At 41.1% G+C, this 72089-nt stretch overlaps 1 protein-coding gene and 1 pseudogene across 2 annotated transcripts; one reads left to right on the top strand and one right to left on the bottom strand.

Moving 5' to 3' along the window:
• Window positions 1-46588: 46588 nt before the first annotated feature.
• LOC139539211 (rac GTPase-activating protein 1-like) lies at window positions 46589-61126 on the top strand (annotated as a pseudogene).
• Window positions 61127-62915: 1789 nt separating this feature from the next.
• On the bottom strand, window positions 62916-71629 carry LOC139538405 (mannose-1-phosphate guanylyltransferase regulatory subunit alpha-A-like). 2 transcript variants are annotated; one of them, XM_071340394.1, is made up of 13 exons: window positions 71492-71629; window positions 70540-70637; window positions 70349-70452; window positions 70046-70238; window positions 69858-69917; window positions 69636-69766; window positions 69453-69467; window positions 68441-68581; window positions 66243-66340; window positions 66097-66143; window positions 64300-64392; window positions 63919-64087; window positions 62916-63732 (listed from the first exon to the last, which is right to left on the bottom strand). In XM_071340394.1, the coding sequence occupies exons 1-13, from the start codon at window positions 71529-71531 to the stop codon at window positions 63632-63634; spliced, it is 1290 nt and encodes a 429-aa protein (XP_071196495.1). In that variant the 5' UTR covers window positions 71532-71629; the 3' UTR covers window positions 62916-63631. The 2 variants fall into 2 exon arrangements, with proteins under 2 accessions (XP_071196495.1, XP_071196496.1); XM_071340395.1 differs by lacking the exon at window positions 69453-69467.
• Window positions 71630-72089: the final 460 nt, after the last annotated feature.

Here is a 72089-nt window from a genome sequence, read left to right as displayed (position 1 = left end):
GTCAACAACTACAGACCAGTATCCCTTCTTTCTTTTCTCTCCAAAACTCTTGAACGTGCCGTCCTTGGCCAGCTCTCCTGCTATCTCTCTCAGAATGACCTTCTTGATCCAAATCAGTCAGGTTTCAAGACTAGTCATTCAACTGAGACTGCTCTTCTCTGTGTCACGGAGGCGCTCCGCACTGCTAAAGCTAACTCTCTCTCCTCTGCTCTCATCCTTCTAGACCTATCGGCTGCCTTTGATACTGTGAACCATCAGATCCTCCTCTCCACCCTCTCCGAGCTGGGCATCTCCGGCGCGGCCCACGCTTGGATTGCGTCCTACCTGACAGGTCGCTCCTACCAGGTGGCGTGGCGAGAATCTGTCTCCGCACCACGTGCTCTCACCACTGGTGTCCCCCAGGGCTCTGTTCTAGGCCCTCTCCTATTCTCGCTATACACCAAGTCACTTGGCTCTGTCATATCCTCACATGGTCTCTCCTATCATTGCTATGCAGACGACACACAATTAATCTTCTCCTTTCCCCCCTCTGATAACCAGGTGGTGAATTCCATCTCTGCATGTCTGGCAGACATATCAGTGTGGATGACGGATCACCACCTCAAGCTGAACCTCGGCAAGACGGAGCTGCTCTTCCTCCCGGGGAAGGACTGCCCGTTCCATGATCTCGCCATCACGGTTGACAACTCCATTGTGTCCTCCTCCCAGAGTGCTAAGAACCTTGGCGTGATCCTGGACAACACCCTGTCGTTCTCAACTAACATCAAGGCGGTGACCCGTTCCTGTAGGTTCATGCTCTACAACATTCGCAGAGTACGACCCTGCCTCACGCAGGAAGCGGCGCAGGTCCTAATCCAGGCACTTGTCATCTCCCGTCTGGATTACTGCAACTCGCTGTTGGCTGGGCTCCCTGCCTGTGCCATTAAACCCCTACAACTCATCCAGAATGCCGCAGCCCGTCTGGTGTTCAACTTTCCCAAGTTCTCTCACGTCACCCCGCTCCTCCGCTCTCTCCACTGGCTTCCAGTTGAAGCTCGCATCCGTTACAAGACCATGGTGCTTGCCTACGGAGCTGTGAGGGGAACGGCACCTCCGTACCTTCAGGCTCTGATCAGGCCCTACACCCAAACAAGGGCACTGCGTTCATCCACCTCTGGCCTGCTCGCCTCCCTACCTCTGAGGAAGTACAGTTCCCGCTCAGCCCAGTCAAAACTGTTCGCTGCTCTGGCACCCCAATGGTGGAACAAACTCCCTCACGACGCCAGGTCAGCGGAGTCAATCACCACCTTCCGGAGACACCTGAAACCCCACCTCTTTAAGGAATACCTAGGATAGGATAAAGTAATCCTTCTAACCCCCCCCCCCCCCCTTAAAAGAGTTAGATGCACTATTGTAAAGTGGTTGTTCCACTGGATATCATAAGGTGAATGCACCAATTTGTAAGTCGCTCTGGATAAGAGCGTCTGCTAAATGACTTAAATGTAAATGTAAATGTAATTGAACTCGGTGAAGTATTTATTTGAGCAGCAATTTCTGAGGCTGGTAACTCTAATGAACTTACCCTCTGCAGCAGAGGTAACTCTGGCTGTTCTTTTCCTGTGGGGGTCCTCATGAGAGCCAGTTTCATCATAACGCTTGATGGTTTTTGAGACTGCACTTGGAAGAAACTTTCAAAGTTCTTGAAATGTTCCGTATTGACTGACCTTCATGTCTTAAAGTAATGATGGACTGTTGTTTCTCTTTGCTTATTTGAGCTGTTGTTGCCATAATATGGACTTGAACTTTTACCAAATTAGGCTATCTTCTGTATACAACCCCTACCATGTCACAACACAACTGATTGGCTCAAACGCATAAAGAAGGAAAGAAATTCCACAAATGAACAAGGCTGTTAATTGAAATGCATGAAGCTGGTTAAGATTTATTTTTAAATTATTGAACCTTTAGGCAAATCAATTAAGAACAAATTCTTATTTACAATGACGGCCTACCGGGAAACAGTGGGTTAACTGCCTTGTTGAGGGGCAGAACGACAGATTTTACCTTGTCAGCTCAGGGATTCGATCCAGCAACCTTTACGGTTACTGGCTCAACTCTCTAACCACTAGGCTACCTGCCACACCAATGCCAAGAGTGTGCAAAGCTGTCATCAAGGCAAAGGGTGGTTACTTTGAACAATCTCAAATATAAAATATACACTGCTCAAAATAATAAAGGGAACACTAAAATAACACATCCTAGATCTGAATGAATTAAATATTCTTATTAAATACTTTTTTCTTTACATAGTTGAATGTGCTGACAACAAAATCACACAAAAAGTATCAATGGAAATCAAATTTATCAACCCATGGAGGTCTGGATTTGGAGTCACACTCAAAATTAAAGTGGAAAAACACACTACAGGCTGATCCAACTTTGATGTAATGTCCTTAAAACAAGTCAAAATGAGGCTCAGTAGTGTGTGTGGACTCCACGTGCCTGTATGACCTCCCTACAACGCCTGGGCATGCTCCTGATGAGGTGGCGGATGGTCTCCTGAGGGATCTCCTCCCAGACCTGGACTTAAGCATCCGCCAACTCCTGGACAGTCTGTGGTGCAACGTGGCGTTGGTGGATGGAGCGAGACATGATGTCCCAGATGTGCTCAATTGGATTCAGGTCTGGGGAACGGGCGGGCCAGTCCATAGCATCAATGCCTTCCTCTTGCAGGAACTGCTGACACACTCCAGCCACATGAGGTCTAGCATTGTCTTGCATTAGGAGGAACCCAGGGCCAACCGCACCAGCATATGGTCTCACAAGGGGTCTGAGGATCTCATCTCGGTACCTAATGGCAGTCAGGCTACCTCTGGCGAGCACATGGAGGGCTGTGCGGCCCCCCAAAGAAATGCCACCCCACACCATGACTGACCCACCGTCAAACCGGTCATGCTGGAGGATGTTGCAGGCAGCAGAACGTTCTCCACGGCGTCTCCAGACTCTGTCACGTCTGTCACATGTGCTCATGTGCTCAGTGTGACCCTGCTTTCATTTGTGAAGAGCACAGGGCGCCAGTGGCGAATTTGCCAATCTTGGTGTTCTCTGGCAAATGCCAAACGTCCTGCACGGTGTTGGGCTGTAAGCACAACCCCCACCTGTGGACGTCGGGCCCTCATACCACCCTCATGGAGTCTGTTTCTGACCGTTTGAGCAGACACATGCACATTTGTGGCCTGCTGGCGGTCATTTTGCAGGGCTCTGGCAGTGCTCCACCTGCTCCTCCTTGCACAAAGGCGGAGGTAGCGGTCCTGCTGCTGGGTTGTTGCCCTCCTACGGCCTCCTCCACGTCTCCTGATGTACTGGCCTGTCTCCTGGTAGCGCCTCCATGCTCTGGACACTACGCTGACAGACACAGCAAACCTTCTTGCCACAGCTCGCATTGATGTGCCATCCTGGATGAGCTGCACTACCTGAGCCACTTGTGTGGGTTGTAGACTCCGTCTCATGCTACCACTAGAGTGAAAGCACCGCCAGCATTCAAAAGTGACCAAAACATCAGCCAGGAAGCATAGGAACTGAGAAGTGGTCTGTGGTCACCACCTGCAGAACCACTCCTTTATTGGGGGTGTCTTGCTAATTGCCTATAATTTCCACCTTTTGTCTATTTCATTTGCACAACAGCATGTGAAATTTATTGTCAATCAGTGTTGCTTCCTAAGTGGACAGTTTGATTTCATAGAAGTGTGATTGACTTGGAGTTACATTGTGTTGTTTAAGTGTTCCCTTTATTTTTTTGAGCAGTGTATTTTGATAAAGAAAAACCCTGGAATGAGTAGGTGTGTCTAAACTTTTGACTCGTACTATATCACTACAGTATAATCCAGCCTACCCATACACTGAGATGTCAGATTAAGGCAAGAATTCAGTGCAATATGAGTACTTCTTGCATAATCTGAGCCACCTGTTTCTAGCATCTACTGTACTTCATATAGCAGTATGAAGTGCATTATTGCAGTATGATATGTGGAACAGGCTTATTCTGAGTACTACTCGTATCAGATGGTGAAACTGAACATGAAAGACTATTCCATCTGCAACAGTCTCACCAACAGCCTCCTTTAGCCCTTATTTCAGGATCCATGTGCACTCGGGAGTAGAAGACAGGTGGTCTAAAAATGATATGAACTGCTTTGGAAATGCCAAAGTAGAAAAAGGAACTTCAAACAGAATATATTTAAAGCTTTGATGTCTAGTTAGTGCCTTTATGTGCAAAAAGAAAGATTTAGCAGACAGCTCATTCAAAAAGGTATTACTATTAGGGATGCACGATATATCGTTGAACATTTCGGAATCAGACGATATTAGCAAAAAATGGCAACATCGGGATCAGCCCGATGTCTAGTTTAACGCCGATGTGCAAAACCAATGTCAAAGCTGATGTGCATACCTATATAACACAGATAGATGAGAACATCTTTGTACATAACGTAGATACATGACGTAATGACGCCATGTAAAATGTTGTGCTACACGTGCAACACAGCATTCCTAACCTAGCCCACAATGTCTACTGTGTGGATTGAGCAGTCAACAAGTCGAGCAGTAATTTTAAAGAGTATGAACATTTCAGGGAGACAACTCAAAGGCTAAATCTATTAACGGCAAGATAATGGAATTAATTTCCCTTGACAATCAACCGTTCTCTGTCGTGGGTGATGTTGGCTTTCGCCAACTGGTCGAGTACTGGTACACTTATTTTTTTGGTACTATTTTTCAGATGTTGCCCTACCCGAGTTACACAGTAATAGCGTCACTGCTATTAGCTTCACGACTGACATTTGGACCAGCGATATCAGTCCCATGAGCATGCGGAGTCTGACAGGACAGTGGGTCGTCGAGGATTTTGTACTGAGCAAAGTCGTATTGCATGCTCATGAATATGCTGGTTGTCATCCCGCTGCTGCCAAATGGCATTTGAGAACATGTTTGAAACATGAACATACTAGCTAGCTCCATTCTAATAACTGACTCGAGAAATAAGCTCATCAACTGCGCCTGCATCAGACGTGATACCCTCTGTCATGGCATTGAAACGCCTGCTCAACAAAACTGACAGGGATGTAAACAAATGTACGGAACATTTCTGAGATCTTTTTTTTCAGCTCATGAAACATGGGACAAACACTTTACATGTTGCGTTTATATTTTTGTTCAGTGTAGTATTCGTATTCTAATTCCTAATTCTAATGCCACCGATTCTGTCACATAACAGCGGATTGCGCATGCCCATAATGACTTCGCCAATGCTAAGCTAACCAGTTAGCTAGCAGCTAGTGTGCGACGTTAGTGCTGACTAGTTTCTATGGAGTGAAGATGGCCCCTTTTCCCGACGAGGTGGGCAACAAAACTGCCCACAGGCTGTGAACAAGCGATTCGGTGGCATTCTCGCTTTACTGTGACGCCACCATGCTCGAAGCTATGTACCAGGACCGCTACTTCGATGCAGACAAGAAACAGGGTTTATGTGAAATGTTACATACACAGCTGGACAAGATGGAAACAGACACAGTGACAGTGCGCACCGAGGAACAGAGGCCACGGACAGACAGCGCTGAAACTTCACTGCTTGACATGTATGATGAAATCCTGGTTGAGAATGAAACGACTGAACAAATGAACAACGAAACAGCACAGCAAGTAAGTGAAAGCCCAGTAAGTAAGTGAAATAAATAGGTTTTGATTATGTTTTACTGGTAATGGGGACATAAGTAAATGCCAACAAAATAACTTTTTGGTCAGTGTGGTGTGTGTGTGTAACCTTTATTTAACTAGGCAAGTCAGTTCATTAAGAACAAATTCTTATTTACAATGACGGCCTACCTCGGCCAAACCCGGACGACGCTGGGTCAATTGTGCGCTGCCCTATGGGACTCCCAATCACGACCGGATGTGATACAGCCTGGATTCGAACCAGGGACTGTAGTGACGCCTCATGCACTGAGATGCAGTGCCTTAAACAACTGCCTCCGTGTGTGTGTGTTAACTAACTGTACTAGAATGCTTAAAATTTAAATATCGGTTATCGGTATCGTTTTTTTGGCAAGGAAAATATTGGATATCGGTATCGGACAAAAATGTCATATTGGTGCATACCTATTTACTATTATTTTTTCTCAAAACAAAAGTAGCCATACATCACTACATTGTTCTTTCACTATGACATCACTTTCTTACAACAGAGAACTGGGGCTGGTCTTCCAATAGTGATGGAATTTATGATTATGAGCGTTTTAACGATGCATCTTTCCTTCAACAGTCAAAGAACGTTCGCTAAATGAGCCGTCGAGGCATGATTCGATGCTGATATGATCTAAAGAAAGGCAGCACTGCTCTCCGATCAGCTTTCTCCATTCAAATGTTACCTTAACATTAGAATTATTCCACAATACTGACAACATATCAGCTCCTAGAGAGATATCATTGCACACATGTTAGGCTACACATCATGAAATATTTTGAGGAAAGAATGACAGACAATAGTCAAATAAAACTCCATTGAAATGTATAGGCCTATTTAGTCTATACTGAAGGTAGGCAATTTTTATCTTTAATGCGGTCATCTCAGTTTTCATTTGAATAATATTTTTATCCTTCGCTTGTTTGTAACAATTGCGAAGACATTGGCAACTTTGTATTTGAGTCAACTTCGTTGTGAAGTTATTGGCGGTCACAGAGAGACATCTTGATTCTATGTTTAGCGGAGATCTTCTGCGTATAAATTGACGCGGTAGGGGAAACGCATCCGACGATGCACTTAGCTGTTCTACGAGTAGTCTGAGGCAGTCGGTAAATAGTGAGCATTGATCAAGTGCAACTTCGGTAATGACGGTTTTGGGAAACTGCTCACAGATTTAGCGATGCTCCTATGAAGGTTCTAACCGTGAACTTAGCCTTAAGGTGCTTTTGGGAAACTGGGCCCTGGTCAATTCGAACATTTCTGATTCAACAATAGGCGGAGGCCTGTATGCATATGTCTTAGTTAATTGTCATCTTCCATACACCATGCAGGCCTCCACTGAAAGGATTACGTCAAAAGGCAGAAGGAAAAATGACTCACTGACTCAGTCTTCGACCGTGCAATGGGCTTTCTGAAAGCGACATGACTTCACCATGTCCCAGAGGCGGTGTGAGGCTCGGTCATACAGCTCTGTCCAGTCAAACCTACACAGGTACAGGTCATATGTCATTGAGAACAGGTCTTTGAGATTCTTTCGGTTCGCTTCATCCACAAGGTCAGGCAAGTTTGTTGTATGTTCAGCAGAAAAAGACCACATCTTCCCAATATTCTCCACATCGCATTCAGTCAGCACAAAGAGTCTGGGTGGATTTAAATTGCAGAAGGTTACGGCAGGGAAGTATCCCTGTTGAGCTCTTTGTCATGTTTGGTGATAAGGTTGAGCTGGAAGTAGTAGGTGATTGCAAAGATGCAGAGGTAGAGGAAGAAACAGAGTGACCTGGAGAAAGCCAGAGGCATCGCCTGATGCTGGAGGAGCCACGGTTGACTGCATCTAGTAGACCATGGAGAGAGGTTCTTCTGAAAAACCGCTGCAAATATTCCGGCATCTTCAGCTGCTCAGGGCGAGTATGAACAGGACAGGTTGGAATATGGCAAACATTCATACCATCCACCCAACTGTGAAGTTTACATTTTACAGCTCATAGCCAACTAACAAGACTGAAGTGGATTTAATGGTCTTTTATACATCTCTGGCATCGATAGGCACAGCCACTTATTGTTTCACAATTACCAAGGGGGGGATTTACACACAGGGAATGAAACCACAAGTAGGACTTTTTACAGTCAATCACATTACCCTCTATCAACAAACCTTTTATTATCAACCAAACTCATAACAGCAGCAAAATACATTCAAATCTCAAGATGATAATGAAAACAAAGCAGAGTAGATGTTAAAACACCCATTTAAAAAGCTTTCTCTTTTGGTTGAATGAGTCCAGAAAGTTATTATAATGGTCTTAGTTCCCTCTGGTTCAGATAGCACGGATGATAAGGGCTACAATCTACCTGCAGTGAAGCCGCTCAACATTTACATTACATTCAGTCATCTAACAGACTCCCATCCAGAGCGACCCACAGAAGCAACCAGAGTCAACGCCCTGCCCAAGGGCAAGTCGACAGATCTCCCACCAAGTCAAAACGGGGACCCGAACCAACAAACTATCGGCCACTGGCCCAAGCTCCCAACCACCAGGCCACTAACCCATTGCATGGTTGAGCAATCTTGAGGAAAACCATTTTAGGGCTACAGTTTATATGGTTCGTGTTCCAATTGAGTATTACACAAAATATCTTCAATGAAAAACACTCAAGATAAATGCATTTAAAATTGTTGTAATTTGACAGATGCTCTTATCCAGAGGGACTTACAGTGCATTAAATAAAGACAAAAAAGTTATTGTAGATAGATGGTGAAACTGTATGGTTATATCAACATAGATATTTTAGTGTTCACCATCCTTCTCTTCATGGGCAATGATTTCCTGTTATACAAAGAAGTGGGCTCTGGCTTCCACCCAAACAACCCCCTACCCCTGTGAGACATCTCACTATAGGGAGTGTGATGTCCTGCCGACACCGATCAGAATACATCCAAGACACTGCATGTCCTCTCCGCTTACCATCTCTACCTGACAAACCTCTTAGCCTACCTTCCACGTACCACTGGCAGACAGACAAGATACTGTACTGCCTGACAAAGGATCACCATCTCCTTTGGCGCAGCTCCAACTGCACCCAATAATAAATCAAAGAACATCTTTCCGGGGAAGAGAACTGATACACAAAACGACGCCTTATTCAAAACAGAGTTTTTCAATTTAAATTATTAGTGACACGTTTAAGGAAACTAGGCGTATGTCGTGCGTCACTACTTCACAGGAGCGCCATTAGAAGTTGAAACATGCAGGGTAGTAACGTTATGATTTGGGATTATGGTTCATTGCAAGTAACTAAAGTACCAGTCAAAGGTTTGGACACACCTACTCATTCCAGGGTTTTTATTTTTACTATTTTCTACATTGCATAATAATAGTGAAGACATCAAAACTATGAAATAACACATATGGAATCATGTAGTAACCAAAAAAGTGTTAAAAAAATCTAAATATATTTTATATTAGAGATTCTTGAAAGTAGCCACCCTTTGCCTATATAAACTCAGCAAAAAAAGAAACGTCCCTTTTTCAAGACCCTGTCTTTCAAAGATAATTCGTAAAAATCGAATTAACTTCACAGATCTTGATTGTAAAGGATTTAAACACTGTTTCCCATGCTTGTTCAATGAACCATAAACAATTAATGAACATGCACCTGTGGAACGGTCGTTAAGACACTAACAGCTTACAGACGATAGGCAATTATGGTCACAGTTATGAAAACTTAGGACACTAAAGAGGCCTTTCTACTGACCAAAATAAAGATGCCCAGGGTCCCTGCTCATCTGTGTGAACGTGCCTTAAGCATGCTGCAAGGAGGCATGAGGACTGCAGATGTGGCCAGGGCAATGAATTGCAATGTCTGTACTGTGAGACGCCTAAAACAGCGCTACAGGGAGACAGGACGGACAGCTGATCGTCCTCGCAGAGGCAGACCATGTGTAACAACACCTGCACAGGATCGGTACATCCAAACATCACACCTGCGGGACAGGTACAGGATGGCAACAACAACTGCCCGAGTTATACCAGGAACGCACAATCCCTCCATCAGTGCTTAGACTGTGTGCAATAGGCTGAGAGAGGCTGGACTGAGGGCTTGTAGGCCTGTTGTAAGGCAGGTCCTCACCAGACATCACCGGCAACAACGTCGTCTATGGGCACAAACCCACCGTCGCTGAACCAGACAGAACTGGCAAAAAGTGCTCTTCACTGACGAGTTGCGGTTTTGTCTCACCGGGGGTGATGGTCGGATTCGCGTTTATTATCGAAGGAATGAGCGTTACACCGAGGCCTGTACTCTGGAGCGGGGTCGATTTGGAGGTGGAGGGTCCGTCATGGTCTGGGGCGGTGTGTCATTGCAGGTTGTTGTCATTGCAGGCAATCTCAACGCTGTGCGTTACAGGGAAGACATCCTCCTCCCTCATGTGGTACCCTTCCTGCAGGTTCATGCTGACATGACCCTCCAGCATGACAATGCCACCAGCCATACTGCTCATTCTGTGCGTGATTTCCTTCAAGACAGGAATGTCAGTGTTCTGCCATGGCCAGCGAAGAGCCCGGATCTCAATCCCAAAGAGCACGTCTGGGACCTGTTGGATCGGAGGGTGAGGGTAAGGGCCATTCTCCCCAGAAATGTCCGGGAACTTGCAGGTGCCTTGGTGGAAGAGTTTGGTAACATCTCACAGCAAGAACGAGCAAATCTGGTGCAGTCCATGAGGAGAAGATGCTTGCAGCTGGTGGCCACACCAGATACTGACTGTTACTTTTGATTTTGACTTCCCCTTTGTTCAGGGACACATTATTCAATTTCTGTTAGTCACATGTCTGTGGAACTTGTTGAGTTTATGTCTCAGTGTCAGGGGTGCGTAACTGGTGGCATGGAAGTCAAACGCAGGAGAGCAGAACTTGGTAAATAGCCGGAGCCGTTTAATGTACATAACTACCGGCATACAAAAATAACAAAACACATGGGCAACAAAACCCTTATCGCACCAGTCACATAAAGCACACGTACTTACAATAAACAATTCCCGACAAGGACATGGGGGAAACAGAGGGAACATATACATGTAATTAGGGAATTGAAACCAGGTGAGTGTGACAACCAGACAAAACAAATGGAACATGAAAAATAGATCGGCGATGGCTAGAAGACTGGTGACGTCGACCGCCGAACACCGCCCGAACAAGGAGAGGAACCGACTTTGGCAGAAGTCGTGACACTCAGTTGTTGAATCTTATGTTCATACAAATATTTACACATGTTAAGTTTGCTGAAAATAAACACAGTTGATAGTGAGAGAACGTTTCTTTTTTTGCTGAGTTTATGTATATATTCTTATCCCATTCCTTTACTTAGATGTGTATGTATTAGGTAGTTGTTGTGGAATTGTTAGATTACATGTGTAAGAATATTTTAAGATAATACACAACGCAGAGGACTAAAGGTCAAGAGGGAATTAACGATCAATGGAAATAGCATTTTTTCTGTAATAGGGAATTAATGATCAGTGGGTTAGAGACATCGGAGGAATTTGTCTATACATTGAGCCTGAAACAAGATACTTGTTATTTGGCCAATGGCCCAGTTTTATTGGAAATTCTAATTGGTCAACCACAGGCTAGGGTTGGGTAATAAATTACATCCTGTTTGTTCTGTGGAGAGAATCACTGAGGACAGGGGAGAATAAACATTTACCTCTAAACATAACATCTATTATTTGTCCTCTTTGAATAAACCTATTTAAACCTCAACTGCCAACACATTTTAGATATTGCTGCACTGTCGGAACTAGAAGTAGAAGCATTTCGCTACACTCACAATAACATTTGCTTACCATGTGTATGTGACCAATAACATTTTATTTGATATGGCCGGTGTCAGTAAACGTTGGCAAAAAAACATAATTAAATTGTTGCCAGCAGCACAGTTGCAGTCACCAACACTCGGGATAACATCAAAACAGCCTAACATCAAAACAATCTAACAATAAGGTATTCCTGTTTTTTTATTTTTAATACATTTGCAAAAATGTATTAAAAATGTATTTATGCACTGTAAAAAATCATTCACTGTATGATATACCATTTTCTAGCTCAGAGTCTCTACTTTTATCCAATGTAAAAAAAAAAAAAAAAAAGAATCAGATTTTGCTACATAAGACCGAAAATTCTTGCAACCAATACAATGTTATATACAGTAATGGGGGATACAACCATCTCAGCTCTGCAGCTTTTGCTGCGAAGAGACAGAATTGTTAGATCATTTGTTTTGGTACTGTCCATGTTTTTGGTCGCAGGTTCAGGAATGGCTGAAGAATTGCAACATTTACCTGAAGCTAACTCTGCGAATAGCACTGCTGGGTGATTTAAAAAGTCCTAGTCAATCAATGAATAATATAATAATAATCCTGGTAAAAAAAAATATCTTTCATTTACAATCTGTAGAAACTATGAGAATAGAAAGGTTCAGAACTTTTGTGAAACATCACAGCACAGAAATCAAAACTGGATGGTGTTCAGTGATAGATGGGAGGTGTTGAGGGTAGCTGAAGGATGGGACTAAAAACAAACAAAAAGTGAACTATTGTAAAATGTATATAGTATAAATAAACTGGAAGTAGAATCAAGTGTTGTTGTCCATTAGTTTACTCCAATTAGGGGAAGGGTGGTAGGGTTAGGGGAAAATAATCAAAGGAAAATATATATATTTTAAATATATATGTACGATTATTTTTTTTACAGTGCATTCGGAAAGTATTCAGACCCCGTCCCCCTTTCCACAATTTGTTACATTACAGCCTTACTCTAAAATGGATTAAATCAATAAAAATCCACACCAATCTACATGCAATACCCCATAATGACAAAGCAAAAACAGGTTTTTAGAATTTTTGCAAATAATAAAAAACAGGAATACCTTATTTACATAGGTAGTCAGACCCTTTGCTATGAGACTCAAAATTGAGCTCAGGTGCATCCTATTTCCATTGATCATCCTTGAGATGTTTCTACAACTTGATTGGAGTCCACCTGTGGTAAATTCAATTGATTTGACATGAAATTGATTGGACATGATTTGGAAAGGCACAAACCTGTCTATATAAGGTCCCAGAGTTGACAGGGCATGTCAGAACAAAAACCAAGCCATGAGGTCGAAGGAATTGTCCATAGAGCTCCAAGACAGGATTATGTCGAGGCACAGATCTGGGGAAGGGTACCAAAACATTTCTGCAGCATTGAAGGTCCCCAAGAACACAGTGGCATCCATCATTCTTAAATGGATGATGTTTGGAACCACCAAGACTTCCTAGAGCTGGTCGCCCAGCCTAACTGGGAAATCGGGGGAGACGAGCCTTGGTCAGGGAGGTGACCAAGAACCCGGTGGTCACTCTGACAGACATAGTTCCTCTGTGGAGCTGGGAGAACCTTCGAGAAGGACAACCAACTCTGCAGCACACAGCCAAGACAACACAGGAGTGTCTTCAGGACAAGTCTCAATTTCCTTGAGTGGCCCTGCCAGAGCGCAGAGCCCAGAGTCTGGACTTGAACCTGATTAAACATCTCTGGAGAGACCTGAAAATAACTGTGCCGCGACGCTCCCCATCCAACCTGACAGAGCTTGATAGGATCTGCAGAGAATAGGAGAAACTCCGCACATGCAGGTTTGCCAAGCTTGTAGCGTCATACCTAAGAAGACTCGAGGCTGTAATCACTGCCAAAGTTGCTTCAAGAAAGTATTGAGTAAAGGGTCTGAATACTTACGTAAATGTGGTAGTTTATTTTCGTTACATTTTCCCAAAAAAATCTAAAAACCTGTTTTTGCTTTGTCATTACGGGGTATTGTATGTAGATTGAGGGGGGGAAACAATTTAGTCCATTTTAGAATAAGCCTGTAATGTAACAATGTGGAAAAAGTCAAGGGGTCTGAATACTTTCCGAATGCACTGTAATTAAGTGAAATATCATCATCTAGTTATCTTGATGTAGGCCTATTTATCATTGTAAATTAAAAACTCATGCTCCAAATTCATTTGTAGATAACAGCAATGGAAGATGGTGAAAGTATTCTCCAGTTTTAGTCCCTAGAGTAAAACTATGAAGACAGAGAGATAATAGTCAGGGCTGTCTTTGTCATGTCTGTCCTCAGATATGGAGACCTGTGAAAGCTTGTCTGCAGATGAAGAGGTCCCAGTGAATGGTCCAAGAGACTGCTGGCACATCCTTGTATGCCATGGGTTGTATGTATACTTATGTCAGCAAATGTTGTATACAACAATACAGTTAAAAGTCACACACAAAGTAGGCTACAAACTTATCACAACTTTAGCAGGCAAATCCTTCTCCTGGAGGTATGCTGGGTGTGCAGGCTTCTGTTCCAGCCCAGCACTAACACACCTGATTCAACTTATAAAGCCTAATGAAATGATAATGTGTATTATTGCTGGACTGGAATAGAAGTCTGCTCACCCAGTAGATCAGAGTGGCGCAGGGTTGGCACCTCTGGTATGGACTTTTTTGTTCACCTGAAATTATGCTTTAGTAATAATAGCCTATTACTAAGAGGTCTAACATTTACAAACAAGTTAGATTATTTGTACATTTTGAAATTATATTTTAATTAATTCAATGTTGATTCATTCGAAGTGAAGTGTTTAAACTTGTTTTAATTCTTAACTTAAAAACATTATTCAAGATGAACTAGTGGCAATGTTCATTCATCACAAATCACAATTCTGCAATAAAACGGTGTGAAGGGGATCGGTCTCTAATTTGTCTGTGTTTCTGTGTTGCTTTACCAAATGAACATTACCTTTTTGTCTAGTTGTGAGCTTTTCCATCGGTTTTATTTGATTGTCACTCTGTCTCAGGATATCAGCCATGTGAACAAATTTTGCAGCTTATCATAATGGCATGCATCACCAATGCAGCCAAGAGGCCTACAGTATGATGGCATTATTGGCCTAATGGGCATGTGCAATCAATGTGCCCCTTGTCATTGTACACCCGAAGCAGAGAATAGCTAAACTCACACAGCATTTGTATATTGATGGGCTAACTATACGTTCTCAATTTAAAATGACACCAGTAGATAATGTATGAGGCAAACCATGAACCAGGTTTTATACATTATTTTTCTGACATGAAATTGTTTAGTGCAAACCCAACCCTTGTATTCTAGGTACAGTACTGTACATGAAAATAAAGAGCTGTAGTCTAATTAAAAATATAAAAAAGGGAAATAATGTGGTGTGGGGAGTGTTGTAATTTGACCTTGTTTATTTGCTGAGAATGATTTTAGACTAAATCAGAAGGTCAATGGCATGGAGGAGGATTGCAGAGATGTTGGTGTTTGTTGCAGGGATGCAAACTGGTGAGGACCCAAAAATGGGATACTTTTTTTGCACTGAAACATGCAAAAAAAATCCCTGCTAGGGGGAAATGCCGGTTTGAACTAATTAAACAACAAATAATATGATCTACATGATCAGTCTCTGTGTGTAAAATAACAAGTGGTTAATGTGAACCTAACTCACAACTAAAAAAATGTAAAGAAAGCAATCCAATGTTATTTGTTGCCTAGACTTTATTGCAAATGACACTCAAGTCTTGAGAACAAAACAATACACTAATATTGCAGTTAGCCATGACAGCCTTTATAATAGAACACTTGTTACCATGACAGCCTTTATAATAGGACACTTGTTACCATGACAGCCTTTATAATAGAACACTTGTTACCATGACAGCCTTTATAATAGAACACTTGTTACCATGACAGCCTTTATAATAGAACACTTGTGACCACACACATCTAAATATTGCATTTGTGAAGAAACATCTTAATGTAGAATAAAACAGGCATTCTATTTTGCTCTATTATAGTGGCCACTATAGTAGACGTCGATCAAGTGCACAAGGCTACATGGGTGCAAAAATAACGTTGACCGAGTAAAAAACGTAATAATCCCCCCTCACGTGTTACTGTTAAATTCAACACAATAAAAACAATATATTTGGGCTACACCGCACATTATTACATCATACACTTTCTGCCTGTGGACTTCTATTCTACAATGTGCCAGCAGAGCATGATACCCTTTGTTGGCATAATTGATCTCTTTCAGGCATAGAGTATACCTGGCATACCCCTTTTTATCCACTGTATTGAAGAAGTGAGAAAGAGCGAAAGTGTGTGGTGTTCCTTTCAACTCTATAGTGGCTTCCATCTTAAACCAGCTCCAGCTACACTTGATCCCTGAATCCACTTGTTTAACAAGCAACGCCTCATATTCACCTAAATCTCTCATTCTGAAAATGAACCACATACTGTAGAGGGGAAACATTAGTTCACAGATAGTACTCTAATTAGTTCTTTAACTTGTTAACATTTCACACAGATTGCCAGGGTCCAGTAAGCAACTTGAGGAACGTGTTATAACTTGAGGAACAGCAAGGAAACTTGAGGAAGGCAAGTAAACGTTAGTCGTATACCAGTTAATACTATAGCGAATGGTTAGGTTACTAACGTTAGCTCTTCTGGCCTTATTAGTCAGCTAATTTTCACACCATATCAATTATTTGGCTAATGTTGCTCAACATTTTTCTGGCTAGCTAGCGGAGAATTCGATCCAGCTACTGTAGCAAGATACTTAACAATGCTCACAATACTTGTTCCACCACACTTTCTCCCTCACCTCAAACTTTCCAACTGCCAGTTGTTTTTCGGTTACAGCTCATGAAGTACGCTTGTCTCCGTGGTCAGGCTTCTCACCTACCTCTTCGTTATCGTTCAGGGGACGCGTTGCTGTAGCTGGTAAACTGCCATTCCATGCTATAACTGGCCCATTGGTTGCATCTTCTCTCTTCAGTCGAGTGCTGCATTCTGTTATGTGAACGATTGGAGCAATACTGGCTCAGGCCTTGGATACAGCCAGTATTGCTCCAACGCGCTTCACTCGTTCGCATACAGCCAGTAGTGATCCAAAGCCCCCCCGCCCAAACTTTTCTCATCGGATCTACACAAATCACGTAGGTCACCTATTTTTGGATTCAAAATGGAGAATTGCGCCGAAAGGAGACTAGTTTGCATCCCTGTTGTTGATGGTGGGTAAAGAGAGATTTGCACAACAATGTTTGCAAGTCAAAGCCACAATTCCCTTTACCCAAAGTACCCATTCATGCAGGCCTATGTATTTTACAGGAAGTGAGCTATAATCATCAATGTCATGACACAAGCATAATGAAAGAGCCATAAGCTATAATATATGATAATCATAATGTCTCAAAACACAATACAAAGATAGGTCTACACAATTATCCTGCAAAGGGCTATTATTGGCAAGAATGATCTGTCAAAGTCAATGGGCTGGGAAGGTTTACAGACAGTAATTTGTGATGAGGAAGGGGGTTTTGGTTGTGCTTATACAGTAAATGTATTGTTGTGTATGAGAGCAATTGAGGTGCTATTACTCCTCAATCTCCCTTAAACAACAATTCATACTATGTAAGAACTGCCTTCCTAAGACTTTTCACACCTTCTTTAGCTCCCCCAGCCCATTCACGTTGTTGACCGATTTTTCCTCTCAAAAGCAGCTCCAAATGTCCCCTCATTGTCCTTAAACAATACGCTAGCCGGTCCCATTCAGTTGATACCTTTACCAACAAAGTCATGTTGCCCTACGTCCCTTCCACAAAAAGTATTAAATTCTAACACCACAACCATGTCTTTCCAAGAGTCGTGCAGTACCAGCAAATCTTCTACAAGAGGACTAAACAGTTGGTGGTTAAGAAGCCCTACACCCCTTTCGTCAAAGTCTTATCCAGCTGGCCGTTCACCACAGACAGTACAAGCCCAACGCCACAAAGAGTCTCAGCTTCCCCAGCCCAACATTGCCAGTGTACCTAAGCCGAATAAAGGACTATGGCTGCATTTACTGAACGATCAGTTCTGAAAACGATCTGATGTGATTAAGACCAATTAGTGTAAAAACTGTCAGAATTTGGCTGCCTGTGTAAATGATTCCAGTGTGACTCAGCATAAGACCATGTAGAACACACAGGAAGCTGTTGAGTGGAGGACTGCCCATAATAATGTCCGTAACGGCGCAAATGGAATGGCATCAAACACTGGAAACAAAATCAAATCAAATTTTATTGGTCACATACACATGGTTAGCAGATGTTAATGCGAGTGTAGCGAAATCTTGGGATTCTAGTTCCGACAGTGAAGTAATATCTAACAAGGTTGTTAGATATAACATCAGGTGCTGTAGGTGTAATGGAGGGCAGGTAGTTTGCCCCCGGTGATGCATTGTGCAGACTGCACCACCCTCTGGAGAGCCTTGCGGTTGAGGGCGGTGCAGTTGCCGTACCAGGCTTTGATACAGCCCGACAGGATGCTCTCGATTGTGCATCTGTAAAAGTTTGTCAGGGGGCGCTGTTGTGCCTTCTTCACCACACTGTCTGTGTGGGTGGACCATTTCAGTTTGTCTGTGATGTGTATGCCGAGGAACTTAAAACGTTCCACCTTCTCCACTGCTGTCCCTTCGATGTGGATAGGGGGGTGCTCCCTCTGCTGTTTCCTGAAGTCCACGATCATCTCCTTTGTTTTGTTGACATTGAGTGAGAGGTTGTTTTCCTGACACCACACTCCGAGTGCCCTCACATCCTCCCTGTAGGCTGTCTCATTGTTGTTGGTAATCAAGCCCACTACTGTTGTGTCGTCTGCAAACTTGGTGATTGAGTTGGAGGCGTGCGTGGCCACGCAGTCATGGGTGAACAGGGAGTACAGGAGGGGGCTGAGCACGCACCCTTCTGGGGCCCCAGTGTTGAGGGTCAGCGAAGTGGAGATGTTGTTTCCTACCTTCACCAACCATGTTTAATGTATGCTATACCATTCCATTAATTCAATTCCAGCCATTACCACGAGCCCGTCCTCCCCAATTAAGGTGCCACCAACCCCCTGTGGTATAACAGGGGTCTCCAAACCTGTTCCTGAAGAGCTACCCTCCAGTAGGTTTTTGCACCAAACCCCAGTTAACTAACCTGGTTCAGTTTATCAACCAGCTAATTATTAGAATCACGTGTGCTAGATTAGGGTTGGAGTAAAAACCTACAGGATGGTAGCTCTCCAGGAACAGGGTTGCAGAGCCCGAACCACCATAAAATAAATATGGATATTTTCTATCAATCTTTGAAATATGTCTGCCCTTAAGGATTCACATAATATATTTATATAAGCTGTACAGGGCACTGTAGCATCAAACAGATGCTAGACATTCAGGTAAACAAAAATTATTTGGCTATTTGTCAAATTCTAAAACACAGGAGTGTACACTATTTAAAGCTAACTCAAGAGAACTGGGTATTCAACAAAAAATGTATATGGTAAAAGTAACTTAAAAATAAGTATGAACAGTGTAGTTCACTGTCCGAATGTGTCTCAGGTCTAGAGACACAAGTGCAGAGAACTGTAGCTACAGATTGTTACACCGGATAATGTGATTTACCCAAATACTTTTGCCGACATCTTGTCTATTTCAAGAATTCCCTCATTGATCGAGACAGGTGGGTGTCCACCCCAAAAGTGCTGCATGTCATGAAGACAAACCTGTCTCGATCAATGAGTGAAAAGACTTGAAATAGACACGATGGAAGCACACATATTGTTGGATTACTTTAAGGAGCATTTTATAAATTACAACTTTCCCCCAGACATTGAACAAGGACATTTTCGAGGATGAAGGTGGCATCGCTAAGGTTGGTTGAAAATTCTCTGTGCCACACAAAACAGTACCTATCCTGTAACTCCCAGTAATGGATACCAAACATCTTTGGTTAAATCCCACTATCTGGTGTAACAATCTGTAAGTAAGAGAACTGGTGTTCAGCAGATGATGGGAATGATGAAATTGCACGTCCAATAATAAACAAACAGTAAATTGAGAGAGTACTCATGAGTCATCTGCAATCTGAAATCCAGCATAATGTCTAATCCCTCTAGAAGGACACAGTTCACGGGATACAGTTCTGCTCCAATGACACACGCAGGCAAGGAATTCTGTTTCTGTATCTAGAACCCACTCCAGGAAGAAGCCCAGGCATCACACAGTATTTTCTTTAAGACAAAAAATATATATTTTTTTACTAAAAGTTTTAGTACACCTACTCATTCAAGGGTTTATCTTTATTTTTTACTATTTTCCACATTGTAGAATAATAGTGAAGACATCAAAACTATGAAATAACACATATGGAATCATGTAGTAACCAAAAAAGTGTTAAACAAAACAAAATAGCCACTCTTTGCCTTGATGACAGCTTTGCACACTCTTGGCATTTTCTCAACCAGCTTCATGAGGTATTCACCTGGAATGCATTTCAATTAACAGGTGGGCGTTGTTAAGTTAATTTGTGGAATTTCTTTCCTTCTGAATGCGTTTGAGCCAAAGGTAGGGGGGGTATACAGAAGATTTGGTAAAATAGTCCATATTATGGCAAGAACAGCTCAAATAAGCAAAGAGAAACAACAGTCCATCATTACTTTAAGACATGAAGTTCAGTCAATATGAACAATTTCAAGAACTTTGAAAGTTTCTTCAAGTGCAGTCGCAAAAACCATCAAGCGCTATGATAAAACTTGCTCTTATGAGGACCGCCACAGGAATGGAAGACCCAGAGTCACCTCTGCTGCAGAGGGTAAATTTATTAGTTAACAGCTTCAGAAATTGCAGCCCAAATAAATGCTTCACAGAGTTCAAGTAACAGACACATCTCAACAATAACTGTTCAGAAGGATACTGTGTGAATCAGGCCTTCATGGTCGAATTGCTGCAAAGAAACCACTACTAAAGAACACCAATAAGAAGAAGAAGACACTCGCTTGGGCCAAGAAACACAAGCAATGGACATTAGACAGGTGGGAATTTGTCCTTTGGTCTGGAGTCCAAATTGGAGATTTTTGGTTCCAACCTCCGTGTCTTTGTGAGACGCAGTGTGGGTGAACGGAAGATCTCCGCGTGTGTATTTCCCAACGTAACGCATGGAGAAGGAGGTGTTATGGTGTGCGGGTGCTTTGCTGGTGACACTGTCAGTGATTTATTTAGAATTCAAGGCACACTTAACCAGCATGGCTACCACAGCATTCTGCAGCGATATGCCATCCTATCTGGGTTGGGTTTAGTTGGACTATCATTTGTTTTTCAACAGGACAATGACCAAACACACCTCCGTGCGGTGTAAGGGCTATTTGATCAAGAAGGAGAGTGATGGAGTGCTGCATCAGATGACCTGGCCTCCACAATCCCCCGACCTCAACCAAATTAAGATGGTTTGGGATGAGCCAGACCGCAGAGTGAAAGAAAAGCAGCCAACAAGTGCTCAGCATATGTGGGAACTCCTTCAAAACTGTTGGGAAAGCATTCCAGGTGAAGCTGGTTGAGAGAATACCAAGAAGAATGCCAAGAGTGTGCAAAGTGGTCATCAAGGGTGGCTATTTGAAGAATCTCAAATATATTTAAATTGTCAGCCATTCTTTCTGTTAATGCAAATTATTGCTAGTTTTACCACCAGAGGGCATCTTTGAGAAGCATTTGATAGTCTTCCATATATAGGAAGGAGTAGGCTGTCCTTGTAAATAAGAATTTGTTCTTAACGGATTCCATGTGTTATTTCATAGTTGTGATGTCTTCACTATTATTCTACAATGTAGAAAATAGTAAAAATGTAGAAAAGTCCTGGAATGAGTAGGTGTGTCCAAACTTTTGACTGGTACTTGCTTAATGAATTTGATTAATATTATGGTGTTTCTATTCCAAGAAAAACCCTCTGGGTAAATTCAGACCGTTTCACACTCGGAGCGTTCGGGCTGAGGAGTAGGGTTGATTTGAGCGTTCTGCCCTTACAACGGCAGTCAAGCACCCAAGCTAATGTTGGCTAGCTTACTAGCTACTTCCAGACACAAATGAGACCGCTCTGACCATTTTACTCGCCCTAGCAGAGCTGGTTAGGCAGTTTTCGTGTTAACCAGAGCGTTGGTGACTAACTATGCTGCTGGAAACAATTTAATTAAGCTTTTTTGCTGACGTTTACTGACACCGGCCATATTCAACAGGTGTTGAGCGCTCGTAAATTCATTGTTCTGCACTCTGGTACACTCAGACGAGAGTATTCTGAAATCAGAGTAGATAGCCAGAGCGAATTTACGATTGCACCCGAATATCCATTGAGAACGTACAACGACTATACCATTTAGCTAAGCTAAGAATGATGGGAATAATCAAGTCAATAAACGTTGGGTAGTTAGATATCCTATAGTTAATATACTGTCAAGTTTGATGTATAAGTACTAACGTTAGGTACATACTGCTGTAATGATATGCTATGTGGTTCGTAAGAACAGCGTAGCTAACAAATTGTCGGCCAACATAACGTGTAAGGTAACTTATTTGAAAAGTTATTACTTTATTACATTGAGTAGCAAGCTACCGCGAGGACGCGCTCTATCGACTCTTTTGGTGCACAGTCGATAGCACGCTGGACAAGAAGGTTGACGGTTCGAAACCTGCTCCCTGCTTGTTTCATTTGAAGTTGTGCACAATTATCAGTTTATTATTTGGTTTATATTGCCCATTCATTGTCAGTTAGAGACACAGTAGTGCACTGGGCCCCAAAAGCATAACGAGTGCTCTAACTCCCCTCCCCCTTGGTCGTTAGGGAAAATCTAGTCTGTGGTAGGACGGGTGGTTTTCACACCTAGCTCGGCTATTAAGACTATTCTTTAGTAACGGTTGAATAGTCTATAGTTCAGCTATTAGCCCCCCTCCCCAACTTGCATCAAATGGATGTCTTTTTGTCTAGGGTGAAACTTTTTTATTTTCCATCAAAAATAATTGTACTGAAAGCAAAAACGAGGCTTCACCGTACAAAATCGAATATTTTGTAATAGAGTGTAAAACTTTATGCATTTTATTCCCCAAAAATATTATTTGAAAACAAAACTTCAATTTAATTTTGCTATCAACCACCCTCCATTTTGGCAATTTTTTGAGTGTCAGTTTGGCTACAACCAATACAGCCTTTCTTTCCGACACAAAGGAAGTCATAGCAGACACCTACGAAGGACTGTGTGATGATGGCAACTCAGGTAAGCAGCACTGGGTGTTCCTCCGTCCAACTTCTACATAGCTAGTAGTTATAAACCGAGACTGAATCGTAGGAGCTAACATTCTACTATATTACATAGATACATACATACTGTAGAATTATAAATCATGCAATTATTATTCTCAAACTAACCAAAAACATTTAGCTACGAACGCCTGTTCTCGCCATTTTCAGTTGAATTCATCTAACTGTCTTTCATGGCAACTCATACGCAGGCCATGTCCTATTTGTTTCGTAGTCGATATATAATCATATTTCATGACAGTGTAACGGTTAGCTTTTTTTTTACAGAAGGATGAAAGAACACAGTATGTCTGTCAGGGAATGCTATTCTGATATGTCAGATGAAGAGTTAGACCAGAAAGCCAGGGCCATTAAGGCAAGGATGCCCCATGTGGGCTTTAAATTGGTCAAAGGGAAGTCTCCAAGCAATGGGCCATCGTGTACGATGGCGAGAGTTAGGGAGTCTTTGCAGCATGGAGATGGTGCAGGTATCATTGCCAGAATGATCCAGCTTCTTTTTGAATTGCTCGGCAAAAATACTCTGTTCCTGCTCCCCTGTCTCTCGTTCACATTGATACAAATCATATATTGATAAGATACTAAGATGTGTCCATCTAATCTAAGAAGTAATTTAAACTTTTTTATTCTTACATATTCATAGACAAATCTTCAACGATGTATGAAATAGGAGTTGTTCTTCATCAACTGGTAATGAATAAATAATGAAGCAGGTTAATTAGGTTAACCATTTCACTTTTAATTCCAATGCTTTTTTTCAAGATACAACATTGTCAGCTTTGGCGGTATAGATGGATTTTCAAGGAAGGTAAGTATGTTATTTTGTATGCATATTTCCCATCACCTAATGAACAACCACAATACCAGTCTGGTGTTAAGATTTCTGTGCTTTATTGACGTATCCTGAAAATGACATCTGCTGCTTTAGATTGAACGGTCATATCTCAGTTATTGATTTCATATCTACAAAAAATAAGTTATTTTCTTTACTTTCAGAGAGCAAGCTGATCAAGGGGTCGGAAATGTAGATATTGCCAGATGTTCACTGTCCGAGGAACAGGCCGTGGAAGCTTTATTGCTGGCAAAAGTGTCCATAACCAGAGGTAATTAAATTGTTCTGTGTTATTTTTCTCTCTTCATCTCTGCCTGTCTTGTTGTACATGGAACCTGTCTCACATGCATTAATAAAAAACACTTAAGATGTCAGCTGCTAATTTTAAGGTTTACACCACATAAACACTCAGCCATTTTCACTGGACTATCAAGCCCCTGTTGCTGCCAAACGTATCATCACTAATACAGATTTGTTTCTTTTGAGCATTCCAGATTCAGCAGGTGGATAATCTGGAAACACTGACAATGGGGTCATTGTTCCTGACATCCCATGCCCCCTGTCTACTGAGAATCTTGCTGTGCTGCAACGTCAAGTGAACCCAACCACTGACTCCTCATCTTTTGGTCAGGACATATACATGCATGCTCTTCGATTAGTTATGAGTCTCCAGCCTTTTTAGGTGCAATGCCTTTTTAGGTGCAACACTATGTAGGATATTGTTTTAGCCCCAGTGCCACTCTTAATAATGGCAAACATTTTTATATTTTGGAGGAGGGTGAAAGGATAGCAGGGCCAGCTGTCAAAGTGAGAGAGTAGGTTATTCTGGATAAAGCAGGTACTTTTGTGTAGTCTATTTCTTGTGAGGTTTTCTGTACTCAGATACAGAGAGCTGTGAAAGCCTGTCTGCAGATTAAGAGGTCCCAATGAAGAGCAGCGGTTCTCAGTCCTGGTCCTGGGAACACAAAGGGGTGCACATTTTTGTTTTTGCCTTAGCACTACACAGCTGATTCAAATGATCAAGTCATCATCAAGCTTCAAGTGGTATTTATGTGTTCATTTGTGATGCTATCCTTGATATGATCCTGCTATTGTCACATGCTACACATGCACATGTATCTATCTATTCAATGTTATCCTGATTTGTTATAAGGGATATTATACAGGAAGTAGTATTAAAGAGAAGCTTTACATTGAAATCCAGATAGAGATGTAGTAACCCCCGAGATAATGATCCAAGGTCAGTTTTGCATTTCACCTGATGATTATGATGACTGACCGTGTTAGAATAAATAAAGAAATCTTAATCGTGCCCTCGCTCTATCCATCTGTCTCTCGTCTCCAGGTATGTTTTGATGTCCCATCATCGCCACCTCACCTGCTCTTAAGATAACCAGCCTTGGGCTCCCAATCTGCCCAAAGGTTAGGAGACACTGCAAGAGACACTATGTAATTGTGATGAACTGAGAGAATACTGCTCCTCTGTTTTACCACTTTCCTTTTCTGTCTTCTACACCTCTCTCCCCACCTCCTCTTCTTCCTATTTTTTTTTATAATGCACACCATATGTGCATTGAAGTACAGATTGAACTTGTATTTATAATATAATATTACAATTATAATATTTATAATGCATGTATTATGTATTTATAACACCTGGATAATGAACTTTCAATAAAGCGTTTCACATTCTCCACTGGTTGAAATTAAGTATCTCATTGGAATACTACACCTATCCTGTGTCCTCAGATTAATGCAGATGAAGGGAGTTAGATAGGCATAGGTGTATTTCTGTATATACAGTTGAAGTCGGAAGTTTACATACACTTAGGTTGGAGTCATTAAAACTTGTTTTTCAACCACTTCACAAATTTCTTGTTAACAAACTATAGTTTTGGCAAGTCGGTTAGGACATCTACTTTGTGCATGACACAAGTAATCTTTCCAACAATTGTTGACAGACAGATTATTTCACTGTATCACAATTCCAGTGGGTCAGAAGTTTACATACACTAAGTTGAATACGCCTTTAAACAGCTTGGAAAATTCCAGAAAATTATGTCATGGCTTTAGAAGCTTTTGATAGGCTAATTGATGGGTCTTCCAAATGGACAATGACCCCAAGCATACTTCCAAAGTTGTGGCAAAATGGCTTAAGGACAACAAAGTCAAGGTAGTGGAGTGGCCATCACAAAGCCCTGACCTCATTTCTATTGTGGGAAGCTTGTGGAAGTCTACCCGAAATGTTTGACCCAAGTTAAACAATTTAAAGGCAATGCTACCAAATACTAATTGAGTGTATGTAAACTTCTGACCCACTGGGAATGTGATGAAAGAAATACAAGCTGAAATAAATCATTCTCTCTACTATTATTCTGACATTTCACATTCTTAAAATAAAGTGGTGATCCTAACTGACCTAAGACAGGGAATATTTACTCTGATTAAATGTCAGGAATTGTGAAAAACTGAGTTTAAATGTATTTGGCTGAGGTGTATGTAAACTTCCGACTTCAACTGTGTGAATTACAAATCAACCTTTACTTAAATAATGTTTCTAGTCCATTGCATAGTTACAATGTGTAATCATTGATGTCCCAGGAGCAGGAGTGGTAAACACTGTTGAAGTGTATAATTGTAATACATACATGCAGACACAGCATCATTCAAAGAATGGAGTTTGATACACCTGGTATTGGATATGACTGAAAAAGAATGTCTCACAGAGATTCATACATGAACCGCACCTTTATTTGCCAAGGAAGAGTACATCATCAGTGAATATATTCAATGTACAGGCTACAATGTGGGGATCTAATTAGTGGTAATAACTACAGTACATGTATATAGGACTTGCATCCTTCGTACAATAAAGTTTTTATATTCTACTCAATCCATTGGCTTCGTTAATGCCATTTAGACTTCAAATCGATGCAACAACTATGATAGCTGAGGCTCAAATCAAATCAAATTGTATTAGTCACATGCGCCGAATACAACAGTGAAATGCTTACTTATGAGTCCCTAGCCTACAGTGCAGTTTAAAAAAATACGGATAAGAATAAGAGATAAAAGTAACAAGTAATTAAAGAGGAGCAGTAAAAAAATAACAATATATACAGGGGGGTGCCGGTACAGAGTCAATGTGCGGTGGCACGGGTTAGTTGAGGTAGTATGTACATGTAGGTAGAGTTAATTAATTAAGTGAATAAGTGGGTAGCCATTTGACTAGATGTTCAGGAGGCTTATCGCTTGGGGGTAGAAGCTGTTTAGAAGCCTCTTGGACCTAGACTTGGCGCTCCGGTACCGCTTGCCGTGTGGTAGTAGAGAGAACAGTCTATGACTAGGGTGGCTGGAGTCTTTGACAATTTTTAGGGCCTTCCTCTGACACTGCCTGGTATAGAGCTCCTGGATGGCAGGAAGCTTGGCCCAGTGATGTACTGGGCCGTTCACACTACCCTCTGTAGTGCCTTGTGGTCGGAGGCAGAGCAGTTGCCATACCAGGCAGTGATGCAACCAGTCAGGATGCTCTCGATGCTGCAGCTGTAGAACCTTTTGAGGATCTCAGAACCCATGCCAAAGCTTTTCAGTCTCCTGAGGGGGAATAGGTTTTGTCGTGCCCGTTTCACAACTGTCATGGTGTGCTTGGACCATGTTAGTTTGTTAGTGATGTGGACACCAAGGAACTTGAAGCTCTCAACCTGCTCCACTGCATCCCTGTCGATGAGAATGGGGGCGTGCTCTGTACTCTTTTTCCTGTTGTCCACAATCATCTCCTTTGTCTTAATCACGTCGAGGGAGAGGTTGTTGTCCTGGCACCACACGGCCAGGTCTCTGACCTCCTCCCTGTAGGCTGTCTCGTTGATCAGGCCTACCATGTTGTGTCATCGGCAAACTTAATGATGGTATTGGAGTCGTGCCTAGCCATGCAGTCATGAGTGAACAGGGAGTACAGGAGGGGGCTGAGCACGCACCCCTGAGGGGCCCCTGTGTTACGGATCAGCGTGGCGGTTTCATACACAAAAGGTCCATACACAGATCGGCTACATACTGTAGCTAGCTACACATCCATAGGCATACAGTTATTTTTATCCTCCACTACACAATAAGCAAATAAATAATAAATAGTTAGCTATGTTACTTCAGCTGTATTGCATGGCAAATATAAGCAAGGCAAACTAACACAATTGTACATTCAATTTGCAGTAAATGCTTTAGCTAGCTAGATTCTTTACATCCACTGTTACACAAGACGACAGCCTGGTTTGCTGGTTTTCTCAGGAGTCCCTAAAACATTAAACAACACAAATTACTACTCATGTCATAACACTAGCTAGCTAGCTGGCTAATGTTAGCTAGTCAGCTAACTTGCAAAATAGCGATTTTCGTAAATTAACTTTATGACAAAAAAATCTGCACAAACACTTTCTCTACATTAACTATCATATTCCTCTCAATTGTCAATTTTTTGCTTGACTCATTATGATGTTATAACTACTTACATTTTCTTCCACCGTAATGTTTTGTCAGCCGTCTTTGCTGAAGAAAGTCACCAGGGATGGGTGGCTCGCAACAAATTCGTCATTGGAACCACTCGATATGATTGGTCATATAAAAACCTTGGGACCCAAATGCATAATGAGTGCTCTAACTCCCCCTTGTGGTGGTCTGGAGCAATGAAGCCATGACGCTGGGTACCTCTAAGTCCTGCGGTGTAAACTCACAACTTTTAAAGGAGGAACCACTGTATACTCTATTGTACAGTTTGAACAACAGTTAAACCGTGCCAGCATAACGTCAACATTAGGGTAGACTATTTGAACATGCATGTGAACAGGCACAGATATTACATTTCCAACAATATCTAGGCCAATAAAAATAAATATGGCATAACTCTCAACTTTTGCACAGTGACCAGACTGTAGAAATGAGGCAGACAGTATCAGGCATGCTTAGGCAAATATTTGTATAGTAAAACCAGCTTCAGTTTTAGAGATTTGCAACAGTAAATTGTTGTATTGTTGTTTCTCCTCACTGTTTGATTGTAAACGTAGCTGGCTAGCTTGCTGGATATGTGATACTTGTTATTTACATCTGCTTGGAATTCTCTCTTCCATCATGGCTATAATTTGATGAGATTGAAATGCATACACTATCGGGTATGAAGGTAAGACCCAGATGCAGACCACGTCGAATAAACAATGGTTTAATATACCAACAGGGGCAGGCAACAGACAGGTCAAGGCAGGCAGGGGTCAGTAAACCAGAGGTGGGGCAACGGTACCGGGGGGCAGGCAGGCTCAGGTTAAGGCAGATGTCGGTAATCCAGAGGGGGGCAAAGGTAAAGATCGGCAGGCAGGCTCAGGGTCAGGCAGGCGGGCTCGGATTCAGGACAGGCAAGGGTCAAAACCAGGAGGGTGAGAAAAGAGAGACTGGAAAAAGCAGGAGTTGAGACACAAAACGCTGGTTGACTTGAACAAATAAGACGAACTGGCAACAGACAACACAGTTATAAATACACAGGGGATAATAGGTTAGATGGGTGACACCTGGAGGGGGTGGAGACAATAACAAAGACATGTGAAACAGATCAGGGTGTGACATACACGGTCATAATAATAACCAATGTGAAACCAATGTCAGCCTTCATCAATTATGTTACAGAGCTAGCTACTCAAATGTATTTACAGTTGCTGATGTTACACATGTTTGTGAACAAGTTACAAATGTTAGGCGTGGCGCATAACAAGTTACCAGGCGCCAAGCTAACTAGCTAGCAAACTCATCATGTGCCAACGTTTGCTGGTAACGTTAGTCATAGATATGGCTACCGGAAGTTGTTTAGCTAGCTAAGTTAGCAAATAGAAAAATAATGTAATTTCCCCCCACTATAACACAGTAGTATGTTAGCCAGCAATACACAATATGGGTTTCAGTAGATAAACTGAAGTTAGCTAGGTGGCTTGCAGGAAAAATAACTTATTTAGCTAGACACCGTAGTTGTCACCTGCCTTCTTGGTGCTGGCATCGGCTGTCGCTGACTTCTAACGTTAGCTAAATCTAACTCATTGTTTTGAATACTCTTCGCTATATTCCGGTTGAAACATGTATGGTGGGTCACCATGTAGCTAATAGATGCTCCATCGTCAAATTCGTGTTGATGAGAGGAATCACTTGAAGCCATTGCGTCTGGTCAGTTCTTTCAGTTTTGCCCAAAGGATTGTTGTTAGTGTCCCCCTCCTTTTCATAAAAGGCTGCCTTGGGGGAAGGACGGGGGCCAGAACATGAAGCACTGCCCAACACAAATTGTAGTCTTTCAGAGACTGGAAAAAATGTGTCTGCTTGCATATTTAGCAATGACTCTACTGATAGGAACATCGCTGAAAGACGTCCAATGGTTTCTATCAAACAACGACAACCATATCTACACCCACAAAAATGTATAGTGCAATCAGTATAACATACAGCCTTCACGAAATGCCACAAAGCAGGACTACATAGATTTTTAGATCTCACCCCGCCATCAAATGCCTCAGACATGATGAAAACAAGCCCATATTCCCCCAGGGTGAAATTCCCCTTTAAAGATATTCTAATTTCTGGACCGCCTCACCACTTTCATTCTTTGAGGACTTTTATCATCATCATCACAGTAATGGACTCTGGACCATATTCACTTAAGTGGGTTCATCATTCCAGATCACAAACGATCGGATCAAAAAATAAAATGCACATTAAGGAATAAATCAATTGAATAAATAATGCACACGGTCTAACAGGGTTATTTAAGGACATTTAATGAAAACATATCTGCCTCAAGCAGAAGAGACATGGACAGGTTTACCTGATTCCTTTCTATAAGAGCTGCAGTCATTCCTGTGATATTCACTGTTTGAATTGTGCTGTGACATTTGACACACAAATATATAGAATAAATTGTGATTGTTGGATGTAATCTCCTTACTCTGTTTGTTTAAAATTGCTACATTGTGCTTACAATTAAATCACAGGCTACACTGACATTTTCATTAGAGACTGATAATGATTTTTTAATCCGAGTCAATTTGCTGAAGTTCCCTCATAATAATCCAAATTACCCTAAACAGGCCGAGCAGAAATATCTGGATTTCTCTACTCCTTATCCTCCCAGATAAGCCTAAAAACCATGTACTTTGTGTAATTAGCTTCCATAAATTATGAATCACAACTAATTCATATTTCCATGTCTGGCTACTGTGTTAACAAAATTATATATTTTTTCGCCATACTTAAATTCCCTTCGGCGTTTGACTGAGTGCAGACAAATGTAAAACAAGAGAGTATTTATTCACAAGACTGTGTAATAAGTCGAAGTTGAATGTTTCCCAAGGTCTTATTTAGTGTTCAACAGGGCAATTAAACGCAATACCCTCAGAAACTATTTTAAAGGTGCCATCAGCAGTACTATGCAAATAACCTACCTTCCACCAATCAAGAGTCTGCACACTAACCAAGGAGTGTTAACTTACTATCTTGAAAATAAATAATATGAGGGCTCAGAAACTGTATTCTTTGAGGGTTAGTGTGTAAACAGAAAACACGGGTTTACTGTAAACACTGGCATGTAATAAACAAGAGATAGTATAGTATTGAATTAAATGTCAATCTATAGATCTAGACTATTGGATGTTTGAAATGCTAGCCAATGACTGGGGGTATTGTTCTATAGGCCTATTTGGTCATTTAAAAAAAGCATTTAAGAGCCATTTTGAACAATGAACCACATTCTAACAACATTGGCCTCTGGCATGTAATACATTTTCCCTTCTTACCTTATCAGCCAAGACACCAATAAACAGTCCTTGGAGCTCCAACACTGAACAAAATGACTTTGAGGGCTTTCAGCCACTTGGAATTTTGCCATTATTTGTGAATTATATCAAGAAAGAATCCCCAACCGCTTGGGCTGACAGCACCTTAAGTTATGCAATCTAATGCAAGTGGTCTTGTGAGCTCAACCAAGGGAGAACAAACATTTTCAGGAGCTCATCTGATTTGGAAAGTTGCCCAAAACTAAAATAAACAACATTCTGCAGTCTAATGTTGTGCCGTGTCCACAGCTCTACATCATGAGCATGAATTTCAAATTACCAATTTTAACTAAATAGAAACCACAACAATTTACATGTAAGCTTATTACTCCGATGTCCTCATTACAGTATAGTATATTACACAGGAAATGTGCATGAGTACCAGTCTTGTATAAGATACCGTATTCAGATGCATGTGCATACTTTTGATATCTGTTATGAATCACACAATGTTCACTAGATTCTGATCAATGAACAAACACTCATATAATACACACAAAACAAACAACTGCTAGGCCTACAGGCAGGCGCCTGGCTGGATGCTATCCTCAAAAGTCACTAATACACACTTCCACTTGTGTCTTCATTCAACACCCAACAAAGATGCATACAACTCAACCTGACATTAAGTTTAAAATGGGTGTAGAAAGAAGAGCCCTCCATTCAGTCCGGTTTACATTTAGTCCATTCCCGAATCCATGTTTCCTCCTGTACATCCTCCCCTCCCTATTCACTCAGAATTCATATGGGTCCTGTTTTCACAGGAAAAGGATGGTTGCTCTCAGGAGAAACATCTTGGATGAAGAGAATGTAATAAATAAAACTAAACATGTCTAATGGGAGCTGATGGATGCTGCTCAACCTTGAAAGCAATTTGACAGTTTTACTAAGTGAGCAGTTGGAGCAAAATGTCCATACAATTAACAAGGGTTCGGCTGCCAAGGATTGTATTAAAAGCCAGTCACTAGTTCAACATGCTTGCTGATTCAAGAACAAATTGTAATGTGGTTTTAAGTCACATGAAATAAGAAAACTACATTTGTACACTTCACTAATGCCACATATCTCTGAATGTCTTATGTAGCGAAATTTGAAACAGTGTTTTTTTTATATTGGATAAAAGTAGATACTCAGAGCTACAAAATGGTATATCATACACTACAGTTGAGGAACAACGGGAAAGTAATTTTGCTTTGAAAGTTGAAAAACTCACTTTTGACAAAATGGCCTTTGAATGTTTTGGTACTACTATTGGAGAGCCCTTCTTTGTCTACACCCATTCAGCATCGTTCACACCCTCTTAAGCTTTAGCCCCGCCCATCTCTTTAAAGGTTGTCCGAATGTACTAACAGCAGCAGTCATGCACCCACGCCAACCTGCTAGCTACTTCCAGACATCTAAGTGAGAGAGAGAACAGCTCACTGAACATTACTCGCCCTAGCAGAGCTGGTTAGGCTGTTATGTTATCCAGAGCGTTGGTGACTGCAACTGTGCTGTCAGATTGTCCGTTAGTAAATTCAGAGCGTTTCGGTCACACCGGTCATGTTCAACGGGCGTGAAGTAAATGGCCAGACTGAATTTACGAACGCACCCGAAATGTTTACTTGCATAGTGGAGTCTTTTGTTAAGACATGTAGCTAGCTACCTAGGTAAACAATGAACCATAATCACAACTCATGACGTTATTACCCTGCATGAATCTGCAGGTAGTTAACCAATAAGGTTCAATATTAGCTAGCTAACATTAGGCTATAGCTAGCTAAGCAAATAGCTCTGAGATATGAATAATAATGTCATACACGTAACATCTAGGTAAACAATGAACCATTAGGCTATAGCTAGCCAAGTAAATGGCTTTTCTATCAAAATTAGAAATATGTCACATCTGATAATGTAGCTATTTTACCCGTATACATCATTCATGGTTAGACGCCTCTCCTGTCAGATGCATGGCGCTTAGTTTGAAGATGTAATCCAGAAGCTATCATACCCGAATTCCACTGATTTCAAACATCACTCTTTCAGAAAGTGGAGAGCAACCCTTGTGCAGTTTTAATACACAATACATTTTTTTAAAGCTGTGTGAGACAGGATTACCTAGACATACTGACTAGCTCAAATAAAACAGAAGCGTGCTATATGGCAGACCAATCCAAACTCCTCTCTCGGCATGTCCAGCACACTCATTATCTCAGCCAATCATGGCTAGCAGGAAGGTTGCTGACTTTTTCTTAGGCTAAACCAACTAGGCTCGTAATTTAACAATTGTATTTGTATTTACAGATGGCATAGAAGTTTGTTATTAAGACACATGAAAGTTCACATGTTCGAGAAGGCATTTCTGCCAAAAAACGCATTCGGATTTTTTTATAAACGTTTACGTTCAAATGGCCCTCCTGTGAAGTAGTGACCCGCGACACACACCTAGTTTCCTGAAACGGGTCATAAATACCTAAAACAGGAATGGCAACCAAAAGTTAATATAGAGACATTTGTACATGGACATATTTTACTCACTGGAACCAGCCAGTGGAGGAAACCATTTGAAATGGGTAGAGTACAAGACGAGACATGGTTTGTGTTCAAAGTTGACATTTTCAAGCTTCTTAGAATACATTAAAGCATTACACAGAACGTCCTCTGTCAACACACTTTCCAACTATACAAAGCCCATTAGTTCATGCATTGCTTAGCCACAGACTAGTGAATAGGCAGCTTTTATTGGCCCAACTAACACAGAAACACACCTCAACAACTGTTTGAACAATCAATATGCCATACAGTGTTTTGAGTCCAGACCTGGGTTTAAATAGTACTTGAAATCTTTCAAATACTTAAGTGTTTGCAGAGTCTGCCTGGAGTGCCAGACGGGCAGGGTTTGCAACTGTGTCGAATATTCTAGTGGTTCTATTAAGCCAGGCAAGCTCAATCAACAACAGATAAAATATTTGGAATAGTATTTGAACCCAGGTCTGTCTGAAACATGTTATTCCCAAATGTCATTCATAAACTGTCTGGTCATCACTTAATTTTACCACCTGACCACTGCAGCGGACTGAAATGCTGTATGCTGAACATACTCAAATCAAACACTATTGTTTTCGTCCGAGTTCACTGTCAACAAACCAATGTTTTGAGTGCCTTCTACACTTAAGATCTGCTTTAATCTCTCTCCTTTGCCTTCTTATCGACCATCCCCAAGTCTCACACATCTTTTTAAAACAGCACTTGTAAACGTACCTGCTCCACCTCCCCTGGGTGCAGTCGGTTCATTTAAAACCCATTGAATTAATTATTCAAGGGTATTATTTTTCACATTGAATCTATTTCCTGCATCAGCGATGCTGATAATGTCTCCCAGAAGATTTGGGGGTGCCATGCATCCCTTGTTTATTACACACACTGCCTTCATAAAAGCACCACAGATAAATACTACACACTAAAATCAATGTTCAAAGGTCCAGCAGTGTTAGTTAGACATGCTCTGGAATTTTGGCGACTACTAAGTATTTTTTTAAATCTTCCGCTTTAGGCTGGTTGTGTTAATGTGTAGTTCATACATGCATAATCTATGAGCAGAATTACTGTTACCTCAATTTGCCACAAAATCACTAGTTTGAAAGCAACCGTTTTTGTGGAAGCTGTGCTGCACCATTTTCCCTACATTTCCCCCCCACGTGGGCCAGCCCCTAGCAATTCAAGTTCAACCAATGAGCTTCAGCCCCTCGCCATATGATTGACAGCTAGCAAGATGAACATGATGCACCCACAGCAGAGAGCGAGAGGGAGAAATGACATGGCGAACATGTATGACTTAGTACATAATTTTCAGGGACCACTTTTGGCTTGTGAACGCTACTTTCAGAACTACTACTACCCTTTAAGCAAAGTACACCACTAAATGAAAGTTCTGTACTTAGCAGAGTGGTGTACTTAGCAAATGGTATTATTCCATTTGAGGGATTTGATGTAGACACTGGAATGGCCACCGCTCAAGATTGACAGAAGCAGGCCAGGCTTTTCAGCAGAAAACTTCAGAATCGACCAGTCATCTAATAGCAACTTTTTCCAATGGCCAAATCATTTAGGGTTAATACCCATGCCCAAGACCCCAGTGTCTTTGCTCAATTGTTTTTGGATAACATCCTTACATAAAGGAATAGTTTGTTATTTTGGCAATGAAGCCCTTCCCCAGAGTCAGATTAACTTGATACCATTTGTATGTCTCTGTGTCCAGCATGAATGAAGTTAGAGGTAGTTTCGCAAACCAATGCTAACTAGCATTAGCACAATGACTGGAAGACTAAAGGAACATCTAGAAATCTAGTCTTTGAACTAACGCTAGTTAACAATTGCACTAACACTAATTGGCAACTTCCTTCAAACTGCACGCAGACATAAAAATGGTATCCACGAGTTCATCCGACTGTAGCGAAGTAGACAAAGTCCCGAACAAACCCTTTAAGACAGGTATTCCCAAACGGGGGTACGCGCAATGCTTTCGGGGGTACGCCAAATAAAAATGTGATTCACATTTTTTTAATTTTATATATAATAATAATTTCTTCACATTTTCAAACAGTCCATTTATATTTTCCAACAGGGCTATACATTTGGGTGAGGTTTTTTTCTCGACTGAGTAGCCTCGTTTCACTGCCAAAAATACAAATTAAACCATCTAGCGTTCAGCGAAATAACACGATGTCAAATACAGGTAGCTTAGTCAAATAATTAACATCTAATCACATTAACCATTACTCTCTCGCGGGAATTCCACTAACGGTCCGTATGTAGCCAAACGTAGCTGCCGCTCATGTTGGTATCTGTAATGATGGCGCAAAAGCCATGACATGGAGACATAGTGGAGTGGTAACGCGCATGCAATCAGTTGCTCCCGACGCCATTTGGGTACAATGCAGCATTCACCGAGAGGCTCTTGCTGCCAAGGGAATGCCTGACAGCTTGAAAGACGTTTTGGACACTACAGTGAAAATGGTTAACTTTGTTAAAGCAAGGCCCCTGAACTCTCGTGTATTTTCTGCACTATGCAATGATATGGTCAGCGACCATGTTACGCTTTTACAACATACAGAAGTGCGCTGGTTATCAAGGGGCCTAGTATCGACACGTTTTTTTTTTTAATTGAGAGACGAGCTTAATTATGCAGGTACTTTCCCGAAACGGATGACAACAAACAACTGGCTTCGTTATCCCTTTCATGTCTTTCCTCCAGTCCACTTACCGATATCTGAACAAGAGAGCCTCATCGAAATTGCAACAAGCGGTTTTGTGAAAATTGAATTTAATCAGAAGCCACTGTCAGATTTCTGGATTAGCCTGCGCTCAGACTATCCTTCCTTGGCAAATCGCACTGTTAAGACACTGATGCCCTTAGCAACCACGTACCCATGTGAAAGTGGATTCTCGGCCCTCACTAGCATGAAAACTAAATACAGTCACAGACTGTGTGTGGGAAATGATTTAAGACTGAGACTCTCTCCAATACAACCCAACATTGCAGAGTTACGTGCATCCTTTCAAGCACACCCTTCTCAATTAACCTGTGGTGAGTTATTCACCATTTTCAAATGAACAAATAAGGTTTTATATGTTAGATGGTTAAATAAAGAGCAAAATGATTGATTCTCATTATATTATTATTTGTGCCCTGGTCCTATAAGAGCTCTTTGTCACTTCCCACGACCCAGGTTGTGACAAAAACTCACAATCATTCTTATGTTTAATAAATGTATAGTGTGTGTGTGGCAGGCTTACAATGATGGCAAAAAACAACATTTGAGAGTGCGCTGACCCTGGTGCTAGAAAAGGTACGCAGCTGGTGGTTGAATGTTTGATGGGGTACGGGAATATAAAACGTTTGGGAATCACTGATTTAAGACATAGGCCTAATATCTCAGCCTAACACTACTCAACTTGCATCAGTCGTCTTGTCTAACCAGACATTTTTACAAAATACAAAATTATTGAAGTGCATTGCAACTGATAGCTACTGGCTGAGACAAACAATACAGCAGAAATGTATATACTGAAGGTATAATTTGATTACAGATGGTTGAGATTGTGTTAATGTCCAGTCTGAATGCTTCATAACACTAGACTCTCTTAGGGCCATGTTCTTCCTTTTATTTAGACTGTGTGCTTTTGACTGGATGGGACAACAGTTTAAATGAATTATGAGGACTCAGCGTGAGAAAGGAGGTGGTCAAGACTGTTGAATCACTGAGGCGAGAAACAGAAGCTGCCCAAATGGAGCCTCATTACCAAAATCGTCTTTAAAATATGCATGTGAACATGTGACTACCAAAAGACTGCAGAGTATTGCAAACATGGTTGCTTAACACAGGGCTATATCTTATGGTAATTTCAAGAAAGTTTAACCTGTGAATAGTTTATTATATTTACTTATAGCATCTCCCTGAAGTCCAATTCCTACATTTGAAAGAAACCAATCAACAATGGTGGAACTCATAATATAATAGAAAACAAAATCCCGTATGAGCTTTAAATGGTATGCTTATGATGGAGCAAAAACTATTTTCTCTACAAACATTAACAGCAATAACGTGTGTTAATCCGAGGACAATCATTTGCAATGTCAATTTCCACCACAAATGAAGGCTTTCATAAATGAATGCATGTTTTCTCCAAATGAACGTACCAAATGAATCGAATGTCTTATCACCAACTGATTATTTTAAGGGTTTTCAAAACAATGCAAATAGGAATACACCCCGGAGAATAAGATTTTGCATTCAACACAACACTCCCGATCAGAATAACATTTTTATCAACAGGGCATGGGGAGAGCATTTAATTTAGAGAGAGAATCACTCCATTTCTAAAAATTACACTGGAATTATATACAAAGGGTGGAGAGAGAGAGGGGGGCACAAAGAGAATAGAAGTGTGTGAGAGAGGAAGCAAAGATAGAGAAACAGTGGTGGGTAAAAGAGAAAGAAATGAGAAATTGCTTTATACAAAGGATTCATTAAAATACCTCTAGTCTATGCTCGTTCAAATAGACAGCTAGAATGGGTTGGCAATGTAGAAGTGTGAGTGCGGGCTCACCTACAAGATTAGGCCAACATTATCTTTCTCCCAGATGTAGCGTTCCTATTTGCATCACAGAAAGTAAAAATTTGCATCTTATACAGTACATTTTCTAAAATGTTCTTAAAAATCTACTCAGCCTTGTGTTGAATATTCAAAAACATTTACAAATGCACTTTTGCTAGGCATAGGCCATATCAATAAAGTGTTTTTCCATTAGTTCTCACCAATGTACTTTTCTTATTTTAAAATGTTTGGTACATTTGTGTTGTGAGGGAGACTAGCTCATCCTTATTATTTTGTAAGTGTTACAGTAACCAGGTTTCCATCCAACCATTTCATGCAGATAAAATGTGTCGCTAGAACTTCCTAATGTCGACAAAAACAAAAAAAGTTAGACAAGGAGGGATATTTATTTTGTTGATGAAGTAGATTATGCGACAGTGGAAACTCATTTATGAGCAAATAATGATAGAAAAAACATAATGATGCAGTAAACTTGGGAGTCACGAGATGCTGTAGCCTACTATTACCACGACATGGAAAAGCATGTCGAGTTTTTAGTCAGATAGAATAAGTTATGATGAACTACATACCTTATTTCATAACTTACGGTGGTTAAGTGCACGATGATAAACTTCAACCAAATTTCCAATAGATAGAAGGTAGGCTATCATTTGAATGATGCTGGGGACATGATCCGTGCTTGGGATTATTTACTTTTTTCATTAAAAAAGGGGATCTTGGTTTTATCCATTATATAACCAAGCCTGTACACTGTATCAGCAAACTTGTCTACAGAGCATGCGTCAAAACCAGATTGGGCAAGTATGCCATTTATCGCAACAGTTTGCGACAAAACCATCCTTAAGAGTTGAAAATGCAATGGATACACATTTGTTACACAATCCCCGTGCCGAGAGCGCTAATGGACACGATGTCACTGTTTGTGTGAGCATTTGTTTATTTGCTTTCTGGAGTCATGCTGTCTGACTCTCACCCATCCTCGCCCTTTCATTGTAAATATGAATTTGCCCAGTTAAATAAAGGTTAAATAAAAGAAATAAATCAAAATTCTCCCCCTCACGTGAGAGATCGATATCTCCTCCAGCTCATGGCTTCAGCCAATCGGACAATAGCCATGTGTCTCACCACTATGCATGCTCTAGCCATGCAGTCTCTCCAGGTCCTGATTGGCTAGCCAGCCTGCCCCACACTCTCCAAGGGAGTAAATATTGCCAGGTACGGTGTTATTCCAGTCTGTGAGTGTGGGTGTATATATGTGCATGGGATGCGTGGACACAGAAAACATACCCATGTTCATCTTCTCCTGTGTGTGATTAAAGTTCCTGTGTGTGTTAACTCTTGGGCTCCTTTATTCCCCTCTAACCGGGGGCGGTGTCAGTGAGTCACAAACCAGTCAAATACCTAGAACTGGGTCGCTGTCTTTCAACATTAGAAGTCAGTTTGATGGAAACACATCTGGTGGGAAAATGCACATATTTTTCTATGCAGAAAATCTGTCGCCAATTGGATGGAAACCTAGCTAGTGGTAAGCTTTAATTCCTAGCTAAAATCTCTACAAATGTCTCAAAGAGGCGTTCTAATCCGTGTAATAAATGGTGTTATTGACTTAAAAGTCAATCATCCAAAATCAATATCAACAGGATATTAAGACCCTGGCAAAACATTCTGTTCAAACTAATAAAGTGTTCAAACAATGTCTGAGCTTAGCTCCAAATGAACAAATGCTGTATCTCAAATGTAGAACTAACCAAACAGGGAGGCTAGAGATCTGACTTATACTCGAGGGTCTCATATCACATCAGAATTTGGGGATCTAAATTCAACTGATTCAGAGCCCGCTAACTACAGTTTGTGTAATAGAGTAATTCCAAAAATGAGAGGGGAAAAGCCTTTGATACCAGCAAACAGGTTATTTTTTATTGCGAGTCGCGTTACGTCAAACAAACACAACAAAGGTTTGCGCAAACATTGTCCTAATCACTGAGACCACACAACCACACACTAAAACAAGGTACTGACATCCCTAGAATGAATAGGCCTACCAGTGTCCTCTACTGGGCGAAAAAACAATATCCCACATCGCCTCGGCGCTACAGGATCAGTATGCACATGTATGGAGCTACAGGATCAGTATGCACATGTACAGAGCTACAGGATCAGTATGCACATGTATGAAGCTACAGGATCAGTACGCACATGTATGGAGCTACAGGATCAGTATGCACATGTACAGAGCTACAGGATCAGTATGCACATGTATGGAGCTACAGGATCAGTATGCACATGTACAGAGCTACAGGATCAGTATGCACATGTATGAAGCTACAGGATCAGTATGCACATGTATGGAGCTACAGGATCAGTATGCACATGTATGGAGCTACAGGATCAGTATGCACATGTATGGAGCTACAGGATCAGTATGCACATGTATGGAGCTACAGGATCTGTATGCACATGTATGGAGCTACAGGATCAGTATGCACATGTATGGAGCTATGCAAACGCCATCTGAGGGCAATGATAAAACAAAAAGACCACAATTAAGGCTGCATTATTAATCAAACAATAAGCCCTGCTCTGGCAACTTTCTAGAGATTGAAACATCAGATTGGTTTGATTTGGTTTTGTATGCCAATGTTGAGAATCAAGAAACAATGTAGAAAATGATTTTATAGCCTGTAAAATGCACGGTCAATGACTATTATGTCATCACCCAAGATATTTCCTGCAATCAATACAAAGGCTATAGAAGTAGCCTAACTCGGTCAACATCAGCCTATCCCAGTTCCAATTTATCAAAATAGCACAGTATGATGTTATACATTTGTCTGGGGTTTGCAACTATTTCAAAGTCTTAAAACAATAAGGCTCCCCCTTTTTTAGGGTGACGTAGACGTAAACATTTCATATTTTTCTGCAGGAGATGTAGGCGTATGAACAGTCAGGTTATAGGGAAAATATCATGGTCACTTTGCTAAACGTGTTATCCAGGCGCCAAGGTGTAGAACCTCAAAAGCGTTGCTTCTTGTTAAAAAACATTAAGGGATTTTGAACATACCCCTTGTGCTCAATCAGAGCAGGGTAGCTGAGATTTGTTAGTGAAGATAACTATAGTTTGACATGGCATCAATATAACACTTATCATATAGGGGCTGTCTGACAGCTGCTGCCAGCAAAGAAGAAAAATACATCTCAGAGGACACCAAGTTCCTACGATGCTTTAATCTTAAAATGTAGAGAATGTGCAAAAGGATGATCTTATGGAAATGATGCAAATAATAACACTGCCATCTCCTATAAATAAGTGACAGCATTACATTCTGCAATCAAACTAATGGTATTCCTTCTTAAGAATGATGGTGTGCATGCATTAAAGCAGCATACATTAACATCTGCTTATGAGAACATCCACCAAAGGAATTACAGCCCTGCATTAGGCCAATTTACAATTCAGGAATACACTGCTATGCTGGTGTGACCCCTCTGCATCTGGAAATTTACTGCCAGTACTATGGATATGGAAGGACTAAAAACCTCACAAAATTAACCTTAGACTAGGCCTAGGTTTACAGGTTCACAGCCAACCTACATAATTGAACACTGTATTTTCTTGCACTGCAATAATGCACATTATAACATAATTCATATAGTAAACAAAAACAATGTAGCCTGCATATTTAATTTACCCATACCTGATTTGGTGGCGGGAAGAGTAAGATGTTTGCCAAGTTAAAGTTTCAATCCCAACAAGGCTATTAAATACTGCAATATATTTTTGTTCATTTCCATAAGAAGTGCTTGTAGGCTAATAAATATCCTACCTTTGTAGACTCCTCGCGGTTAACGCAGAGCTGACTGACTGGCCTAGCTTCGAGACCTCGTGGTACAATGCGAGCTGACAGTTCTGGGTCTGGTAATAACTGGTGGGTTTTCCCTGAAATGCGAAGTACCGCGACACACATTGAAAAATACGGGTTATTAAAATCATAGGCTAGCTAGCCATTGCAATAAATACTGTTTTCCAGCTACACGTGGCAACATGAGGAACACGGGGTCAATGACTACAAATAAAAACTAATCTGAATACCAACTAAAAAAGTAACTTATCTTAAAACAAAATTGGAGGATAACGTCATAGATTGAGTCTTTTGGGATAATGGTGTCATTTGACAATACGCACTAGCCCAAAACCGGCAGGTGACGATATTGAGTCGTGTCATTTTACATGATTCAATCTCGCCATCTGCCGGCCTTTGGGCTAGATACCCACTTGGACGTCACTAGTTACCACAGTCAGTCATAAGCCCCGCATATTTCTACAATTTCTCTTAAATTGTGATTTTAAACCTAACCATAACCACACTGCTAACCTTAAATTAAGACCAAAAATAAAATGTTGGTTTTCATGAATTTTGACGATAGTCCTATAGCCAAGTTTGACTTTGTGGCTGTGTTATTTAGTGGAAACCTACGCACTGGGGAAGAGTTTTTCGGCACCAACCGTTCGTAAATGTTTGTTGCAGCGTGTAAACTACACGCATATTTCTTCTGGTCACTTCGATAATATCCAGCAACAAGGGCGTGCGCTTTGTAGTTATAACGTTGTATGTTGAGTGGTGAATTCCTAATATTTATTCGTCAAATGTTAATGTGATATTATATCCACATTTGTGGAAATGTTTTATTTGTTAGCCATCGATATTGAAACAAGTGAAAAGTAGACTATTGGTTATTTAAGCAATAATACATGCGAGGCCATGTGTTATGACATTTTTATCATGGCTGTGATGTGGTCATAACCAGGAAGCGAACCGAGTGGTGCCATGATTTAAAAAAGTCGTATCACATGGCCTCTTATGTATTATTGCTTTTATACAACGGTTACCAGAATAAAACATCTAGATTATTTCACAAACCATCAATTTTTCAACAAAACGTGATGCTACATTCACTAACACTGCTTTCTGCATGTATAACATTAACGCTGGGCTCAGGTTGCTGGTCCACTTTCTCTTCTTGTTTAATATCTTTAATATCCTCCTCCTCTTCTTGTTGGCACCATTCATTAAACGTTAGTGGATAAAACAAAGGCCGTCATTGAAAATAAGAATTTGTTCTTAACTGACTTGCCTAGTTAAATAAAGGTAAAATAAAAAATAAATAAAACAGGTTATAAGAATAATAGTTGTAAAAGTGATAGTGTGTTGCTAGGTAACGATGTAAAGATGTCACTTTATAAGAAGGTGGCCTTGTGTATGTTGTCTCATATATCATGGACAGGAGAGGCTCTAACAATGGGAATTCCAAACCACCTGTTGTATAATACATATGTTAATTCATGAAATAACCTACTTGTTCAGGTGCATTTTGGATTATCCCAGTGTTAGGGATGGGCATAGGGATGGGCCAGAAACATAAAACATATATTTTCTATAAAAAAATGTATGTTTGAATTTTCTAACTAGTTTTCATTGGGAAGACATATGTAGTGTTTTTATCAAAAGCAAGCACTTTTGCATGGTAAAAAACATAATCTTATTAATTACTACACATGCTTTATTGTGTAACTATTGTTTTGAGCCAACTTGGACAGAGCTGGGCAAAACACGCCTACAAGGGCGCCCAGGCAAGATTAATTGAACCCTCTTATTGGTTTCCTAAAGCAGAGGTTCCCAACCTTTTTTTGGTTACTGTACCACCGACTGAATTTTGCCCAGAGTATTGCTGAAGTACCCCCTCATGTGTATTTTACCAGTAGGTCTATGGTCTTCTCAAGTATCCCCCGTGGATAGGCCAAGTACCCCCAGGGGTCCTAGTACCCTTGGTTGGGAACCACTGCCCAAAGCATGCTCATTTGACAGCGTGCTTCCTACCTAGTGAATACACCCCTGATGTTAACTTTTCGTAAGCTAATGCTACGTTTGCAACCAAGTGGGAAGTGGGGAATTTACCACATATAGGACTGGGAAAAGGAACATTGAACGGCCCTCCAACTGGTAGGTACTAGTGAGAAAACTCGTCTATCATCCTGAGCTCATATTTCTCCCACATGCTGACCTCTGACGTCACCTACTAAGGAAATTACCTTGATAAAAGCATTTTCGGCAGTTAGATGCAACAGCAAAACATTATTTATAAAAAGCAATCTATTAATATGCACTCTAAAAAGAAAAGGTTCCTGGAGTATCCTTTAGGGGTTCTTCAAATTGAAACTGGGGGAATCCCTATAAGTTCCTCAAAGAACCCCTTAAAATGAATCCTCGAAGAACCTTTTGAATAACATTTTGGCGTTAATTTTTGAACAACCCCCCCTCCCCAATTATTATTATTATTATTAATAATAATACACACAACAATAGCACAATACTTTAGTTGTCAGTGTTTATTATGATTTTAGTGGCAAAGCAGAAGAAAAAAATATATATATGAGGTAAACTCCCAGCAGAGCCCCATGTCCAATATATCCTCTGAGGTATTGATATTAATGTGTTGATGTTCTCCTTATCCGTAGCCAGAATGATGTTGCAGTGCATGGTGATCTAACAGGTTTCCTGTTATATTCATCAGAGGTGTAGGGAGAATGAAAAAATTGTAATTATACAGATGACTAACAAAACATGCACACGACTGTATTCATACCTTGGTTTTTGTGGTAAATGTGAATGAAAAAAACTTTGGGATAATGGTTTTCATACACATACCTTGTCCATAATGTAGAGGCCTATGGGATATTAATTGAAGAGGTTCAGTAAGGGAGGAGGATGGTAAATGTGCTCTGCATAACATACCAATACCAATTGACATACCTTTGTATACCTCCTCGTCTGTATACCTGCAGACATGGACACAAAAGTGAGCAGTTCAGTCATCTGCACCCAATACAGCTAGCCGTCAACATATTCTTATAGCCTACATATTCTTACCTCTTTGTTGATTGATATCCATTGAATTGTGTCCATTTCCTGCTTTAGAAATATTTGCACAAGTATGAAAAGATAGATGGTATCATCGTAAAACAATATAAATGTAGATCATACAAGGGACACACCTTACCTTAAATTGAGGAGATCTTTACATTGTTCAGTTAAGTGCCTGCACCTGCTGTCCTTTCAAATTCAAATCTAAATGTTTCAGTTGGGCAGTTAGGTTCCTGCAAGAACCCCCACCAACTAAGGAGGTTCCTCGATGAACCCCACCTCCTATGGGGTTCCTGGAAGAACCTTCTGGGGGCAATTTTCAGTACTAAGAACCCTAAGCTTCTTCAAAGAACTTTGAGGATCTTAGAAGGACCCTTGTTGAACCCCTAATGTTTAGACAATAACAATCATTTGTTTACAACCATGATAGCTGTACTTTTAGTTGATGGTTTACGCAGCTTGTTGGCCAATCGGCGTTTCCCAATGAGTTCAAAGCACTTGAATATATAAAAGCATTATTTACGACTTCACTACTGGTAAATTCCCACCTCCCACTTGGATACGAATGCAACATTATCCTGGGACTTGAAAAGAAGTGAATGCCCAGTCAAATTAGTTTTTGTGTGTAGGTTACAGGATTTAAATGTTGGCACACTACTCCACTATGCCATTTTGCTTTTGTTCAGTTCAGAACATTACAGCCCCTAAAAAGATGTGACAAGACAAAATGTTGAATGGTACACAGTATGGCTTCAGACATGTTGTCACTTGAGACACATTTCAAGACGTATTCCATTCTAATGCGTCAAACTAAAAGACATGTTCATGTGTGAATGGTTGTGAGACGTTATGGCCAAATCTTGCAATTCACATGTACACATTTCATGTCATGGCATATTCTCTTTTTTGTTCTCTCATTATACACATTTGGAACATAGAATGATGTCTAACACAAGCCATGTCACTTTGGTATTTTCTTCATGCCAGAATTCATTGAAGTAGTGAAAAACTATGATGCCACCAAGAAGAAATGGCTACATGCAGAGCTGGAGCTGAAGAGACACAAGGAGCTGCTGGTGAAGTCCGACATAGCCCAGGCTGCCCTGGAGGTTAAACTGAGAAAAAAAATTGCAACCAGGTCAATGTGGAGATTAAGAAGCGCTATAAGGCCGAAGCATACTTTCAGCACTTGGTATGGATCCCTTTTTAACTTTGTTAGGCTGTCCTATTGGAGCTCATGATTTAGACTCTGAGGTCAAGAATGACTGCCACATTATCATGGTACGTGTCCGATTGTTATTAGCCCCATCATCTCAAACTTCCCAACATGCTTCTCATAAACTGAAGCTAGTGACAGTTTGTTGATCAATAAATGCATGGTTTATTTGGTTAATGTTGTACTTTCTGCAGTCTGTAAGATGATGGAATAAATTCTTACTTTAAATGTCATACAGTACATTCGGAAGGTATTCAGACCCCTTTACTTTTCCCAAATTGTTAACTGACAGCCTTATTCTAAAATGTATTAAATCGTTTTTTTCCTCATCAATCTACACACAATACCCTATAATGATAAAGCAAATATCACATTTACATAAGGATTCAGACCCTTTACTCAGTACTTTGTTGAAGCACCTTTGTCAGTGATTACAGCCTCAAGTCTTCTTGGGTATGACGCTACAAGCCTGGTACAAATGTATTTGGGGAGATTCTCTCATTCTTCTCTGCAGATCCTCACAAGATCTGTCAGGTTGGATGGGGAGCGTCGCTGCACAGCTATTTTCAGGTATCATCAGAGATGTTTGATCGGGTTCAAGTCCGGCTCTGGCTATGTTCTGTTGGAAGGTGAACCTTCGCTCCAGTCTGAGGTCCTGAGTGTTTTGGAGCAGGTTTTCATCAAGGATCTCTCTGTACTTTGCCCCGTTCATCTTTCCCTCAATCCTGACTAGTCTCCAAGCCCCCGCCTCTGAAAAACATCCACACAGCATGATGCTGCCAGCACCATGCTTCACCGTAGGGATGGTGGCAGGTTTCCTCCAGACGTAACACTTGGCATTCAGGCCAGAGAATCTTGTTTTCTAGGTCTGAAAGTCCTTTAGGTGACTTTTGGCAAACTCCAAGCGGGCTGTCATGTGCCTTTTACTGAGGAGTGGCTTCCATTTGAAAACTCTACCATAGAGGCCTAATTGGTGGAGTGCTGCAGAGATGTTTGTCCTTCTGGAAAGTTCTCCCATCTCCATAGAGGAACTCTGGAGCTCTGTCAGAGTAACCATCGGGTTCTTGGTCACCTCCCTGACCAAGGCCCTTCTCCCCCAATTGCTCAGTTTGGCCGGGTGGCCAGCTCTAGGAAGAGTCTTGGTGCTTCCAAACTTCTTCCATTTAAGAATGATGGAGGCCACTGTGTTCTTGGGGACCTTCAATGCTGCAGACATTTTTTGATACCCTTTCCCAGACCTGTGCCTCGACACAATCCTGTCTTGGAGCTCTACAGACATTTCCTTCGACCTCGTAGCTTGGTTTTTGCTCTGACATTGACTGTCAACTCTGGGACCTTATATAGACAGGTGTGTGCCTTTCCAAATCATGTCCAGCCAATTGAATTTGCCACAGGTGGACTCCAATCAAGTTGTAGAAACATCTCAAGGATGATCAATGGAAACAGGATGCACCTGAGCTCAATTTCGAGTCTCATAGCAAAGGGTCAGAATACTTATGTAAATATGGTATTTCTGTTTTGTATTATTCATAAATGTGCAAACATTTCTAAAAACCTGTTTTCGCTTTGTCATTATGGGGTATTGTGTGTAGATTGATGAGATTCTTAATTTTTTTTAATACAATTTAGAATAAGGCTGTAACTTAACAAAATTAGGAAAAAGTGAAGTGGTCTGAATATTTTCAGAATGCACTGTATACCCTCACAGCGGCGACAATTGCAACTGATGTGTGATATACTGGTCCACGACAGCAAGTCCAATCCATGCCGGACTGATGAGCAGAGATCTATGCTGGCCAACTTCAACCACAGGGGAGCCAATGTCACCCAACACAAGAGCAAACGATAGGCTACTACCAGTATAGTCATATCCCAGTTATATTTATATGACCTCATACTTTATTCATTTGGGTTTTGTTTCTATTGATTTCTCATTCGATTATCTGTCATCGACGAGTCTTCATTCCCGTCTCACTCTGATATTAGTTATGATGGAACTGATGATGACACTTTATCACTGAAAATCCACATTTAAAGCAAGATTAAATGATTTTATATGTACCCTATATGACAGTGTAAAAGCTTGTGGCTTGTGGATGGTTCGTGTATCACTCTTTCACATAGTGTTTCAATGTGTACAGGACCTCGATGTAACAGTGGTAAACCACTAAGTCGAGGGCAAGAGAAAAAAGGGTAAGTGTGGGGCAGAGGAGGCTAGTGGGAGGAGTTATAGGAGGATGGGCTCATTGTAATAGCTGGAATGGATTTAATGGAACGGAGTCAAACGTTGTTTCCATATGTTTGATGTGTTTTGTTACCAATCCATCCTCCCACCAGCCTCCTATGATGTGGACCTCTTGAGGTTGAAGTTATGATTAATTTTGATAGATCTTTGATCCATGTTCTGCACTTTTGGGCATTCCAAGCTATCTTCCATGAGACTGAATGCAGGTGCTCCCGCTGGAAAGACAGGAAGAGTAGGTGGTCGCTCAGAAGATCACCTTGGGGGAAGACCAGTGGAAAAGGTAAGCAGAGGCATAATGTGGATTTGACCCATACTTTTCATAAAAATAAGGCAGCAATATGGAGGTCTATGGATTGGTTAACTTTAATAATTAGAAAACAATTCACTGGGGTTTCAGTTTCAACCACATAAAAACGAACTGAATTGTTCAAGTTGAAAATCGATTCTTTGTCCTTTGTTTCAAAATTGATGCTTCTAGTTTTACACTAAATCTTTTACTAATAAGTATTGGCCTTCACAATGCAATAGCAGTCCAGTTTTCTGAATGTTATTTGAACCACCTGGAGTGGAACTAAGGCCCTTTTACCAGGGAGACAGTTACTTGGTTCAGCCAGTCTATCTTAAGCCCTTGGCCAAAAACATGTATTTATTTTTAGTTCACGTATAGATTAATTTGATCAGCCGGTCGTTAGAGTTTACATGTCTTTGAAAATAAATCATTAGACATTGTGTGGGATAGAAAGAACCTTACTGGATAATCAATTAACAGAGAACCCTTAAGATACACCATGATTTGTCTAGTGTTACAGTTACAAAAACATTAATGCAGAATCATCTGATGTGTTCCTGGCCATTGTGTCCCTGTAGTTGGGCCTAGTGTGTTGTCACTTCCTATTAGCTGGCGTATTCATCAGGCCCTCTGCTCAGCGTCATCCTCACAGAGTAGCACACCCGTCTGATCAGGTGGAAATAGCACAGGACCATTCACATTGTCTGCGTACCAAATGGCACCCTATTCCCTATATAGTTAACTACACTATATATACAAAAGTATGTGGACACCCCTTTAAATTAGTAGATTCGGCTATTTCAGCCACACCCATTGCTGACAGGTGTATAAAATAGAGCACACAGCCATGCAATCTCCATAGCCAAACATTGGCAGTAGAATGGCCTTACTGAAGAGCTCAGTGACTTTGATTTTGATTTTATTTTTGAATTTATTTGGATCTCTTTTAGTCCCCATTTGAACTAATCTTCCAAGAGTCCTTAAACATTAAAATACAATTTATAATACGAACACATTTCCACATATAACACACTATTACAAACATACATAATATACTAACATAATGACCCAATGAATACTCAATCTAAAAAAATATTGATTCTTCATCTACTATAGTCCCACAACATTTCTATGTTATATATTTAAATCGTTTTAAAATAATGTTTAAATTTATATATTGAAAGGTTTCTGGTTTGCGCAGTTAATTTATTCAATTTCTTTATTGCTCTAAATCGAAATGTTCTTTTGCCTATTTCTCTTTTCTGTCTGGACAACGCATAGATGGTAGACAATCTATTCCTAGTATTTACGGAATGTCTGTCTCTTACCAACTGAATACCGTTGTGAATAGAACTTGGCCGTTTTAAATGATGTATATTATGAAATAAAATAAGCATGTTCCTTTCAATTATCTTATCGATTGATGACCAACCAAGAACATTGCGTATGACTACAACAGAAGAACCATATCTCCACCTTAAAACAATCCTTGCTGCTTTGTTCTGTGCATTCTGCAGCCTCCTAACTTCACTTGATGATGCATTTCCCCAGACCACAGAACAGTAGTTCACCTGACTCTCAATTAATGCTTGTGTTATTTGCTGAATAATTTTTCCTGGTAAATGCACTGCTCAAAAAAATAAAGGGAACACCAAAATAACACATCCTAGATCTGAATGAATGAAATATTCTTATTAAATACTTTTTTCTTTACATAGTTGAATGTGCTGACAACAAAATCACACAAAAATTATCAATGGAAATCAAATTTATCAACCCATGGAGGTCTGGATTTGGAGTCACACTCAAAATTTAAAGTGGAAAACCACACTACAGGCTAATCCAACTTTGATGTAATGTCCTTAAAACAAGTCAAAATGAGGCTCAGTAGTGTGTGTGGCCTCCACGTGCCTGTATGACCTCCCTACAACGCCTGGGCATGCTCCTGATGAGGTGGCGGATGGTCTCCTGAGGGATCTCCTCCCAGACCTGGACTAAAGCATCCGCCAACTCCTGGACAGTCTGTGGTGCAACGTGGCGTTGGTGGATGGAGCGAGACATGATGTCCCAGATGTGCTCAATTGGATTCAGGTCTGGGGAATGGGCGGGCCAGTCCATAGCATCAATGCCTTCCTCTTGCAGGAACTGCTGACACACTCCAGACACATGAGGTCTAGCATTGTCTTGCATTAGGAGGAACCCAGGGCCAACCGCACCAGCATATGGTCTCACAAGGGGTTTGAGGATCTCATCTCGGTACCTAATGGCAGTCAGGCTACCTCTGGCGAGCACATGGAGGGCTGTGCGGTCACCCAAAGAAATGTCACCCCACACCATGACTGACCCACCGCCAAACCGGTCATGCTGGAGGATGATGCAGGCAGCAGAACGTTCTCCACGGCGTCTCCAGACTCTGTCACGTCTGTCACGTGCTCAGTGTGAACCTGCTTTCATCTGTGAAGAGCACAGGGCGCCAGTGGTGAATTTGCCAATCTTGGTGTTCTCTGGCAAATGCCAAACGTCCTGCACGGTGTTGGGCTGTAAGCACAACCCCCACCTGTGGACGTCGGGCCCTCATACCACCCTCATGGAGTCTGTTTCTGACCGTTTGAGCAGACACATGCACATTTGTGGCCTGCTGGAGGTCATTTTGCAGGGCTCTGGCAGTGCTCCTCCTGCTCCTCCTTGCACAAAGGCGGAGGTAGCGGTCCTGCTGCTGGGTTGTTGCCCTCCTACGGCCTCCTCCACGTCTCCTGATGTACTGGCCTGTCTCCTGGTAGCGCCTCTATGCTCTGGACACTATGCTGACAGACACAGCAAACCTTCTTGCCACAGCTCGCATTGATGTGCCATCCTGGATGAGCTGCACTACCTGAGCCACTTGTGTGGGTTGTAGACTCCGTCTCATGCTACCACTAGAGTGAAAGCACCGCCAGCATTCAAAAGTGACCAAAACATCAGCCAGGAAGCATAGGAACTGAGAAGTGGTCTGTGGTCACCACCTGCAGAACCACTCCTTTATTAGGGGTGTCTTGCTAATTGCCTATAATTTCCACCTGTTGTCTATTCCATTTGCACAACAGCATGTGAAATTTATTGTCAATCAGTGTTGCTTCCTAAGTGGACAGTTTGATTTCACAGAAGTGTGATTGACTTGGAGTTACATTGTGTTGTTTAAGTGTTCCCTTATTTTTTTGAGCAGTGTATTTCGCTATCCTTCTGATTATGCGTGCTGTTTTTTAAATATTTTTTTTACATAGATTAGTTATTTGAGACGACCATGATAAGTAGTTGTCTAGCTGCACTCCCAATAGTTTGGTTTCTGCCACTTCTTCAATTTGTACTCCTCCCATACTTAATTGTATCCCATGCTGTTTTGGCCTTTTCCTAGTGGAACAGACCAACATAACTTTGTTTTTTTTGGTGTTTAAAACAAATTTGTTTTGGCAAACCCACTCCCTAATATTCTCAAAATCTCCTTGTAAAGCTTGCTGTACCTGTTGAACCGATTGTCTTGCTGCATAAATTGTAGTATCATCTGCAAATATAGTAGCTTGAGTTTCAGCTAAGGCATAGGGAAGGTCGTTGGTATATATTAAATAGAGAAGAGGCCCAAGGCAGCTGCCCTGCGGTATTCCACAGTTTAACACATGAGGGGAAGAAAATGAACCATTGGATATACAGTGGGGAGAACAAGTATTTGATACACTGCCGATTTTGCAGGTTTTCCAACTTACAAAGCATGTAGAGGTCTGTAATTTTTATCATAGGTACACTTCAACTGTGAGAGTGAAGTGTACCTATGAGAGAATCTAAAACAAAAATCCAGAAAATCACATTGTATGATTTTTAAGTAATTAATTTGCATTTTATTGCATGACATAAGTATTTGATACATCAGAAAAGCAGAACTTAATATTTGGTACAGAAACCTTTGTTTGCAATTACAAAGATCATACGTTTCCTGTAGTTATTGACCAGGTTTGCACACACTGCAGCAGGGATTTTGGCCCACTCCTCCATACAGACCTTCTCCAGATCCTTCAGGTTTCGGGGCTGTCGCTGGGCAATACGGACTTTCAGCTCCCTCCAGAGATTTTCTATTGGGTTCAGGTCTGGAGACTGGCTAGGCCACTCCAGGACCTTGAGATGCTTCTTACGGAGCCACTCCTTAGTTGCCCTGGCTGTGTGTTTCGGGTCGTTGTCATGCTGGAAGATCCAGCCACGACCCATCTTCAATGCTCTTACTGAGGGAAGGAGGTTTTTGGCCAAGATCTCGCGATACATGGCCCCATCCATCCTCCCCTCAATATGGTGCAGTCGTCCTGTCCCCTTTGCAGAAAAGCATCCCCAAAGAATGATGTTTCCACCTCCATGCTTCACGGTTGGGAGGGTGTTCTTGGGGTTGTACTCAACCTTCTTCTTCCTCCAAACACGGCGAGTGGAGTTTAGACCAAAAAGCTCTATTTTTGTCTCATCAGACCACATGACCTTTTCCCATTCCTCCTCTGGATCATCCAGATGGTCATTGGCAAACTTCAGACGGGCCTGGAAATGCGCTGGCTTGAGCAGGGGGACCTTGCATGCGCTGCAGGATTTCAATCCATGACGGTGTAGTGTGTTACTAATGGTTTTCTTTGAGACTGTGGTCCCAGCTCTCTTCAGGTCATTGACCAGGTCCTGCCGTGTAGTTATGGGCTGATCCCTCACCTTTCTCATGATCATTGATGCCCCACGAGGTGAGATCTTGCATGGAGCCCCAGACCGAGGGTGGTTGACCGTCATCTTCAACTTCTTCCATTTTCTAATAATTGCGCCAACAGTTGTTGCCTTCTCACCAAGCTGCTTGCCTATTGTCCTGTAGCCCATCCCAGCCTTGTGCAGGTCTACAATTTTATCCCTGATGTCCTTACACAGCTCTCTGGTCTTGGCCATTGTGGAGAGATTGGAGTCTGTTTGATTGAGTGTGTGTACAGGTGTCTTTTATACAGGTAACAAGTTCAAACAGGTGCAGTTAATACAGGTAATGAGTGGAGAACAGGAGGGCTTCTTAAAGAAAAACTAACAGGTCTGTGAGAGCCGGAATTCTTACTGGTTGGTAGGTGATCAAATACTTATGTCATGCAATAAAATGCAAATTAATTACTTAAAAATCATACAATGTGATTTTTTGGATTTTTGTTTTAGATTCCGTCTCTCACAGTTGAAGTGTACCTATGATAAAAATTACAGACCTCTACATGCTTTGTAAGTAGGAAAACCTTCAAAATCGGCAGTGTATCAAATACTTGTTCTCCCCACTGTAGGTGGACTGTTTCCTGTCAGTTAGATATGACTGGACCCAATTCAATGCTACCTCCTTAAAACCATAATGCATTAATTTTGTCAAAATCATTTCATGATCCACTAAATCAAATGCTGCACTGAAATCTAAAAATAGTACACCAACAAACTTGCCATTATCCATAGCATTGAGCCACTGGTCAATCATGTCAACCAATGCAGTGGTAGTGGAATGGTTTTTGCATGATGAGATAGATGTACCAAGTAAGCCCTTAACTGTGTTCCATACCTTTTTAGAATCATTTTTAGAATCAATAAAAGCATTGTTGTAAAATAACTTTTTTTACTTTCGATTCAATTTAACTGCATAATTACGTAATGTTCTATAATTCTGTTCATCAATTTCTAATTTTGACTTGGCTGCTAAGACTTTTGCCATATTTCTTTGAGAAAAAGCCTCACCCAGTTCATCATCAATCCATGGAGATGGACGAGCACCAACTGTAGGGGCATGATGGTCCATTACCTCAGTGAGCAAATCAATAAAACATTCTGTAGCAAGATTTAAATCATCCTCTAGAATCTAGAGTCTAGATAAATCAGCTCCCAGAGTACAGCAGCCAAATCATTTAGAAATAGCTCATGATGAAATTTTTTAAAAATGTCTCTTAACCACAATCCTAATTCTTTGGAACCTTGGTGTTCATGGTTATGGTAACAATATTATGGTCTGTCCAGCCAACTGGCATTAACCTGGCTTTTAAGCATTGCAATGGTATATTACAGAAAATCAGATCAATGCATGTGTCTGAACGATGACCCAACTTAATTGATGATCTATTAGTATCATTAACCATTTGTTTCAAACCACAGTTCTTGGCATATCTCATCAATTTTGTTATATTCGAATTATTATGATCCTTCCAATATATATTAAAATCACCCAATATAAATACATCTCTGTTGCTATCTGTGGCCTGGTCAAACCCAGTACATAAGTCATCCAGATAGGACACCATAGAGCTAGGAGGTCTATACACACATCCTACCAATATGGGTGCCTGGTGAGGCAGATGTACCTGAGCCCATAGTGCCTCTACTTGACATACATTAAGGTCATCCCTTCTCTTAAAAGGTATATGATTCTGAATGTACAGTGCTACACCCCCACCATTCCTATTCCTATCTCTTCTCAGTAGACTATATCCATGAATGTTAATTTGACCATCATTTACAGATGCATCTAAATGTGTTTCGGTCAAAGCCAAAATATGAATATTATTTATGTTGACCAAGTTAAAAACCTCATGTATTTTGTTAGGAAGGCTACATACATTAACCTGAGCTATATGCAGCTCTTTCCTTCTCAAGTGGAGATCAATAGAGCATGTATTCGTTATAGTTGAAGTTGTCATGATGCACTACGACACACAAACTCAAATTTGAACATTAAATTAAAATAGCCAGGGAGTTACTCCAGAGTCCCGATACAATTGCCCGTTGATATAAAGTTTATCCATCACCATGGAGACTCGTTGATTCAGGCAACGCTTTTCTTTCATGATGGGATATCGTTTTTTCTCCTTTCATTGATCTCGGTGGGGAAGTGATCATTCATTCCAAAATCAAATCAAATCAAATGTATTTATATAGCCCTTCTTACATCAGCTGATATCTCAAAGTGCTGTACAGAAACCCAGCCTAAAACCCCAAACAGCAAGCAATGCAGGTGTAGAAGAACGGTGGCTAGGAAAAACTCAGTGTTTCAGTGTTTCTGAGTGTTTCAGTGTGTTTCAGTGTTTCAGTGTTCAGTGTTTCAGTGTTTCTGAGTTCTCTGCCCATGTTCTTCGTCATTTCCTTTTGCTTAAATTTGTCAAAACATGCAATAATAGCCCGTGGCCTATTTCCAGAGGACTTACCTATTCTATGGACTCTGGAGAAAGTGACATTACGCACAACATCGGTGGTCAGTTTTAGTTTCGTTGACATAAAGTCTCGGACAGTGTCCTCACAGCCTCTGCTGTTGTCATTCTCCATTATCCCTGAAAATATTAGATTGTTCCGCATTGATCGACACTGTACATCAAGCAAGGTTTCTTTAAGTTGTTTGTTCTCCCTTTGCACCACCTCCACCTTGCTATGAATAGAGTCTACAGTACCTTTCAGCGCCGTGTTCTCTTTCCTTAGATCATCAATCTGACGTTGGCTGAATTCTAGATTTGCACATAATGCATTGATGTCCTCTCGTAATATATCCAAGATATAAAGTTTGGCAAGCCTTTCATTGATGGATTTGAACAAGTCCACATCCATATCAGTAAACCTCTCCCCACTCGCGCCCTCTTACTAGGGGATGGTTTGGTTCCATCGTTGATACCTATTGGCCAACCTGGTTTTGGTTTGTTTTGTTGATTGGGTTGGTTGTCCTTAACAATGCTTGAATCCTCCAACTTTCAACGTGTTACCGTCATAGGATGCCACCTTTCCAACAAGTCAGTGCCCCACTCAACTGTAAGTGCTGTTATTGTGAAGTGGAAACGTCTAGGAGCAACAATGGCACAGCCGAGAAGTGGTAGGCCACACAAGCTCACGGAACGGGATCGTCAAGCGTGTAGCGCGTAAAAATCGTCTGTCCTCAGTTGCAACACTCACTACCGAGTTTCAAACTGCCTCTGGAAGCCACGTCAGCACATAACTGTTCGTCGGGAACTTCATGAAATGGGTTTACATGGCCGAGCAGCCGCACACAAGCCTAAGATCACCATGCGCAATGCCAAGCGTCGCCTGGAGTGGTGTAAAGCTCTCCCCCATTGGACTCTGGAGCACTGGAAACGTGCTCTCTGGAGTGATGAATCACGCTTCACCATTTGGCAGTTTGACAGACGAATCTGGGTTTGGCGGATGCCAGGAGAATGCTACCTGCCCGAATGCATAGTGCATTCTGTTTTTCATGATTCGGGCTAGGCCCCTTAGTTCCAGTGAAGAAAAATCTTAACACTACAGCATACATTCTTGACGATTCTGTGCTTCCAACTTTGTGGCAACAGTTTGGGGAAGGCCCTTTCCTGTTTCAACATGACAATGCCCCGTGCACAAAGCGATGTCCAAACAGAAATGGTTTGTTGAGATTGGTGTGGAAGAACTTGACTGGCCTGCACAGAGCCCTGACCTCAACTCCATCGAACACCTTTGGGATGAATTGGAACGCCAAATGCGAGCCAGGTCTAATCGCCCAACTTCAGTGTCCAACCTAACTAATGCTCTTGTGGCTGAATGGAAGCAAGTCCCCATAGCAATGTTACAACATCTAGTGGAAAGCCTTAACAGAATAGTGGAGGCTGTAATAGCAGCAAAGGGGCGGCCAACTCCTTATTAATGCCCATGATTTTGAAATGAGATGTTCGATGAGAAGGTGTCCACATACTTTTGGTCATGTAGTGTATATACACTGGGTGTACAAAACATTAAGGACGCCTGCTCTTTCCATGACACAGACTGACTAGGTGAATCCAGGTGAAAGCTATGATCCTTTATTGATGTCACTTTTTCAAATCCACTTCAATCAGTGTAGAGGTGGCAGGTAGCCTAGCGGTTAGAACATTGGGCCAGTAACCGAAAGGTCACTGGTTCGAATACCTGAGCTGTCGAGGTGCCCTTGAGCAATGCAGTTAACCCTAATTTCCTCCAGGGGTGGCTTACTACTAAGGTTGACCATGTAAAACAACACATTTCACTGCACCTATCTGGTGTATGTGACAATAAAACAAGTTTAATTCAAGTTTTTTTTAAACTACTTTTAGTGCAGGAAGGAATATGGTATCATCTGGGATGTAGCCTTTCTGACTGCCTCGGTCACATTTTTTGTCCTCCCACATGCACTGTAGAGATCACTTCACTCTGAGGGAGCAAAAACTATTCAGCACTGTGTGACTCACTCCATTAGCATGGGATCACCAGATTAGTTCATTAAATATGAGTAGGCCCACTCACTAATCTTGAAAATGGCAAGTGTTTCATACTTTTATTCAGGAAGTTGAGACTACGATTGTGAAAGCAACTGTCACAAACCCAGAGACTTTCCGGCAAGAGCATTTGGAAAGGAGAATAAAGCCTACTTAACTCAATCCCTGTGGCTCAAGCTGTTTTTCCCCAATTCCTATGCAATAGAATTGTCAATCTTTCTCCCAATGATGAAACCACTGATGACCCTGAAACTACCGTGGAGCTCGACACCATAGCAGAGATGGAAATGACCACCACCACAGAGCCCAGACTCAAACGGGTCTTCACTCCCACTTTGAGACACTACTTCCTGTCTAAAACAGTAAGAACTGTCTCATAGATACCATCTTCTCATGTTAAACTACAGTTGAAGTCGGCTGTTTACATACACCTTAGCCAAATACATTTAGCCAAATACATTTAAAATCAGGACATTTAATCCTAGTAAACCAGGACATTTCACAATTCCGGACATTTAATCCTAGTAAAACTTCCTTGTCTTAGGTCAGTTAGGATCGCCACTTTATTTTAGGAATGTGAAATGTCAGAATAATAGTAGAAAGATTGATTTATTTCAGCTTTTATTTCTTTCATCACATTCCCAGTGGGTCAGAAGTTTACATATTAGTATTTGGTTGCATTGCCTTTAAATTGTTTAACTTGGGTCAAACATTTCGGGTAGCCTTCCACAAGCTTCCCACAATAACTTGGGTGAATTTTGGCCCATTCCTCCTGACAGAGCTGGTGTAACTGAGTCAGGTTTGTAGGCCTCCTTGCTCGCACACGCTTTTTCAGTTCTGACCACACATTTTCTATAGGATTGAGGTCAGGGCTTTGTGATGGCCACTCTAATACCTTGACTTTGTTGTTCTTAAGCCATTTTGCCACAACTTTGGAAGTATGCTTGTGGTTATTGTCCATTTGGAAGACTATTTGCGACCAAGCTTTAACTACCTGACTGATGTCCTGAGATGTTGCTTCAATATATCCACATCATTTCCCCCTCCTCATGATGCCATCTATTTTTTTAAGTGTACCAGTCCCTCCCGCAAACAAAGCACCCCCACAACATGATGCTGCCAAACAGTTCTATTTTTGTTTCATCAGACCAGAGGACATTTCTCCAAAAAGTATGATCTTTGTCCCCATGTGCAGTTGTAAACCGTAGTCTGGCTTTTTTATGGCGGTTTTGGAGCAATGGCATCTTCCTTGCTGTGCGGCCTTTCAGGTTATGTCGATATAGAACTCGTTTTACTGTGGATATAGATACTTTTGTACCTGTTTCCTCCAGTATCTTCACATGGTCCCTTGCTGTTGTTCTGGGACTGATTTGCACTTTTCGCACCAAAGTACGTTCATCTCTAGGAGACAGAACGCGTCTTCTTCTTGAGCGGTATGACGGCTGCGTGGTCCTATGGTGTTTATACTTGCGTACTACTGTTTGTACAGAAATTGGAAATTGCTCCCAAGAATTAACCAGACATGTGGAGGTCTACAATTTCTTTTGATTTTCCCATGTCAAGCAAAGAGGCACTTTGTTTGAAGGTAGAATTTTCACGTTCTAGTCATGCATTTGGATGTCATTGGGAGACTAAGTGAAAATTTGAGTTGAGTGGAAGTTAGGATTCCCCCCTGAGCGTGTGAAGCAGGATTTCTGAGTCTTGCACGCAAAGTGATTTGGCCTCTGGTTTGAAGCCACACTAAAGTATCTGAACTACGTCATCTACATGAATATAATGATTGATGCAGTGCATTTGGCAGTAACGCTCATGGATGGATTTTTAATGAACATCTCAAAATCGCCTCGCAAACCTTTAGGTATCAAGTGTTGGAGAATGTTTACACTTAACCTCATCCATTCAGGGCAGATGGTTATTTCCTTGTTGTATTATGACTCCATGATGACTGTAAAACTCCCTGATGACTGTAAAACAATCAACACTCAATATTTCTCTCAGCCCAGTTTGTCTACTTCCAGCATATTAATTTCAATCTTATATATGGTCTTGAGTGAAGAGTAAGTGGTCATTTGTGGCATGCTGGGAATGAGCCCATTTAAATCAGTCTCTCTCGCTCTCTGCCTCAAAGCCGATTGACTTTAGGACATAACACCAACCCTTTTGTAAATTGCATAGAGATGTCTGAAGGAGCCCAGGGCATATGCCATCCACAAAACGACTAATGCTACAAAGAACTATAATGTATCTCTAGAGGCCTTCTGAGTCATAATGGAGTGAGTGAATCAACAAAGAGATTATAATTGCCAGAGGGAGTGTAGATTTTGAGGTATAACGTTATTGTATGTCTCTCAGCATTTTTTTCTGCTGTTCTTTGTCCTAAGGGCCTCACTGATGGGCTGTGTATCGCTTACAGAGATTACAGATGACGACAACAGCGCAGCAATCATTTACCAGGCCATAGCAGATCTGCCAAAGCCTAACAGAGACACACTGGCTTTCCTCATGCTGTATCTGCAGAGGTAACACCTAAGGGTGATGGGTCTTTAGAGTGATTATTATTTTTTCTCCCTGAGAGGGTACTATTTCCTCAACTTACAGTTCCATAAATGACGAATTCCATAACTTGTCAGGAAATTGAGCAAAATTGGACCACTCAGATGCAGGTTATTGCAAGAGTAAACAGGAAGTTTATATTCAATAAGAGGTTAATGTCTTCTTAATAAGTTTATTGCACACTGCCTTACTGCCCACTGTAGAGTCCTGCAGAGCCCCTTGTGTCAAATGGACCAGAACAGAACAATTTGTCCAGGATGTTTGGACCAACCATTTTGGGACATGGAATGGCAGAGCCCTTCCCTACGACCCTTATGAAACAAACACTAAGCCAAAGGTGGGCACTGTCTTGTGTATAAATGTCATACAATTGTGATCTTCACTATTTCGCAGTGTTTCAGTATTTTAAAAAAAATATCAAGTGCCACATTGAGTTTGATCTGTTTGATCTACACATTTCCATTGATCTGGTCCTTTCAGTGCTGTAACATTTCTGCAATGTCACCCATGTAGATGCATGCAATATGTGTAATGCCTCTGCATTTGTGAACCAGGTTACTGTTGATTTCATCATCTCTCAGATCACAGGCTGAATGCTGTCATTCCCTGCCGAGAACTGGAAACGCCACCTCATGGTGTAGAAACAGGTTATATCAGTGATCGATGCCAATGTCAGCCACAGCATAGACCGAGGTAAACAAACAACCTGACACCAACACTCAGCTGCTGTGTGCTATCGAAAAACTCACTGTCAATGACTACTCAACAGCCTTTGTCCAAATGTAACTGGGGTCATGTGTCAGTTTTAATGTACATGATGCTGGATTATGACAAAAGCTGAATCCTCATGGTGCCTCCAACACGTATCTACCATCTCTTCAGATCGTCTGTTTAACCCGCCGACTTCCCGAGCTGAGTAAATACCCTAAGACTCCTACCAGTGGTTCCCTGAAGGGCAGAATGAAGAATGCCTTCAATACATAAGACCACTTTTTCTTATTAATTTTTTTTTTTTAAATCATTAACACTTTTGAAATTTGTTTAAATAGTTTTGCAGATGGCATATGACAATTTCCTACCTTTTCTCATTGTTCTTGTTAGAATTTACTTTTTTTTGCAGTAGCAGGGCAAAGACTGACAAGGTTAAAAAGTTATTTACGTCCCTCAACTGATATCACTGTGGTTTCCTGACTTCTTTAAATTGGATTAGTTTTGTGTGGATAGTTCAGTGTTCAGAAGAACGTTGGTATGTTCTTGGGAAAATAAAAGCACTTTACATTTGACTACATGTCTTTGTGTAAAAATGTTAAATATTATATGAAATGTTAAGTATTGTAAAATGGAGTATGATGGGGCAGTGTACATTTGAGGAACTCTCAGCACTAATGCATGACAAACACAATTGGGTAGCTGTGATTGAATACGGCATTATGAAACATTTCTGCATGATCGTGAGAATCAATGTTTCTTTTCTTAAACTTGGAGCTGATGGTTGCAATTTTGTTACAAAAAACACTTTTAGTAATTAAAAGGTAAAAACTCAGTCTGAAACATAAGTGATTGATTAAAGCCAAAATCAATCCATTTCAAAATGAGTCACGCATGAACAAAATTGAATACTGGTTAACTATATCCCATTATGATTGTCACAAATAACAAAGTACAGAATCGAAGGCCAGAATCTCCAGGTCACCTGTTATGTTCAAATTTCAAGCAAACATTTCTTGATTGCTATTTAAAAGTGGAAACCGGCGAATGGTTCATCCATTTTTGGACTTTTGCAGATTGCCCCTTTAATCAAAAGAAACATGAGACGGTCAACAATGTATTTCAGAGAAGAATGTCAGAATAACTCTTGCAATTAAAATGGTCACGTTTTAAATCAAAGCACTCATGTTAAAAGGCCCCCAAATTACCCCTCATAATTAAACAGTTTGTAACCAATTCCTTTAATTTTGCAATCTTATAAAAGTCTGCAGCAGATTAGTTTACATTTTCAGGATGCAATTTCTGAGTAACAAAAGGTTAGCACCACCACCTAAAGAAAGTAATGCCAGTAACCCCATGACAAAATATAACCATTATTTTATAATTCCCCTTACATGGTAGTCAATCCATCATACAGAGCTCATTATAGGACTAGTGCAGAAATGTAACAGTTAAAATACATTTTATGAAACGTACGTTTCATAAAAGTGGTGGGATGACATTCAGACGTGTCGAAGTAATCAAACCAACCAACGCTCATCATCAGCCTCCCAAAGCATCTCAAATGATGGTAACGTCAGTTAATGCATAAAGGCAAAAAAACACACACAATATCAAATCTAGAACTTTCCAAACACCTAAACAAGTGTCATCTACTTTTTAGATATTTATCTTATGTACAATAACCCAGAGGAAGTGGCATTGTTCTTCAAGCTAAAATCCTTCATTTGGTTTGACACTAAATGAACAGAGCACACAGAAAATTAACTACAATATAATTTGGTTTTTGAAGCTCCGGTTGAGGTCTTTGTATGGCAGAACAATTGAGTTGAGAATGATTACCTCGGCCGGGATAGTTACATTACAACCTGAAAAAAATAGCCATATTAAAACATTGTAATGGTTACATGCTCCAAAAATCAACCTTTTCACACTATTGCCCTGAAACGCACTGTGCTGGCTCAGATATTTCCTTTTCAGCACAGTTACAGCAACTATGGTGGATGCGTAACCAGCCCAGCTCAACTCAATGTTATAAGTTATAGTCAACTTACCAAGAATGGTGATTGATGGCGTGAGTTTTCCATCTCTGAAGAGTGTTTCACTATCTATTTTGGCATAGGGGTCATTTGGATTGGGGTCACTGGGAGTTCCTTCAACTCTGGCCCACTTGCCGATAGTGCTGTCCCATCCCACTATACAGTTCAACACACAACTGTGATCCTAAAAGAACCATATGACAATGGAATTAGGTCAGTGTCAATTATCAATCCTACTTTAAACAAGTGGACATAATAAATAAAACATGATCTGTGAGCTATGATCAAGGGAAGAACAGCCATTTCAGCATTTATTTTTTGACTGAGGAACTGGCCAATTTTTTCCCAAACAATAATTTGCCATAAAGGTAAGGTAGGCCAATAGGAACTGCTTGCCTGTAGAGTAGCCCCATGGAGAATGATGGACTCCCTCACTCGCACCCCAGCCCCGATGGTCACACCTGTGCCTATGGAGACGTTGGGACCCAACTATAGAAAGAGATTTATTTCGATGTTTTATTAAGTATCATTTATTGTCTTTTTGCTGTTGTAGCATGTAGTGTCTTTGACTGTTGAGGAGTTGAATTGTATAGTATATACACTACCATTCAAAAGTTTGGGGTCACTTAGACATTACCTTGTTTTTGAAAGAAAAGCACATTTTTTATCCATTAAAATAACATCAAATTGATCAGAAATACAGTGTAGACATTTTTAATGTTGTAAATGACTATTGTAGCTGAAAACGGCAGATTTATGGAATATCTACATAGGCGTACAGAAGCCCATTATCAGCGACCATCACTCCTGTGTTCCAATGGCACGTTGTGTAAGCTAATCCAAGGTTTTCATTTAAAAAAAGCTAATTGATCATTAGAACCCTAGCACAGCTGAAAACTGTTGTTCTGATTAAAGAAGCAATAAAACTGGCCTTCTTTAGACTAGTTGAGTATCTGGAGCGTCAGCATTTGTGGGTTCGATTACAGGCTCAAAATGGCCAGAAACAAAGAATTTCTTCTGAAACTCGTCAGTCTATTCTTGTTCTGAGAAATGAAGGCTATTCCATGCGAGAAATTGCCAAGAAACTGAAGATCTCGCTGTGTACTACTCCCTTCACTGAACAGCGCAAACTGGCTCAAACCAGAATATAAAGAGTGGGAGGCCCCGGTGCACAACTGAGCAAGAGGACAAGTATATTAATGTGTCTAGTTTGAGAAACAGACATCTCACAAGTCCTCAACTGGCAGCTTTATTAAATAGTACCCGCAAAACACCAGTCTCAACGTCAACAGTGAAGAGGCGACTCCGGGATGCTGGCCTTCTAGGCAGAGTTGCAAAGAAAAAGCAATATCTCAGACTGGCCAATAATAATAAAATATTAAGATGGGCAAAATAACAGACACTGGACAGAGGAAGATTGGGAAAAAAAGTGTTATGGACAGACGGATCTAAGTTTGAGGTGTTCGGATCACAAAGAACAACATTTGTGAGACGCAGAAAAAAATGAAATGATCTGTCAAGCGTGGTGGATGCAATGTGATGGTCTGGGGGTGCTTTGATGGTGGTAAAGTGTGAGATTTGTACAGGGTAAAAGGGATCTTGAAGAAGGCTATCACTCCATTTTGCAACACCATGCCATACCCTGTGGACGGCACTTAATTGGAGCCTATTTCCTTCTACAACAGGACAATCACCCAAAGCACAGCGCCAAACTATGCAAGAACTATTTAGAGAAGAAGCAGTCAGCTGGTATTCTGTCTATAGTGGCCAGCACAGTCACCGGATCTCAACCCTATTGAGCTGTTGTGGGAGCAGTTGTGGGAGCAGCTTGACCGTATGGTACGTAAGAAGTGCCCATCAAGCCAATCCAACTTGTGGGAGGTGCTTCAGGAAGCATGGGGTGAAATCTCTTCAGATTACCTCAACAAATTGACAACTAGAATGCCAAAGGTCTGCAAGGCTATAATTGCTGCAAATGGTGGATTATTTGACAAAAGCAAAGTTAAGGACACAATTATTATTTCAATTAAAAACCAATATTTATAATTGTGTCAACGTCTTGACTATATTTCCTATTCATTTTGCAACTAATTTCATGTATGTTTTCAAAGAAAACAATAACATTTCTAAGTGATCAAACTTTTGAATGGTACTGTATGTAGGTAAGTAGTAAGAGCAAGGATAAGCACTTACCACCGCAGTAGGGTCAATATTGGCTGTTGGGTGAATGTAAACATTTCCTGGGACAACAAAAATAAATAATTGGTATAAATACACTTGTAAAGACAACCAAAAACTTCAAAAAGGTAACAAAAGGCAAGTACTGTACTATAACCTACCACTTATTCTAGGCCCTCCTTCCTTGTTTGTAGCCAGTCTTTCAGGGTGGGTTTTATGGTACTGGTTGAGGTACAAGCGACTGGCGTATATTGCAGACCTGTCATTTTTTTATTTGCAAAAAGCAAATTGTAAAATGGGGAAATGTAAGATCACTAAAGTTAATGAACGCAGCAAAAAAAGAAAAGTCCCCTTTTCAGGACCCTGTCTTTCAAAGATAATTCGTAAAAATTCAAATTACTTCACAGACCTTCATTGTAAAGGGTTTAAACACTGTTTCCCATGCTTGTTCAATGAACCATAAACAATTAATGAACATGCACCTGTGGAACGGTCGTAAGACACTAACAGCTTACAGGCGGTAGGCAATTAAGGTCACAGTTATGAAAACTTAGGACACTAAAGAGGCCTTTCTACTGACTCTGAAAAACACCAAAATAAAGATGCCCAGGGTCCCTGCTCATCTGCGTGAACGTGCCTTAGGCATGCCGCAAGGAGGCATGAGTACTGCAGATGTGGCCAGGGCAATAAATTGCAATGTCTGTACTGTGAGACGCCTAAGACAGAGTTACAGTGAGACAGGACGGACAGCTGATTGTCCTCGCAGCGACAGACCACGTGTATCAACATCTGTACAGGATTGGTACATCCAAACATCACACCTGCGGGACAGGTACAGGATGGCAACAACTGCCCGAGTTACACCAGGAACGCACAATCCCTCCCGTGCTTAGACTGTCCGCAATAGGCTGAGGGAGGCTGAACTGAGGGTTTTAGGCCTGTTGTAAGGCAGGTCCCCACCAGACATCACCGGCAACAATGTTGCCTATGGGCACAAACCCACCGTCACTGGACCAGACAGGACTGGCAAAAAAAATGCTCTTCACTGACAAGTCGCGGTTTTGTCTCACTAGGGATGATGGTCGGATTCGCGTTTATCGTCGAAGGAATGAGCGTTACACCGAGACCTGTACTCTGGAGCGGGATCGATTTGGAGGTGGAGAGTCCGTTATGGTCTGGGGCGGTGTGTCACAGCATCATTGGACTGAGCTTGTTGTCATTGCAGGCAATCTCAACGCTGTGCGTTACAGGGAAGACATCCTCCTCCCTCATGTGGTACCCTTCCTGCATGCTCATCCTGACATGACCCTCCAGCATGACAATGCCACCAGCCATACTGCTCGTTCTGTGCGTGATTTCCTGCAAGACAGGAATGTCAGTGTTCTGCCATGGCCAGCAAAGAGCCGGATCTCAATCCCATTGAGCACGTCTGGGACCTGTTGGATCGGAGGGTGAGGGCTAGGGCCATTCCCCCCAGAAATGTCCGGGAACTTTCAGATGCCTTAGTGGAAGAGTGGGGTAACATCTCACAGCAAGAACTGGCAAATATGGTGCAGTCCATGAGGAGAAGATGCACTGCAGTACTTAATGCAGCTGGTGGCCACACCAGATAGTGTTACTTTTATCAGGGACAAAATTATTCAATTTCTGTTAGTCACATGTCTGTGGAACTTGTTCAGATCATGTCTCAGTTGTTGAATCTTGTTATGTTCATACAAATATTTACACATGTTAAGTTTGCTGAAAATAAACACAGTTGACAGTGAGAGGATGTTTTTTTTTTTGCTGAGTTTATTTAGTTTAGAGTGATCAATGCAATGATTAGCATATTTTGAGTTTCTGTAATACACGATTTCCAGTGTTCTATTTGTAACTCCGGGTGCCTGTTATTGGTCACGAGACTAGTTGCTGAATGTTAGGGATTATTCTCATATCTGTTGATAGCGAATGCCGCCAGACTGGAGATACAAGGACAAAAGACACATTATTCACGGTTGTATTGTTGACATTCGGTGAACACTGTATAGTTCTGTGGCAACTGACAAAGTCACTGCCTTCTGGTTTTGAGCTCTTACAAGCCTCTCAGGCTGCCGTTTACAGAACATATGGTGATTTCTGATTAAGATATAAGGGCCTACTCAGAGAAGGCCAGTTAGACATTTTCCTGTGCCTGTTGCAACTCTTAATAAAAAAATCTATCTGGCTTATTACCTTTACCTATGACTGGTCTCCTTTTTGTTCACCTGTAAATTCCTATTACACAGATTCAGAAGATGGTTGAGTATCCTACTCCAACATCTTCAGGTCCCACTGACCACTGACCACACAAGTTATTCACAGATTGAGACGACCTACTCACCCTGCAGATTTGATTTGGCTCCAGATGGCAGGTGTTTTGTAGACATAGAGCTTGCCCTGCCCAGCCAGGGCTGTGAAGATGTCCTGTTCTAACCGAATGGCCTCAGCCCGATGCCAGCCGTTGCCATTGGTCTGCTCGTCTCTGTGAGGAAGAGACCAATCTATGAGACCATGCTCTTAACATTTATCTCTGGGCACATTTGTTTTGCATCATCCGGTAGCCACATTTTAGACCATTCAATTGGTTTTAAAGTGATAACTCCACCCACCCACCCACCCAGAGCACCAGGCGATGCAAAACAAGCGTGCTAAATAATTCTCTAGTACAGTGTTTTCTAAATGTTAGCTCACAACCACTTCCGATTGGATTGTGACCTAAGGCTAGCTTGAAGGTCACAAGAAAGTTTGAAAGACTTTAGATGGTCTTTAGATGGTCATTAGACTTTAGATGGTCATTAACAGCACCAAAGTCACCAAGAAGAGTTGTCAAAAAGACCAATTGATTCACCAAGTGCCCAAGGATACAGTGGGGATTGTTAAAAGTTGATAAAGCACGGTAGTATTAAAATGGATTGTGGAAGCAAAAGTAATTTGACAAAAGAGGGATCAGAGGCAACATGGTTGACTTGAGTAATGGAACACATACTCAAGGAAGTCCAAAGATATTCTTATATCAAGGTCAATGTCACAACAATCCCTTTGAATGGGTCCAAATTTGATATTTAAATATTTGATTGTGCGATTTACTACTAACAATTGTATAAATGTGTATGCCAACTCCTTCAATCTTGACAAATGATGATGATGATGTGCACATCAAAAGATAAGTGAGTGTGTGGAAATAAACCTTCCAAAACACACCTTTTGAGAGTGATTTATCACCCCATGCGCTAGTATTGTGACTCAATGAAGAGATACGCTTTTTAGATATATATTTTTGTGTGACATATTTGACTAATGCGTATCTCTACTCTAAAACCACACTGTGCAGTGGCCTAGTTGTACCGACTTACCCCTCGTATGGATATCTGGTGATGGGGGACGGGAAACAGAATGATGGCAGGAAAGGGAAAAGGGAAAAAGACAAATGAGGAGAAACAAGGATAGGAAATTATCACATTTGCATGCACCACTCCCACGCATAGAGATCCTAGGATCTCCCACGATAGGGTCCCTGAGGGATCCCTCCCACTCACAACAGCATGTCCTGCTGGTTCTTCTGGAAGACTGCCCCAATGTGTTGGAAGATCTCCGGGGTAAACAGGTAGATTCCACAGTTGATGATGTCACTCACAAAAGTGCTAGGCTTCTCCACATAATGTAAAACCTGAAATAAGAGCAAGAGAAATACTTGTTGGATCAAGTAATAACAGTCATAATTGTAAATATATAAGCGTGACTAAAATGTGCTGCATCACCTCATTCGTTTGCTGGTTTTCCACAATACAGCCATAGTTCATGGACTGCTTTCTGTTTGCCTGCAAAATCAAGAAAAATAAAACAAGTGAAAGACAAATAATGATATCCCATTGTCTCCAAGTATATTCCCAACTTTTCCCTGTATTGTTGAAGGCCTAAGCCATAGAAACCATGGACGTCTCCTCACAGTTGTCCCCAGGATGACGAAACTGCTAGGCTCTCCGTGTTCCTTCTGGAAGTTGAGCATCTCTGGTAGAGGAAACTCAGAGCACACGTCAGCATTCATAATGAAGAATGCCTCAGGGCCACCAGATAGAATCTGATCTCTGAAATGGTAGATGCCACCTCCAGTGCCCAAAGCAGCATACTCCTGCAAATACCTACATAGTTTCAACAAGTATATCAATTAGACTACTGTCCATCCATGTGTTCTATGCTTTGTCTTATTATGACAACGTTCATACAAAATTACTATGATCCTCTCCTTTACCTGATTGATATTTTGAATTCCTGCTGTGCGCTACACATGAATCTGGTAAGTTCTTCATTTGGCTGGTAAAAGCCAATTAGCAAAATCTCCTTCATATTTGGCACCTATGGGAAAAATGCAAACCATGTTTCTTTCTACCAATGATGAAGATGAAGATAGGGACATTTATTATTTTGTCAGTGCTAGCCTACCTTGGCACATTCTTCAACGTGATGCTGAAGCATGGGCACACCAGCCACTGGAAACAAGGGTTTCGGGACCTCAAAGGACAATGGTCGAAACCGTGTACCTGTATGACAAGTAGGGCAAAAGTCACCTGCTCAGTTGATCATAATTATATTTTGATGACCTGTCTATCCTCGATCAGCACGCCAGTTCTTTCTGGAAATAATTAGAAGATACCTTGGGGAAAGTAAAGAACCTATACTATCCTAGATTCTATGGAGTTGAAAGCACCCCTATTCTATTATTTTCTTTTCTATTTTGGTCTAGTGTTGAAAGCACCCAACTTGTTCAATGTGACAATTCAAGTATCTAGCACAGAATGTCTATGCCAGGCTATCTTGACAGCTAGCTGTCAGCCCTTTTTCGACAACGCTTATCGGCAAAGTTCTTAGATATGGCAAGCTGCACCTGAGGGTTTCCATGATCACGCCACGTCATTCATTAGCCTACAACTAGGGTGTATTCATTATGCAGATTATCTTGCAAAACGTTTTGCTCCAAACGCTCTTTAACGTGAAGGAGAAGTGGTTTTCTTAAACGTAAATTGTCTTTCATTTTAATTGTATGGTTTCCAAGCGTTGCCATTCAAATCTGTAATAGTCTGCGAAGTGTTTGGCACAAGCAACTATCGATTCGGCTATGCGGTGAAGTTGAGTGAAGTCCGCTTATTTTTTATGAAGAGAGACACGACTTAACTTCAACTTCCGTTTATGAACCAAACGGAACTGAACAGCGTTTGGAATAAACGGTTTCTGTTGCAAAAAGTTTTGTAACAGAATTGTCGTAACGAATACACCCCTAGGTTAGCCCTTCAGAGCCAGGCTAGCTAACAGCTAGCCTGATATGTGGCTCTAGATAGCAGAACTGGAGGAATTAACATGTATGCATTTGCAAATTAGTAATTAACTTAACACTCACCTTTCTGTGGGCCTCCAATGAGAATCACAGATTTCAGCATCTTGAATTTGTTGTAGGTAATGTTAGCTGTCTACTAGTAATCTGGATCAAATCCTGACTTTCTTGTCTTCTTCCTGTTTGTTTTTGCTTATCACGTCATCACGTAAAACGGAGGCTTGTGGGAAGTGGTGTTTTGTATACCTTTGTATATCAGAGGCATGTCAAATAATGAGTGGATGAATGCTGTAATGTTATATTCTGCTAGTTGTGACATGAATTATATTTTATTGTAAAACTTTAATGGGGGATTTACATGAATTTATCCTGCTCATCACATTCTCTTTTTCCCACTACTAGGATTCCTTTATGTCTCTCCAAAGTCAGTTCAAACCGGGTCAAACACCTGCTTCACACTGATACCTGTTGTTTCACATCATATTTATGCATGAAAAATGCCTAAGGTCAAAGAAGATCATGAACTTCAATAAAAGAGAACTATACATAAACAGATACAATAACAGAGGAGTTTACTTTCTTATTTGCTCATTAAAATGTAACCTGCAGTAAAATGATCTCCCAAGCGGTTTCTAAAGCACATCTTTTCCACGTTAACTATAAC

Source organism: Salvelinus alpinus, chromosome 14 (assembly GCF_045679555.1).
Source record: "Salvelinus alpinus chromosome 14, SLU_Salpinus.1, whole genome shotgun sequence".
NCBI classification, from domain to species: domain Eukaryota; kingdom Metazoa; phylum Chordata; class Actinopteri; order Salmoniformes; family Salmonidae; genus Salvelinus; species Salvelinus alpinus.
Note: the sequence above shows the minus strand (reverse complement) of the source record. Positions and strands in the feature narration are given on the sequence as shown.

What these genes read in the sequence shown, in the direction of transcription:
- LOC139538405 (XM_071340394.1), bottom strand. Translation starts at nt 71,531, where the DNA reads ATGCTGAAATCTGTGATTCTCATTGGAGGCCCACAGAAAG. An exon ending in GAATTCAAAATATCAATCAG is followed by an intron (nt 70,239 to 70,348) that starts GTAAAGGAGAGG and finishes GAAACTATGTAG; the next exon opens with GTATTTGCAGGAGTATGCTG. An exon ending in ATATTGACCCTACTGCGGTG is followed by an intron (nt 64,393 to 66,096) that starts GTAAGTGCTTAT and finishes CTCTTTCTATAG; the next exon opens with TTGGGTCCCAACGTCTCCAT.